Raw genomic sequence first — 71800 nt, forward strand, 5'->3', positions numbered from 1 at the left:
TTGATATAGCCTGTCTCCATCTGTGTAACACAAGTAGCATTATCCTCATCGATAATGGTTGGAGCTGTGATAGCTTTAAGACCACACAACTGTTGTATGTGGTTGATCATTCTTCAAAGCCAAACGCATTCACATGAGGCCTCATATAATGCGACTATTTCAGAATGATTCATGGATGTTGTTGCCAAGGTTTGCTTGGATGATGTCCATGATATGGCGGTTCCGTTTTGTAAGAATACGAAACCGGTTTGTGATCTGCCATTATGGGGGTCTGATTGATATCCAGCATCGGTGTATCCTATCATCTCAGAATTTGTTCCTCTTTGGAAGAATAATCCGAGATCCCTTGTGCCATTAACATATCTGAGGATCTGTTTTACTCCTGTCCAATGTCTCTTGGTAGGAGCGGCACTGTGCCTCGCTAGCAAATTCACTGCGAAAGCGATGTCAGGCCTGGTGCTATTGGCAAGGTACATCAGTGCTCCAACGACACTAAGGTATGAGACATGAGGTCCTAGGATTTCCTCCCCCTCATCTTGTGGTCTGAATGGATCAGTGTTTAGTCCCAAAGACCGAACAATCATAGGGGTTTTGGAAGGATATGCTTTGTCCATATTGAATCTCTCCAATACTTTTTGGACATATGCATATTGATGCACAAAGATTCCAGTTGAAAGATGCTCAAGCTGTAGGCCTAAGCAGAATTTGGTTTTACCCAAATCCTTCAACTCGAGCTCCGTCTTAAGATGTTTGCATGCCTCATCAATATCTTGTTTGTGGCCGATGATATTTAAATCATCAACATACACCGATATGATGCAGAATCCCGTTTGGGATTTCTTGATGAAGACACATGGGCAATCATCACTGTTGGAGTAGCCCTTCTGCAGAAGGTACTCGCTGAGTCGGTTATACCACATTCTTCCCGACTGCTTTAAGCCATAGAGTGATTTCTGTAGCTTTACACAATACATGTTGCGATTTGCGTTTTGATTCGGTATTGGGATTCCGTCAGGAACCTTCATGTATATGTCCGAATCGAGTGACCCATAGAGGTATGCAGTCACTACGTCCATCAACTGCATAGATAGACGATTTTGTACAGCCAGAGAGATTAAGTATCGGAATGTTATTCCACCCATGACTGGAGAGTATGTTTCATTGAAGTCAATGCCGGGTCTCTGCGTGAACCCTTCTGCTACAAGCCTCGCTTTGTATCTCACCACCTCATTGTTCTCGTTCCGCTTTCGGACGAAAACCCACTTGAATCCCATAGGGAATACTTGTGGAGGTGTAGGTATTACTTGTGAGAATACCTGTCTTTTTGTGAGCGAGGATATTTCTGCTTGGATTGCATCCTTCCATTGGTTCCAGTCCGAGCGCGTTTTGCACTCTGCCATGGTCTTAGGATCTGGATCATTTCAAGGATTTCGGCAATCATTGCAGAGAAATATGAGTCGACAATTGTAGTCTTTCTATCAAATGACTCTCCAGTTTCTGCATAGTTGATGGAAATTTCATGGACCCTTTCCGATGCATCATCATTTCCCAAGATGGTCGCATCAGGGTATTCCGATGTCCCAGCATCAGTAATTGAGTGCACTGTTGATGTGGGATGTGAAGGTTGAACCTCCACTGGGTGTTTCTCAACATGAGGTTGAGCTGCATTTACCAGATCAGAAGATTTTGTCTTCCGTTTCCTTTGCTTGCTAGAAGCTGTATCCGTGGAGATAGCCGTACTTCTCCCCCTCTTACTAGGGAGTTGAGTAGTTTTGTTTGGTACCTCTACTCTTTCCGGTACATTTCTCGCCGGATTATAGGATTTTGTAACACCCTTATAATCAGTAAATGCGTCTGGCACGTTGTTTGTAATGTGTTGCAAATTTATGATTTTTTGAACTTGGAGTTCAGATTCTGAAGTACGTGGATCTGAGTTGGGTATGTCTGGGGCATCCCAATTGATTTCCTGGCATTGTTTGTGATGTGGTAAGTCTCCCCCTAATGCCGGAAAATGATCTTCATTGAAGATACAATCAGCGTACCGGGCCGTAAAGAGGTCCCCTGTGGTGGGCTCTAGATACATTATGATCGACGGAGATCTGTATCCCACATAGATCCCCAATTTTCTATGGGGGCCATTGTTGTACGCTTCGGTGGTGAGATCGGTACGTATGTAGCGCAACCGAACTTTCGCAGATGGGAAATGCTTGGGGGATTTCCATGTACTAGTTGCAACGGGGACGTTGCATGGTATGCAGTTGGTCGCAATTGAATCAGTTCAGCAGCGTGTAAGACTGCATGACCCCAACATGAGGTTGGTAGATTGCAATTCTGCAGTAGCGGTCTAGCGATGAGCTTGATTCTCTTGATGAGAGACTCGGCTAACCCATTTTGTGTATGGACATATGGGACAGAATGTTGTACTTGTATTCCTAAGGCCATACAATAGTCATTAAAGGCTCGAGAGGAAAATTCAGCAGCGTTATCCATCCTAATGGATTTTATTTGATGTTCAGGATGTTGCGCTTTGAGTTTGATAACTTGCGCAATTATTTTGGCAAAAGCATGGTTTCGTGTCGATAGTAGAGACACATGAGACCATTGTGTGGATGCGTCTATTAGAACCATGAAGTACCTGAATGGTCCCGATAAAGGTTTTATCGGGCCACATATGTCCCCTTGAATACGTTCAAGGAAGTTGAGTGGTTCAACTTTGATTTTGAGGGAAGAGGGTCTCAAAATTAATTTCCCTGTTGCACATGCGGTGCAAGTATAATCTGAGGATTGGGGAAATTTTGCATTGGTTAGCGAGTGACCAACAGAATTGCTAGTAATTTTTCTCATCATCCCTATGCTAGGGTGACCAAGGTGATCATGCCAAGTTTGGAATGCATTGACATTCTGAAGAATTACTTTGTACGCAACAAGTTGTACGGGTTTTATGTATGAATAGTATAATCCAAACGAAGTTGAGGGAATTCTTTCGAGAGTATCTCTGCCATATCTGTTATCCTTTGTAATGAAGAGGAACTCCTCATTATTTTGGTGATGGGTTTCGATATGATACCCATTTTTGTGGATATCTCTATAACTCAATAAGGTACGAGTTGAATCAGGATACAGAAGTGCATCCTCGATTGTAATTGTTGTACCCATAGGGAGCGTAATAATGGCTCTACCAGAGCCTGCTATTACGGCATCGCGTCCAACGATTGTAAAAACATTTCCTTTGCTCTTTGTGAGAGTTTGGAAATATTTTATTTCCCTGAGTATAGAGTTAGTGGTGCCACTGTCCACTAGGCACATTTCCTCTTCCATCGGATTGACTCCCGTACAATCTATGAAAATAGAGAATATAAAAGAGAATGAAATTCTCAACATGAATATAAATGAAATATAAACATTTATTGATGTTGAATTGTGCATAAGTCAATGAACATCAAACAGAGTGCATCAAAAATGAATTGTCAATTATTACAATCCCGAAGGCGAATGATGAAACTAAAATCTCAAATGACTATCAATCTAGTTGTAGTCGCCGAACAGATTATCAGAATTGTATTCGATGATCATGTTGTTGGTGGAGTCATTTGCCATGCCATCAGGTGGAAGAGGCGCCATTCTGTTGCTCGGTCCCGCTGGGGCGGGGTTGGAACATCCTGGGGCTGCCAGATCGTTGAAGTGTGTTTCAGACGGTTGTCCACCTTGGTTGGAGCGTCCTTGGTTGGAGCGTTCTCGTCCCACGGAATGCAAGTACAGTTCCACAAGGTGCTTAGGGGTGCGGCATTTCTTAGTCGGGTGGTTGTAGCAACCACACTTTGTACAAGTTGAGGACTTGTCTTTTGACTTAGAGTTGTTGCCTTTGCCCTTAGCACCGCGAGGCTTACGGGGTCCCTTGTGCTTGTTTTTGCCTTTGGAGGATCTAGGATTGCCATTTTTGTTGGCATCCTTTGGTGTCTGTTTCTGAGCATTTGCATGTACTTCGGGCAAGGGCTTGGCACCGACAGGGCCTTGATTGGAGTTCCATATGAGGAGCTCATTGTGCCTCTCAGCCTGAAGTAATGTTTTGATGAGATCAGAATAGACTGTGAATCCCCTCTCACGGTATTGCTGTTGGAGGATCATTTGAGCGGGAAGCATGGTAGACAAGGTCTTTTCAATTTTCTCTGCATCAGATGGCTCCTTTTCACAAAACCTCAGTTTGGAACTGAGTTTGTGCATGGCATGGTTATATTCATTCACAGATTTGAAATCTTGAATGCGGAGGTGGTTCCACTCATGAGTGGCCTCCGGGAGAATAACTGCCTTTTGTTGCTCATACCGCTGTTGCAAAGCAAGCCAGAGAGCCCGTGGGTCCTCTTCCATCAGATATTCAGCTTTGAGATCTGAATGGATGTGGTTCCTTATTATGTATAAGGCATGGTACTTGGATGGTTCAGACAATGGAGCATCTCCCTGTTTGGGAGTGTCAATTGCCCTATACATTCCGCGTAACGATAGACTCACTTTGAGATCCATCGCCCATGTAGGGAAGTTGTGTCCATCAAGAGCTAGCTCGCAAATTCCTTCTTAGAAGAAACTTGGGCATCGGACTCTTTGGTGGCCATTGCCTACATGTTTATTTGCATAAATTTAATTAATTTCGGGGTTGTAAAATTAACAAGAATGTAATTGCATATTTATATAACAATGTAAATTGCGTATATAAAAACAATGTAAAATTGCATATGTAAAGCAATGTAAAATTGCGTATGTAAGACAACGTAAAATTGCGTATGTAAAGCAATGTAAAATTGCGTATGTAAATAACAAGGTAGACTTGTTTATGTGTAGCAAGGTAAACTTGCATATGTTTTATGGTATTTTGATTTCTCATTTTGTGGAACATAGGTAGTCACCATGGAGGTGTAGACCATTTTATATTTTTCACTTTGGGATGTAGTCCTTGTATGTTTATTATTAACTTTGGGATAGCACTTTGAGGAATAAATCCCGCAGTAGTATGAGTACTACCTTGTGGTCGCCAAAATAATAATAAAGTAAGGTGACATCTAGCGAAAAATAATATTCCAAATAGGGAGAAAAATTGACCATAAAAATATTTACATATATACATGTGATAGGGAATTGTAAAGACAAAACGCGTTCGACATGTAAAATTTTCATTCATAATATGATTGCGGAATGTAAAAATATTTACAATGCAATATATACATCAGTGTCTAAATTTACAAAAAAAAGTAGACTAAGAAGCTGACGTAATTTTAGGGAATGAAAAATGCTATGTAAATAAATAAAATTAGCTAATGCATAAAAATGAAAAGCCAATGATAACTGGTACAGGCTGAAAGCTCGCAGGCCCCAACCTGGGCCTGGGCCACCAATTTGGCCCAATTGGGGAGGGGGTAGTGGGCCATATATAAGCCAGGGGTTAGGGTTTCCAAACCCTAACGCCCAGCTTCCCAACAGCTGCCGCCGCCAGGGGGCGCCCTGCGCGTGGGGCCAAGTGGGCCCGTGGGCCCTACTTCGCTGCGCAGTGGGGGGCGACTGAGAGCAGTGGTGTGCGGTCAGGACGCCGCGTGAGGCCGCGGACTGGGGCGCGCGCGCCCGCGGAGGACGCCGCCGTCGGGGGCCGTCTCGTGCCGCGCGCCGTGGCAGGCCGCCACTCGTGCCCCGCGGCCAGTGCCACGCCGTGATGCCCCGCCGCGCGCCGCTGCGGCCAGGCGCGCACGCCGGGAGGAGACGGGCCAGCGCGGCGTCAGGAGCGGGCGCGGGCGCGGCGTGCCGCGACGAAGCTGAGCGCCAGGAGGGCCCGCGCCGCGCGCCGTGACGAAGCCGAGCGCCGAGGCGCCGTGGCCGCGCTGAACCATGGCCTGGCGGGCCACCGTGTCGAGGCCGAGGCGCCGTCGCATCGGGCAGGGCCGCGCACGCCGGAGGCCGAGCGGGTGCTGCTCCAGGCCGAGCGCGGGGCCTCGGCTGCTGCGCCAAAGGCGAGCACCCGCCGGGAGCGAGTCGCGCAGGGCCGCCCGCTCGCCGCCAGGTTGCGGCATGGTCGCGCGAGCCCGCGAGTGGCGCCTCCTCCTCCTCCCCCTCTCCCCAGTGACGGTCTCAAGCCGGAGGAGCGCGTCCCCGAGCCGAAGGCCCGTGGGGGACGTTGATCCATGTGCGGCGGAGTCGCGGGGGCGGAGTTGGTGGCGGTGGTGGTGGAGCAGCGAGCGCCGGGTCGACGATGTACACCGGCAGACGAGTCGGCGCCGACATCCGCGCCGCGATGGTTGGTGGAGACGGACGGCGCGGAGGCGGGCTGTGCGCAGCCCGCTCAGAAGACAGCGTCGGCGTCGGGTACCGAATCGGCGACTGCGGCTCTATGCCCAGTGACAGCCATTGGCCGGCCACCATGGATGGTGGCGGTGGTGGGCACGGCCGCACGGGCCATCGCCGTGGAGCGGGCACCGAGGCCGGGGTGGAGCCGGCAAGGCAAGGACCAGCGCTGGAGGCGGTGGTGGAGTCGATGCCCTGGACGGTGGCGCCGCGGGCGGAGCCGCGGATGGCGCCGCGGGCGAAGCCGTGGACGACACCACCGAACGCCGTGACGGAGGGGCGACGTTTGCACGTCGGTGTCCCCCGAAACAACATCGTACAGGAAAACGCCCGGGGTTCCTGTCGAGATCATGGCGTTCGCCCCGAAAGCGATAGCCGCGAGCCTCTCCAAGGAGTTCCCGGATGTCCTCCAGTAGTTCCGCCTGAAGGCGGTTGTTGCCGAAGTGTGTGCCCAATGTCCGGGCACGGTTCATCGCCATCCAAACGACTTGTAGGATGAGAGAAGCCATTGAGGCAGGATTACAGCGAGGGAAAGGCATGATTCTACCTTGGGGTGATGCCCTGGGCGAAGGTCGATCCCTCGACGATGTTCTATCCAACCGAGCTATTCCCCTCTGGGGTAGGGGAGAGCGTCGTGCTGATAACGTGTTACGAGTGGAATGCCAAAGTACGAGAACAGAGAGGAATAGAATGAACTCGGTGTTTCTTTATTCATTGATCACGGGTATTTATACAAGTCGGGGGAAGAGGAAACTCTCGCCCCAAGTAAACTCGAGCCCACGATGAGTTGTGGGTGATATCACGGAGGTGGAACCGGTCTCCACGGGTACGTGCGTAGTCGTGGGTGATATCCCGTAGGCGGTCGTGGGGGACGTCGTAGTTAGGATAGATCTCCCGTAAGAGGATCCAAGGAGATGAGATCACCTCGGATAAAATATCCGTAACAAATACTAGAGGTCTTCTCTTCATAAACTCGCCACGCTTATCTCTCACATGAACAGGTGGCGGTGGTGGTGGAGGTTGCTGCTGTAGGTGCTGCATGAAGACGTGCATCATCTCATTCTGAGTTTGCATGAGCTCTTCTACAGTAATTGGATCATTGGCACCCATGCCACGGCCTCTGCCTCTTCCTCTTGCTGCCATCTGCATTCCGAGGTATATAAACATATCTCAGTAACATCCAACATGATAAATACAAGAGATAGTTGAATCTGAATTTTTCTGGGCGATAACCAACATCAGCAGATCAGAGAATCAGTCATATCTTGAATTCCAGATTTCAAATGGATACATGCTATACACTGTTGGAAAGATAAAGGAATTATCTACAACTTTCATTTGGACCATATTAAATATTCTCTATTTGAATTAGTCAAAACTGGGCATAACCAAAACTGTTCCAGAATTCCAGACTGCACAGAAACCTCAACTTTGAACAGCCATAACTCACAGCTCATAACAGATAATAATGTCATTCTTGAGGCATTGGAAAGATATGAAAGTCTAATTGTTCCCAGAGAAATTTGATGAACTGTGCACGAACAGATTTTGAATCATACCAGAATCATTGCAGACTGCTCCAGAAAACAGCAAAGGACAGAAACAGGATATATCCAAACCCAACTACTTATTTCACTACTCCTTATGCCTTAGGCCTATAAACTAAATGATATTGTAGAGAAAATCCACAAGATCATTACACTCATTACAAAGATCCAAATCAAGCATGAGCATAATAACAAACCAAACCAAGCATCAAAGGTTCACACTTCAAGCATTAACTCAACTTGCGGTACTATCGTTCTCTTCTTATTAAGGGCAAAGATCCTAAAACTCCTATTTCAAAGGACGACAGAAGATGATAGGAAAAGTTCTAAGAGTATATCAGGCAAGGAGTGGGGATGAGAACAAGTCTTTAAAATAAGCAACAAGGTGAAGATGAATAGCAGTGAATAGGATATAGTATAGAATAAAATATCAAAGTTTATAGAACAAGGATTTTATAGCAGTTCCAAAACCTTAAGGCGACAAATTTCTAACTAGGCTTGCGTCCGATAGTCAACAAAGCTTTGATACCAATTTGTAACACCCATATTTTAAGAACAAAATAGGATGCATAAAAGACTCATATGTGCCCCAGAAACAGTCGCGCACATAAGTAGACAAATCTCAATTGTACCATTGTAGTGTTTATTACATAGCGGAACATAATAAATCACATAGCCTTATACATAAATGATAGCAAGCAGTAAACAACGCTCTCAACGGAAGCTCCACACAGGGACACTGTTGACTGGTTGACTTCAAGCCTAATACTCATAACGGTAGTCCTCATTCCAATCATCATCATTAGCATAACCTGGGGTGCTGGGAAATTGCAAGAGTGAGCACATATCGTACTCAACAAGTATAACCAGGGGTTCATGAGGCTCAAATAGCTGACACTGGTTTGACTGCATTTAGCTTTTAATAGTGGATAGCATGTTCATAATTAATAGCAAATGTCAAGGTATGAATAATCCAATAATCAATGATCATTTGTAAGCATAATTAACTCTTAGCATAAACGATAATCAAATGAACATAATAACATAATAAGCTCATCATCTTAACGTAGATGTCCCTAAGGCCGCTCCTGACCGTCAGCTCGGCTAGCATACCAGTTTTACACTCTGTAGAGGTTGTACATCTTTACCCATGAGTCATGATTTACCCTTTCCCCCGAGGTAGCTAATCTCTTAACCCCCTTCCTAGGGAGGTCGGCAGGGATCACTATGAAGCCTTTCAAAAGTTCGTCTAACATGTTAGAGCCGTAAGGTTTCCTTCGCGAGCAGATATAGATACCCCCCTTCCGAATGGCACAATGACACGCAGCCTATACACATAGGGACAGGGGCTCGCACTATACCTGTGTCGGTTCAGCCCCTCCGCCCTTTCGGGTAACCTCTAACAAGCTATAAAAGGTCTTCATACTGAGCTAAAGCCAGAGCCATTATAGCCCTCATGGTTGCACTATCATCCCGGGTGATCACGTACAGACAATATCTCATACAGTTATTTGTCATTCTTTTATGTTCATTGCACAACTATTAATCATCTTACAAGATCATGGATTATATCAAGCACTAGCACAACTACACCAAATGCATATCAAGTAGGTAGCAAGGAATCCAGGTAACAAACATCTATGATTTTGCTAAGGTCGACAAGGTGAAAGCATGCATATGATATATATGTGTAGTTATAAGTGAATAGGTAACAAGGATGATCCCAAGTTATACTTGCCTTGCTCAAAGCTCTTCTGAGCCTGCTGGTCCTCAAAGGCTTGGTCTTGATCACCAACGTACGGCTCACCGTCTATTCCCAAACATCAATCAACAACACGCAATCCAATGTAGACAATCATACATAAAGATAACAGTGAGAAATCAAAGATAAAAGTTTATGAAAATATTCTACGCAGCGCTACGATCACACAAACGTAAAGTTCACGAAAATCAGAATTAAAACGTAGAAGATATGAATTTTCCAAGATTTCCTATAGATAAATAAATAATTAAATGCTACTGTGAAATTAAAAAGTTTCAAAACATAAAAATAATACTTCTAACATGTAGAGCTCGTAAATACGAATCTAACGAAATTTGAACGGACAAAAACGGAGTTGAAATGAATATTTTATGAGCAAAACAAATTCAATGGCAGTTCTGTAAATATTTGAAAACGTATTTTACTCAAACCCGCCAGAAATACGTTTTCAAAGTTGGAAAACGAAATCTGTCTCAGGCGCCAAGGACCGCGGAGCAATTTGCGAAAACTTCTAGGGACTCTTAAGAGAAAGACGCAGCGAAGGGGTACGTTTTAATCTCAGCCGTCGATCTCCGATCGGATGGTCCACGATCGTCAGGGGAAAGCCAAGCGGCGGACCGGCCGACTGCCTGAGCTCGGCGCGGCGGCGCCATAGCCGGAGGGCCTGAGCTCGCCGGTGCTCGCGAAGGGAGCGATTCCGTGCACAAAAAATCGTGCCGAGCATACGGGAAGAAAGAGGAGCATCACGCGAACCCACCTAACGTCTTTGCTCGGGCCGAGAGAGAAGCAGGGCGCGGCTTTGCGGCGGCGCACTTCGGCGGGATCCCGAGCTCCAAGTCAGGCGTCTAGGGTTAGGGTTTTTCTGGGTTTTTGCGGCGCGGTGAAAGAACGGAATGAGGATGACCTAGGGACCTTTATAGGGCTCGGAATAGCAAGATATCCCAGGATTTTCGGGATCGGTTCGGCCGGTGGAGGTGTCCGCCTTGGTTACGAATCAGGGAAGAAGAAGACCAGTGCGTGCTGACAGGTGGGGCCAGTGCGGCAGAGAGAGGAGGGGTGGGGCCTGCTTGCCAGCCAGAGAGAGAAGAGGGGAAGGGAGGCACGCAGGGAGCTGGCCGCTGGGCCGGAAGCAAACTGTGCCGCGCCCTGGGCCTTTGCGCGATGCGGGGGAGGGGGAAGCTGGCTAAGGTGGGGAATGGGAAACTGGGCCTTGGCCTGGTTCCCAGGGCTTTCTCCTTTTCTTTTTATTTTCTTTTCCAAAGCATTTTCCAACTAGAATTTTGATTGCAAAATAAATTCTCTCCAAAACCACAAGCATAGAATAAAATGTGCTCCAGCATGAAATGCACCAACATGTTTCTATCCCTATATTGTTTTTTATTTTGAACAAAAAATATTTATTTACTAATTTAAATGCTCACAAAAATATTTAATTAAATCAAATTAAATCCTATTACTTGGAAATCAAATTTTGGGTGTTACAAACTCTACCCTCCTTAAAAGAATCTCGTCCTCGAGATTGAGCAATGCATAAACAAACCAGTGTGGATATGATTCTCTCCAATCATCCTCTCTTTCCCAAGTTGCTTCTGTCTCTAAATACCAATTCCATTGTACTAACAATCTCAACATCTCTGGTTAGGTAGCATACCTGGTAGTTTTTCTGAAAAGTCACTTAGAAATTTATTCACTACACGGTCCTGAAGATCAACATCATCATCCAGCTGGTTCATCGTAGCTGTGGGTGGAGCCTATACTGCTGCATCCACACTGATTCTCTCTCCCTTTGGTGTTGTCACAACTACTACTTTCTCTTTACACTTAATCTTCGTAGTATATTTCTTCATCCAATCCAAACCCAAGATCACAACTATGCCTGAGGTTCTCATAACCATAGGACTGACAGGGAAATCTACCCCCCTTAAAGAGAGACTTGTTGTGGGGCAACAATAAGAAACTGATATAGTCCCTCCTGGTGAGTTTAGCAGCATGGGGGTTTTCATGGCAACTAGTGGAATGCTATGAACTCTAACAAATGCTTGTGAGATAAATGTATGCGAAGCACCAGAATCAAATAAAATTGTAGCAGGGATAGAGTTGATACTGAACGTACCCATCATAATTTCTGGTCCCTCTTGTACTGTCTCTGCAGCCACATGGTTCACCTTTGCTCCATGAGAATTTGTCTTTTGATTGTTGTTCTGCTGGTTGAACCTCTCCGGGCAATCATATGACATATGACCTTCTTTCCCACAGCGAAAACACCTAGTAGAGGTATTGGGAGCACTTCTCCTCATAGAGGTGGCATTTGAATTTCTCGAGCGGGGTGTCTGCTGTCCACTCTGTTGTTGATTAGGATTACGCTGAGATTGTTGATTGCGATCCCACTGACCAACCGGTCCCTGGAACCTTTGTTGATCGCCCTGCTGAGAATTGAAACGTTGGCGGTTGTTGCCTCCAGAACCTTGTGCTAGCATCCTCCTCTTCTTGTCCTAACCTTTGCACATGTTATCCAACACAATAGCACGGTTCACCAGTGCCTGGAAGGTAGGGTAAGTATTTCCAGCCAACTGTAGCCTGAGCTCGTAGTAAAGACCTTTCATAAAGAGACGCTGCTTATCAACATCTTCTCTGACTTCATTTGGAGCATAGCGAGCCAACTGCTCAAACATGTCATGATACTCAGCCACAGACATAGAACCCATCCTAAGAGATCTGAATTCTTCTTGCTTGAGCTCCATCATTCCTTCATTTATATACCGAGCTCTCAAGTCTCTACAAAATTCTAGCCATGTGACAGGAGGAGCATTGTTGGGACGAGGAGCTTGATATGACTCCCACCAGGTCTAAGCTGCTCCTTGAAGTTGTCCAGAATCATACAACACCTTCTCCAAGTCATTGCACTGTGCTATGTTCAGTTGTCTCTCCACAGCATGAAGCCAATCATCTGCCTCCATGGGATCAGCTGAGTGTGTAAATACTGTTACGAGTGGAATGCCAAAGTACGAGAACAGAGAGGAATAGAATGAACTCGATGTTTCTTTATTCATTGATCATGGGTATTTATACAAGTCGGGGGGAAGAGGAAACTCTCGCCCCAAGTAAACTCGAGCCCACGATGAGTCGTGGGTGATATCACGGAGGTGGAACCGGTCTCCACGGGTACGTGCGTAGTCGTGGGTGATATCCCGTAGGCGGTCGTGGGGGACGTCGTAGTTAGGATAGATCTCCCGTAAGAGGATCTGAGGAGATGAGATCACCCCCAGATAAAATATCCGTAACACTCCCCCTTCATCGAATCACTTGTTGAGATCAATGAATCGTATTGCTCCTCCAAAAATTCCTGTAGGATAAAAAACGAGGAAAAATACGTGTGTATATGTGCTATAGTAAAACTCCTTAAAACCGCTTGGGAAAAGAAGGAGAAAGTTATAGCACTTAATGATTGCCTCATTGTAAACTAATATGAGAAAACCTTTGCAGGAGAAAAACTCATGTTGTAGTTTAGAGGACAATATGTGTCTTTGATACCCCTTTAAAAACCCCTGTGGGGAAAACAAGGAATATGACACTCTTGTGTTAATATTATCTCATTAAAAACTCCTTATGAGAAACCTTGTGAGGAAAAACTCATAGAGAGAAAAGAGTATAACATGATGGTGTAGACAGGCCAATGTCTAGGAGATTTCTCCCCCTGAACTTTGCAAATCCCTAAGTCGTCACATACCAAGGACCGCGGAGCAATTTGCGAAAACTTCTAGGGACTCTTAAGAGAAAGACGCAGCGAAGGGGTACATTTTAATCTCAGTCGTCGATCTCCGATCGGACGGTCCACGATCGCTAGGGGAAAGCCAAGCGGCGGACCGGCCGGCTGCCTGAGCCCGGCGCGGCGGCGCCATGGCCGGAGGGCTTGAGCTCGTCGGTGCTTGCGAAGGGAGCGATTCCGTGCACGAAAAATCGACCCGAGCATACGGGAAGAAAGAGGAGCATCACGCGAACCCACCTAACGTCTTTGCTTGGGCCGAGAGAGAAGCAGGGCGCGGCTTTGCGGCGGCGCACTTCGGCGGGATCCCGAGCTCCAAGTCCGGCGTCTAGGGTTAGGGTTTTTCTGGGTTTTTGCGGCGCGGTGAAAGAACGGAATGAGGACGACCTAGGGACCTTTATAGGGCTCGGAATAGCAAGATATCCCAGGATTTTCGGGATCGGTTCGGCCGGTGGAGGTGTCCACCTCGGTTACGAATCAGGGAAGAAGAAGGCCAGTGCGTGCTGACAGGTGGGGCCAGTGCGGCAGAGAGAGGAGGGGTGGGGGCTGCTTGCCAGCCAGAGAGAGAAGAGGGGAAGGGAGGCACGCAGGGAGCTGGCCGCTGGGCCGGAAGCAAACTGGGCCGCGCCCTGGGCCTTTGCGCGATGCGAGGGAGGGGGAAGCTGGCTAGGGGGGAATGGGAAATTGGGCCTTGGCCTGGTTCCCAGGGCTTTCTCCTTTTCTTTTTATTTTCTTTTTCAAAGCATTTTCCAACTAGAATTTTGATTGCAAAATAAATTCTCTCCAAAACCACAAGCATAGAATAAAATGTGCTCCAGCATGAAATGCACCAACATGTTTCTATCCCTATATTGTATTTTTATTTTCAACAAAATTATTTATTTACTAATTTAAATGCTCACAAAAATATTTAATTAAATCAAATTAAATCCTATTACTTGGAAATCAAATTTTGGGTGTTACAATATCTTTGTACGAACCAAGCCCAAGCCCTGCCCAATAAGTCAGTCGTTGATTAGGTATAGCATTGTAAAATAAAATAGCATACATCGAAATTTAAAGAATGATATAACGTACCTCTGGATCATGTCTATCATGTCTTGGTACATTGCCAGCTCTTTTCTCATTGAGTCCCAGACACATATACATCGGTCTTTGATCTTAATCTCAATGAGTATCGAGTGATCCCTGCATTTGTTTATACTTATATATATCAACTTTTATATATATATATATATATATATATATATATATATTAATGCTGGATTTACTAAGACATGATATAACACAACACTTGACCCCATATTATAAATAAAGAGTATTAAGTCCTTGTGTCTTTGGTTATAAAAGAACCTTCGGAGGTTCTTCTCCATTTCCTTAGGCCTCAGATTACTCAACACTTTACCCCATATTATAAGGAAAGAGTATCAAGTCCTTGTGCCTTTGGTTATAAAAGAACTTGCAGAGGTTCTTCTCTATTTCCTTAGGCCTCAGATTGAATAGATCGTCAGTCTTGGTGTCTTTGTACACGACATAGGGATCAATAAAACCAATTTCATCGTCTTGTTTCAATCTAAATTCTCTCATCATGTGTCTGCACATCATGAGCATAGTAATTACGAATACGTACATATGCTAGAGTGGAATTATTGATTAAAAGAAAGAATCACTTAGTAGCTCATGAGAGATTTGTCGAGAGCATCCATATAGAGAAGCTGGTGTACTTCACTAAACTGTACCCATATGACGTCATCTCCACGGAAGTAGTGACGGTCTCTGACTTGGATGCCAATATATTGTTCAATTTCATGTTGTCGACAGAAACTCATGTAGTACTCGTGCATCTTGTACATTTACGTACGAAGTTGTTTTACATTTGTAGGGTTGCATAGACTCCTGCCATATCTATACAGTCATTTTAGGCGTGGTATTATTGGAGCATACCACATAACCTTGGTAGGATTTTTTTTTCTTCACACGTTCTTCATCCTCAACATCGTCAGGGTCATCTCGCAAGATCTTGTACCATGATGCATTGCAAACAGGGCATTCATCTAAATTCTCGTGCTCGCCACGGTACACGATGCAGTCATTAGGACATGCATGTATCTTCTCAATTTGTAATCCTAGAGGGTAGACGATCTTTTTTGCTTCGTATGTAGTGTTGGGCAATTCGTTGGCTTTGGAAGCATCTTTTTTTGGATATTCAGTAATTTCCCAAATGCCTTGTTAGATATATCATTCTCTGCCTTCCACTGTAACAACTCCAATATTGTGTCTAGCTTTTTCTCCCCATCTTCAACGGACGGGTATAGTAACTTCTTATGATCTTCTAGCATTTGGTCAAACTTAGCCTTTTTCTTTTCACTTTTGCAATTTATCTGTGCGTCGCAAATGACATCACCAAGAGCATCGTCATTTTCAGACAGTGTTTTTTGCATCCACCTCTTCTTCACCTTCCTCCATCGCGAAGTCACAATATTGAGCAAAAACATCGTAAGGGGCCGCTTGTTCTTCTTCACCTTCTTCCATCATAACCCCGGTCTCTCTGTGCTTGGTCCAACAAATGTAGTTTGACATAAAACCCAACTTGAACAAGTGCAAGTGAATACTTCTTGAGCTACAAAATTCTTTCAAACTCATACACGCTGCATATGGGCAACACATAAAACTATCCTGCTTGTTTTCCTCTGCCACTCTTAAGAATTCTCGCACGCCCGCAATGATTTCGTTGGAGCGGCGATTGGCATTGTACATCCAATGGCGTGTCGTCATCTACATTATCATAGAATTTGCATTTTTCTATTAAAAGGTGTAATTTTATCTCTAAATAAAATTAATTTGAAGAATTTTTAAAGTTAAAATTAATTTATTTTAAAAATACTAAGAATCAATATTATTTAATATTTTAAAATGAGAACATGAACAAATTAAAGTAAAAAATATCCTAAAATGTCTATAATAGAACTAAACATGATTTGTGTATACATACTAGTAATGATATGTGTATACTATTTTTTAGGTACAAGATTTATCATCTTTCATAAAAATTCAAACATGAAAAGTGATTAAGCTAGCAACATGAAATAAAATAGCCATATACAACATGAAATTACATATGATGCTACTAAAACATAGGAGGATGAAGCTAGCAACGTTTCAAACAAATCGACGACGGCGTAGAAGTGTTGAAGTGGATTGATCGCCGGAGATGAGAGCAAGAATAAGCAAGAACAATGGAAGAACAAGCAAGAACAAGAGCTCGGGCTCGGGCAGGGAGGAAGAAGAGGGAGAGGGAGCTTGAATTTATAGGGGAGGGTTTAATCCCGGTTGGTAACACAAACCGGGTCTAAAGCCCAGCCTTTAGATCCAGTCGGTGCCACGGACTGGGACAAAAGCTTTAGTCTCGGTCGGTGCTACGGACCGGGACTAACGGTCGGGCTTTAGTCCTGGTTGGTAACACCATGGTCTATCCTCAGGATGGAAAGGCTGTCGTATTCGACTCCTTGCGACACTCGAACAAAGAAGGATACAAGCATTTCGAAAGTATCCTGCGATAGTAAGTGACGACACACCTCATGCACTCAAAGTACGTATGAAATTTATTGTTGACACTAGTTTTTATACAGTGCTTACCGAAAGTACGTGGAAGACCCCCAACTGCTATGATCGGAGGTCTGAGAAAGACAAGCAAAAGTATGGCCACAAACTGGTGGTGAGGCGAGACTTCCCGGTACTTACTCCGCCTGCCTCTAGTTCTACTACTATTGATGGTTCTCTTGTAGGGATACTACTACCAGTCATAATTTCTCATGTGTTATCTTCATCATGCATGCATGCAGTGCGCTAAGCAACCCGAAGGCTCAGTTCTGTGTGGGTACTATGCTTGTGAGTACCTCAGGGCATGCGGGAAATTCAACAATAGCTGGAGGCAGCTGCAGAAATCCCAAAGTTGGTGGAAAAAAGAAACAATTGATCGAAGGAACATCACACAAACAGTAGCTGACATTTGTAAGTTTGTCACGGATCAATGTTGTCATGTTGACGGGCAGTTCTTTTATATCGGGAGCGAGCTAGCGACAGAAAAGAGGTTCGAGAAGCTACGCAACTGGAGAACCAGCGGCTTAGATATGAACGACTATAGGTTGCCGGATATTTTTGAGTGAACATTATTTTAGATGTGCTTTTTATGAACATTATGTACATTGATGTAATAGGAACATAGTTTGTGACATGCATGAACCATGGAATGATAAAGATAACATATATGGATGTAATATATGTGCTTATCCTTATGTCTTTTGCTGTGTATATGTTTCAATCTAGCAAATTTCGGATTCAATGTGGTCATCCTTTATACATATGTATTTTTCTTTGTATATGTTTCAACCTAACAAATTTTGGATTCAAATTTGAAAATAAACTGAAATGAGGTTTTTTTTTACTCTGGATACACTTAAAGGAGGCGGGCAAGTTAAAAAACCGCCTCTGTTAATTAATTAAAGGAGATGGGCATTTTAAAAAAACCGTCTCGGTTAAAATGTTAACGAAAGTGGTTGCTTTATAACGGCCGCCTACGTTAAAGCAATTAACCGAAGCGGTTTTCTAACAGCGGCCGCCTCAGTTAACATATTAACCGTGGCGGTTGGACAACCGCCACGGTTAAGGCAACAATTAACCGTGGCCTTTCATCCGTGGCGGTTGCTTTGCCCGCCACGGTTAACCTGTTTTGCCTGCCACGACGATTAAATATTTCTGTAGTAGTGCCAACCGGGACTAAAGGTCCCTCCCGACAGCGTGTGACAACAGAGCCGTTGGGGAGGGACCTCTAGTCCCGGTTGGTGTTATCAACCGGGACTAAAGACCTTTTTTGTCTTGGGCCCTAAAAATATCGAGACTAAAGACATTTGGACACATTGACGAAAGACCTATTCTCTATTAGTGCCAGCCTTTTTATTTATATAATAGTAAGGTCTTTATTATTAATATATGGTCTACGTGTCTTTCTCATAAAGATTTTTGGTTTATGTGCTTACAACCTGTTTTTCTTTTCTCTCCTCTACCTTAACATTTTAACTGGCTTACAGTTTGCTGCTCCCTCCATTCCAAATTGTAAGTCATTCCAAAAATCTTGGAGAGTCAAAACATTTTCATGTTTGACCAAACTTATAGAGAAAAATGCTAAGATTTGTAACTTAAAGTGAGTATATTATGAAAATATAATTAAGGAAGAATCTAATGATACTTAGTTGGTATCATAATAATAATTATTTTATCATATAAATTTGGTCAAATTTAGAAAAATTTGACTCTCCAAGATTCTTGGAATGACTTACAATTTGAGATAGAGGGAGTATTATATTTGCTCTAATAATACTGGTACTAGGAGTAAGTGGTGATTGCAATGGAATGCAACATGAAGCGTGTCCAGTAGCCTAGGCACGTTAATTAATTATTAAACAGGAAAGGTCCACCAGATTGGAAGAGGGGAAAAAAGCGACTGATTGGGAAAATGGATTTGCAATATGTTGATGTCGAATATACACTACGTCTCAACTTAAGTTAATTTCTAAAGTTGTTCTTAGCCAAACTATTTTAAGTCTTGATCCTTGCTTTCTACTAATGTACCTAGTTTATAAGCCTTTTCTTGTGTCCATGGTGGCTAGATCAATCTATCTAAATATCTCTGTTTCTTGTGCTATTACCATCGAGCTCTAAATGAAGCACCTAGCCCCATAATCATTATTTCTGGTTAAAAACATCAACACTTCGGCAATATTGCAATGAATGATAAACTCAAAAAAAATAGAATTACCTTAAATAGAAACTCACTGAATATGATATTCATTAGTGTTCCAAAGTTTAAGCCATTGTTTTTTTAGTGCCAAGATTTGTTTTTAGATCAAAGCGCAACTCATTACATCCTGTAATAGAGTGCATTGTGACTTCTATAATTTGTATTAAAATACAATGCATTTTACATAATGACTATGTTTCAATTTGGCAAGGTTTATTGAAAAAAGCCATGATTTGAGGAGAAACTCTATAATTGAAATAATCTATAGGTACATGCATCATTTAAGTGTTCCTTTAAGTTGTCTTAAAATTTTTAAAATACACTATATTACAGAATAGAGGGAGTATATTACACCTCTCTTTGTTGCCTTATGCATTGTATATGCTCATACACTTCTATATGTGTGCCTCTACATTACCCGCAATCATGTTTTATTTATTTTGTAGAAAAGAGAGGTAGCATGTGTGTAAAAAGGGAGGAATGAAGTGGTGCAAAAGAGACCAAAACAAAATCTGAAGCAAAGAAGGGATCCACATGAGATGATAAATTATCGAGTGATACTCAAGGACATATTGGTTTATCATTTCTTGAAAAATATAATGTTATGGATTTTAGTTTGCTTTTATACTGATGGAAACATTCTCCTCATGAATGAAAAGTTCATTACATATCATCATAATGTTATTACTACATTTCGGTGGTCTTGCTTGTTTTAATCAACAAAGGGCTTAATGTGTTGAAAATATGGAATGCATCTAAGTTAGTTACTTGAAGTAGAAGCATATTAGAGCAAACAATATTAATACACTTTCTATAGTTAGGTGGTAGTTTCTATTGAGCTCAGAAATTATGAGTCATTGCTTCGTCCTTGTCCAAATCCTTATCCTCACCCCTTAAGCATGCCTTTTAGTAGGTTCAATATTTATGAGTCATTTACAGTACATATGTGAACCATCTTATGATACATTTTTTTATCTTATATGACAATTGTAGTTAAGACCATTTTGTCCAAGCAACTCATATAAGCCCCACACATGTGTTCTACTTGAGAATATCTAGTGACATCATTAAAATAGTTATGATACCCACGCTTCACCATAACTTTTCTTAAAAGAATTTTCTTTCAAATGATGCCACATATGTGGTAAATGGTCTAAGCCTTCCACATAGGTTTTTTTAAGGGGTAAAAGAAATAAGAACAATCAATCAAAAAAACATTCAAGTGTTCAGAGCTAATGAAAATGAATGGTCTAGTCTCTTACTTTTTCCTTATGGATTTCAAAAAGAGTTTGCTCTTCAAACCTCAAGATGTAAAGATGTAGCATTCTCTACTCATTTGAAGTTTTCCTTTGTGGCAATAGTGAAGATATTTATAAAATAAAAAAAATCAAATACTTTCTTTTGAAGGTGGTGAAAAGACCTGATATAGCTAGTTTGATTAAAAAATGAATATTATATTAAAATGCTATTGAAAGGATCAAGATGTCCAAGATAGTGGGTGAATGGGGCTAATCTAAAATCATTGTAGAAATTAAACCTATCACCTAGCCCACTTCAATAATCTACCTAACAATTGGTGTTCAATGCTATATCACAAGACTTTTGCACCCTAGTTCCAATCCTACACTAGCATGCCAATACGAAGAAAGTAAATTGCATGAAGGTAAATGCGACATGTAAAGAAAATAAAGGAACACATCGATGTTTCTTGAGGTATCAAAAAGTCAGCAATTTCCACTAGTCCTTGTTGGAGCACCCGAACCCTCTCCAATGCAACCGATTATAGCATGTACATTTGGAAATCATTTCCAATGTAAGCACCCACCAGCGAGGTAGCCCCATGCCATGCATGCCAAAGTAGTTCTATGACAGCCTGTTTTCATCACTGATCAAACCACTTCTATGACGATGTTTTCGGATTCATCCCAGAAGTTCAAGTGTGACGTGCTTTCTATGATGAGTCATTTTTTGTCATAAATTCTTCATAGATCTGAAATTATGATGAAAATTGTTTGTCATGAAAGTGCAGATTCCTAGTAGGCACAAAGGGTATCATTCCCCCTTGATCCACGCAAGGACCAAGTACTCTTTGGTTGATCCTTCTCCAACTCTAGAACGACGGATCATCAGTGGCCTGTACAATCACCAATTTGGGGCTCTCACAATCGCCACAAAGAAATCACTAAGCTCCTCAACACCACTAAGCCATCTAAGCAATGCCTATCACCAAGAGTAACAAGTAGAAACTATCACTTGACCTAACTAATCCTAATGAAAGAATGGATGCACACTTGCTACTCCCTAAACATTAATGGAGTCTTTAATCTTCTATTAGGAAAACTAAATCATTCATCTAGTTTAAACTTCTCCCTTAAATGCTAATGAGTGTAGCTATAGCTTTAGAATGCCAAGAGAACCATAATGCATGAGATGAAAGGGTATATAGAGCTCACCCCCAAAACTAGCCATTACATGCCACTCAACTGAAAATGTACTCATCAAAAAACTCTAGTGACACTTTTGGATGACCATTAGAGAAATCCGGTGACTCTCGAATGGTTAGTTACTGAATGATGACCTCCAATGCATTGTCTAATGCCTCCCTGGTGTCACCACCGGAGAAGTCCAGTGGCCCCAAAACCCTTTTTGTAAAAGGTTTTTGGCTAGCTACGGTTGACGGTCACTAACACGCATTTTGACCATCAACATTCCACCCAAAAGCATGATCAAATGACGTAAATCATCATCACATGTTGAAGAATTTTGTTTAAATTTCACTTGTGCTTGTAGAAATTACTTGTATGCAGGAAATATACCAAAAATAGGCCAAAAAGGTGACAAAGGTGGACTCCAGGGACCAAGTGGACGTGGTAGGTGGGCTAGAGGCCCACATGCCATGCTGATTGACCCCACTTGAGCACTGCCTAAAGCCACCATAGCATTAGCCACATCACCGATGCATGGGAGCTGCTCCAGAAGCTCTCCCATGCCTTGATTCAAGTCAGTTTCGACCAATGGACAAGATTTGTTCATAGTGGATTCATGGGCCCATTGTCATAGACTTGGGAGCCCTCCATCGAATTACCAACCCACCTACTGCCAGAATTTCGACATGTGCCAGGCTTGTAACCACCATTGGGAGCCAACCATCATCGTTGGATTGAAAGGCGGTGGAATGGAGGGCCGAGTGGCGCCCTTCCTAGGCCACCTGGCGTCCAAGTCACTACACTGACCTTGCCACTGCCTACCAATACCTCATATGCCTCTCTACACTATAAATAGAGGGTGCGAAGCTCGGTGGAAGGAAGCCCCATTCATTTCCATGCTCTCCAAGCTTCTCTTAGCTTTCTAGCTTAGCGTTAGCTAGAGAGTAGTAGTCTAGTAGTGGAGTAGAGCAAGAGCGAAGCTTCTCTCGATGCCCGAAATAGTTTTTTGGGTCTATAAAGCTCTTTTGTAATTCTTTTAGTTAGCATTTACTTTATTCAGTATTTATCCTAGTACTTTATTCTAGCATTATTGCTTTGCTTTACTTTAAGTAGTAAGTCATTAGTGTTCATCATTACTGAGCTTAGGTGCTTATTTAGTAGCATAGGTTATCTTGTAATTAGTAGCTATTTGTTAGTATCGGTTCCATCATCTGGTTAGGGTGCTTTGATCTTATTTCATCAGGCCTCGGATCAAAGTAGTAAGTTTATAGATTAAGTGTGGTGCTTAGTCTATAGATTACATGTGGATACAACTAGGCCTCTAGATAGATTATGGTAGGTGGCAAGTGGTGATAGTCTTGTCCATCATCTATATTCCACCATGATAGGTCTAGTTATTAAATCGTAGGGCTCATGGCAGACCTTGTCTATTTAACTCTCCTAGTTGGTAGGCAGTCTGTGCCCTGAAGTACTAGCGTGTTCCTCCTAGTTATTTGTTTACCTTGGTTACTAGAAAAATATATTGCTCACTCTCCCACCTAGCTATCTCTAGTGTAGCTTGTATTATTAGTAGTTTAGTAGGTAGTTGACACTCAACCTTTCATTATCGTTCACCTACATAGGATTAACTAAGCCTTTCCTTAGCAACTCCTAGCCCAAACATATATAAGTTCTAGCCTTCCATCTTCCTATAGGAAAATATAAATTCGACACTTGATACTCATTGAGCAAAGTGCTACAGTACAATAGTTTTGTACGCTTACAGAATTCCTCCAATAATTGTTAAGAAGTATCAATAGCTGCAATCTACCTGTGATGCTTCGGTGACCCCACCAGAGAAATCTGGTGGGTCTAGGAGCTCTCTGTCTCTTGTGCTCGAGGAGGCTAAAATCTAGTGAGAGTTAATTGGTGATTACCTGAGAAGGAAATCTTTTAGCACGGTAATCTAACAAATTGTTTACATAGATCCTAACCTCTAGTGCTAGCACCAGAAAAATTCTATGGCTATGTAACTCCTCCATTTTTCATCCAATTCAATCGTCTTTCAAAATGGTCCAATTTCCAATCAATCTTAGGCTTCACGTGAGCTACCTAGCTATAGGTTTGATAAGTGTGCACCACATCCACTCAGTAGACTCACCTAGGTCAAGCTACTAGTCCGTACCCCTCTTTATACTATGACTAAAGGAAAAACAAAGACTATACTACTCTGTCTCATGTGTTTTTATCATTGAAGATTGAAGTGTCCCATATGTTGAATGTAAAAACAAAGGAAATGCTGAACTTTGCTCAGACTAGGAATGATTTATTATGTTCAAAAGTTATATTCTGTTCTAAAGTGGGTTAGTGTACATCAATGTGAGCATGACGTTTGGGGCAAAGCGGAGTATGTACGTGCATATCAATCATTTTAATACAAATATAGTTCACCCATTGAAGAAGATCACCACTGTAATGCTATATGATATATTTTCTTTCTCAAATTAAAAATACAGATCATATAGTATTTTAGGAGGGTTTAACAATTCTACACCATCTTTTTTTTATATTCCGAACAAAATAACTAAGACAACACTTATAAAGAATCAATGCTATTTTTGATGCTACTTTTCTCTTGTTCTAAGTCAAATATGAAAATAGGTGTAGAACGAAAGTTGTGGGCCATAGATTCTAAGCTCACAATGGTATAATGAGATCATGATGAAATGGTGTACAAGAAGGAAGTGTCCATTCAAAGTCTCTTGTGATAGAAGAAAGAAACAAGTAACAAATTCCAATAAAAGATAAATCATGATCATTTTCAAGGCACCATGCTTATTTGATAAGCAAGTTAAGCATATTAGGAATTTGATATCTTAGGAACAACTCACGAGAAATGTCAATGACTATTTGACATTGTTTTTACAAGATTGCATTGCCTTATCAAAACCTTACAAAATTTTTCAGTGCCAAAGTTTAGTCTCATATTTGGCACCCATTATTAGTGTATCAAACTTCCAGCATGAAATGGACTAGAGTTCCCTGAGATAAGGAGTGTTGCTAAAATGTGGCAAACTAAATATCAGCCAAGCTTTGTCAACACTTACATAAAATGAGTAATTTAGTTAATTTTAGCAACCCACTTGAGGGAAATATATTTAGTAAATATGAAATCCATTAGGACACATGATATGAGTTGATACCTCACTATGAACTGCTATGTGTGAGAGCCATTGTTGTTCACAAAAGTGATAAATGATGCTTTTCTTTGTTTTAGCTCAAAGAACTTGCCTCTCTCCATTGGCCAATGACATATGCTCATCAACTCACTTCCTCTGTGCTTCTATGTTATCTATTTTATTTGTTTGTCGAAATCAGAGGTAGCATATATTTAAGAATGGAGCGAATAAAAGAGCCAAGGAATTGAGTAAAGAAGGGAACAGACCATATGAGAGAAGTATAACAGACAATAATATAGAATTATTATCGCTGCCTTTTAATTCTGTTTTCTTATTAAGTGAAGTATTATCCTCCATAACCACTTGAAACATATAAAAGTTACAAGATTGCACCTCTTTGTTTACATCTACATTTAAGCTAATAACTTCAAACTAAAATATACAATATATACTATAACAAATATAATAACACTAAATGAACCGGCATGAGCTTGACAGTCATGAGTCATCAGTTTGTCACTATTGAAATCCTTATCCTCCCTCGCGTGCAGCTTTTATAGTAGGTCCAAAACATATATAATGAGTCACGTATTGTCCATCTCCTAGCCATGTAGGATACCCATCAACTTTGTTATTGTTATATACTCCGTACTTCGCTTCTTGTAGGTTTGGTACTAAATTTTCGTCTTGTGTATATCCTAACTGTGTGATAAGCCCCAGAGTGCACCTCTTCGCTAGAGCGTATCCACAAACACACCATCTAAGTTTTTATTATGATATATAATACCGTATTGCACACTCCATCTTTTTGCCTTTCTTAAAAGCTTTTGAATCAATTCCCCGTGCTCCCTTTTTTCCCCATTTGCTCATCACAAAGCTGTGCTAAATGATTGAAGCAATCCACACCATTGGACGGCCACGAATGCAGGCCTTTTGTTAACCTTGGCTTGCCGTACCACCAAAGCCCAAATATCCTCCCTTTTCATAAACTTTTCACGTCTTTTATGCCTTGTTGGTGCGGAGTCCAAAAAGCTCTAAGCAACAAAGTGACACAACCCCAGTGTAATTTCAAGCTAAAAAAGACTCTAGCGTATATAATAATAAAAAGTGCTAAAAAAACAGCGGCCACAATAACAAGCAAACTTGTGATAGTACAATCTAGTTATTAGCTCTCAGCCAAATTCCATAATAATAGATCATACCATGAATAGTCGCAGATGACACTCATATTAACTTTTTAGGAAGTGTATGAGTCTAGAACTAGCTTTTTCTTATTCTTTATTAAAATATAAAAAAACATTTAAAGCTAACTTATGAATCACCTATTACCTTTATCTAAAAAAAATGAATCACCTATTACGAGTGCCCTTAAAACAAAGTTGTCCTACACGGAATCACCGCTGGACTGGATTAGTGACGAGACCCACCCAGCGGGGCCCGCGTAATCGTCCACGTCACCATCCGCACGGGCCCTTATAAATACGGCCCACCAGTGCCCATCCCATCCACCACTCTCTCATGCTACTGCTGCTAATGCTAATCCCCCTCACATCCCTCTCCTAATCACTTCCTTAAACCCACGAGCCCCCCGCCTCACCGGCAGGCGGCAGGCGGCGCGGCGCCAATGGACTCCTCGGGCTCCGCCTCGTCGTACAAGCTGCAGCTCGCCCTCGCGGCGCTCGTGGGCGCCTCCTCCGCCGCCGTAGCGGCCTACTACCTGCACTACCGTGCCGTCGCGCAGGTCGCTCGCTCCGCCTCCACCAACCGCCGCAGGACCCGCCCCCCCACCCCCGCCCCCGCCGCCAGCGGCCGGAAGCTCCCTCCGCCGCGCCGCGATGCCGTCGGCTCAGCCTCGCTTCCCGACCTCTCTGCGTTCTATGATGCCGGCGGCCACGGCGGCGGCGGGCTCGCCTCCAGCGGGTACCTCGTGGAGGAGGAGGAGGAGGATGATGCGCATGGGGTCGTGGGCCCGCACGCGAACGGTGGCGCGCTCGAACACGCGGAGCTGCTGGACATCCCCCAGGGATTGCCTAGACTGAACGTGGGCCCCGACGGTATGTTGTTGTTCCCCAGTTTATGGATACGTGTGGTTGGCGTGGGTGCAGAGTACTGCAGAAGTGCAGAGTGGGGTGGATAGGATTGGGGAACTTGCTCGGAGATAGGCAGTGGAATGGCTTCCGATCGGGCGCACTGGGTATGAGTGTGACAAAATAAGATAAAAAAATGGAAATAGAACGTTGTTTGCTCACCGAATTCCTGACTATTGCGTTAAGCGCTCAACACCGAGGGCAATACTTCTTTTTTTCTTGAAGCAAGCAAATCATTAGAACGAGTGGAACTTCTAATACATTTGTATGGAGCATGTGCATACTGAATTTAAGCTTTAGGCGCCATGAAAGTCGTGGGAAGCTAACACTGCAAGTCTGCAATTGGTCATTCTTTATTGATGCACTAATATTTGTTACAATTAGTCAATATTCAAAGCCAAACTTTTAGCACCTTGCCAAGCATAATTGTATGACCTCTGTATTCTAAATCTGGATGCCATCATGCATAGCATCATAATTCATAAATAATATCTATTTAATCGACATGAGCTGTCTATAAGCTACATGACATCTTTGATACCTGTTCATCAATTTTTTTCTATGCAAGGCAGTGAAGTTTAATTTTCTTATCTCTGCAATAGCTCTTTATAGCAATGGATGGTTATTGCAGGCAGTAAACCATTTGCCCGTACAGTTTCAACTAGACGAGTTGAAATAATTAGACCTAAGTCACCCAAGTCCCCTGCTGCCAGTGCAAGTGCACTTGAGAGTGCAGATGGATCAGGTGATGCTATACAAAATAGTGACAATGGCTACATGAACACAAATGGAAACCTGGTAAGTTCCCATCATCCACTTGTTATTGTTGTTAGTTTTCTACTCCCCTCCCCTACTGCCCGCCCCATGCATGCTATATTTTGTAGGGAAAATTGGATCCTTACCATCAAAACATGATTCACGTTAGAGGCTGACCAGTTCTGTTAACTCTAAGTTATCTCTGACCATTTTGCCCTTGCATATTAGACCCCATTCTAGCGCTGTGTAACTGTACTCTAGGAGAGCATGTGGTAATAAAAATTTAGTAGGATACAAACACAATACCTCAGCAACTTATAAACACAACAATTCTAGATGCTCGTCCACTAATTTTATTCCCTTTGCAAAGCGTTGTCATTTCCCCACTGTACTAGCAAACTAGATGCTAATAGCTACAAATTTCAGAGTTTCGAAAGGAGAGAAAGATTGTTACCCTTCTATAACCTTAGAAGGATGCATACGGCTCAATTTACAGGTCGATCTTTCAGCACTAGGAGAGAGAAAACTTAGGGTTAAGAACAAGAACAACAAAAAAAGAGAGCAGGAAGAAGAAGAGCTAGGGTGCGAGGAGGAGGCAGTGGGCGCTAGGGTGCGCTGCCGGGGAGTGCACCGCCGGGGCAGCTCAGCGGCGGTGGCGGCAAGGAGATGTGCCGCTCCTTCTCTGCGCGCGAGACTTCTTTTTTCTCCGTGTGAGATGCCCTTTCTCTGCGTGCTTTTTTTTCCTCCGCGTGAGACTTAGAAGCAGCGGCGTTCACTTAGTCTCATGGGCAAAATCGGAACATGGTAAAATATGGACTGGCCAAAAAATCTGAAACTAGCGACCAGACTAACAGAAGTAGAGAAAAATGGTAAATAGCTGTAACCTTGTTACTTTTTGATGGTAAATATTTAAAACTGACTATTTTGATGGTATATATCTAAAGATTGTTCTTTCGATGGTAAGGATCCAATTTTCCCATTTTTTATGTCAATGTAGACCTTGGTATGAGTTTGCATGCAAGGAACCACTGGAATTTACACATTTGTTTTGAAATTGTAGAGATAATGCCCATGGTTTAAGTGGCTTTGTGGCTAAAAGTTTTCAGGGATTATTGAGAATGAACTGATCCATCATTTATCTGTGTTTGTAAAAATATTAACCATCATTCTTTGGATGGGAGTGTTGTGAAGTATTAGTGGACTGCCCACCTCTTCCCAATAGCTTAAGCTTTTGGGTTCACTTGGTTGGTGCATGAAACCTAACATCAACCACGTATGATTACATTTTCCAAATTATAGGGAGTTAAAACTCAAAAGGTTCTGGGAATGGATCTGTGGAGACAGAGTGACTATTCTACTGTTTTTCTTTCATTTAATGATTACAAGTCTGTAGAAAAGTTATCTCAGGCTACAAGTGAACCAATGTGGATTTCTGTGAACTATGAGACATGATTCATGACATTACAGCACTCCAACATCCCGCCATCCTGGTGAAACAACTTGTCTTTGCATTGAAATGTAATGTTGATAAGCTCCTTTACTGGATGCAATGGAGGTGGTTGCTAGGTGCTAGGGCTGAAACTAAATATATCCTCAACATGGCAGCATGCGCCAACCTGCCCCCGAGACATTTCCTGAGATAAAATAATGATGTAATTTCTTTGCTGCGGTTCATTTGAAAGGGTAGGGATGGTTTTGGCTGAAGTCTATATGAAATGAAGCTTGCTATATTGTGACGTTAACATCAAATGATCTGCATTACATTTTAGCATACAATGGTATAGGGATTTAGTGAATGACGGATACTACCTTGTCGCTGTCACCCTATCTCTGAACTCTCCTACTGTTTCAGCTGTCCCTCTATATGACTTCTAATGGGGTGAAGTTCGGAAGGTTCATTGAAAAAATCTTTACTTTTTTCTTGAATGAATGTCGTGTGTCATTTCATTTAAGAGAGAAAGAGGTACAGGGGTTAGGAATGAGGGTAAAACAGCCCCACTCAGAAACACAACACACACTCACACCAGCTAGAACAACAAACAAACTCGCACCATAGTAGAACACAATACGACAAATTGGGCAGCAGTCTACCAACCGGAGCCTAGAGGTCTGGGGGAGGGTGACCTAACAAGAAGGTCCTGAAGATTAGAGGCACCGGCCATGCACCAAAGACTACGGGTGTGTTTGGTTCCCAGCTGGAACTTGCCATACGCGCTGTGGCGTCGACACACTTGCGGTGCCAAAAATGGCCACGACACCTGTGGCGAATTTCGCTGTTGTAGATCAATGCAAAGAGCTGTGGCGTGCCTAACTTGATTTGCAATCCAAACAGCTACGTCAGCAGGTGTGGGAGCCTCAACTCTGCTGTAGCATGGTGTGGTGGAGAACCAAACACGCCCTACATTCATCAGCCACTGTTTTTTTTTTCCTCGAACACGCAGGAGAGCTAATATCATTTCATTAAGAAGAAAGGTCTGAAGCAGAGGGGAAGAAATCCCAACAACACTCACACACTCAAACACCCACAACACTCTGGAAGACTAGTAGAACATAAACTGAAAATAAAGACCAAAAGCAACACGACCAGAACTACCTCCAGACGAGCACCAAAGGATTCGCTCATAAGTGACAGCTCGCAACACCGTTGTAATGCTTGGAGTAGAGCCATTAAAAACACAGTCAAAGATTTACTCGAACAATGCATTTGTGTTTGACATTATGCTAGTTTGGTTGCTGTTATGATGCATGGACCAATTCTATACAAATACTATATTCTTCTCCCATTTGGTAGAGAAAGTGGCCGTAAAACCTCTCAGTTTATTATTATTATTATTTTGGAATATATTTTGAACAGGAAGGCGAACACAAAGGAAATGCAATTGTGGAAAATGGGGCTGCCAAACCATTAGCTGCAGCAAGCTTGATGCGGTCAAAAAGTATATCCAATGGTCTTCATGCAGTTCAACCTGACCCAGTTGCTGCAGATATTCTACGAAAAGAAGCTCAGCAAGAATCATTTATCAAGATGTTAACTACTCCAGAGGGTATGACATTGTTACTACATAATAGTTCTCAATGCTGATTTAAGGGGTGAAACAATAGCCTTTCATTTGAAACTTTGGCAGAGCTAGAAGGACTCATAGTTTTATTGTTTCACGTGCTTTGGTAAGATCACTTGCTTGAACATTGCTATGATTTTCGAGTTTTTTCTAAGCACACTCTTTTGACAGAGTGCCTAGATGCTCTAGTCCTATGCTTCAATGTAGTCATTTAGATATACAGGACTTCATAATTTGGAGTATGTCAAGAACAATAATGGAAAACCATGGTAAATTTTATTACAACTTCTACTATTGTTGGGTTTTGTGCTTGGCCAGATTCTTATTTTTCTTGTTGATTAGTTTATGATCTTTTTTATGTGAAATTTGCAGAATATAGTTCAGATACATTGAGAAACTTGTTTATTCAGCTGAAGAAAATCTATAACTGAATTGAATTTTTCTGTACAATATTTATGGAAATTTATGGAGTGGTGTTATCTATTTATGGCAGAGATTCCAACTGCTGACGAAATTGAGGTGTTCAAAATCCTTCAGAAGTGCCTCGAGTTAAGAGACTCTTATCTCTTTAGAGAAGAGGTTACTCCATGGGAGAAGGAGGCCATAAATGACCCCTGTACTCCAAAACCTAACCCCAACCCGTTCACTTATGTGCCTGAACCAAAGTCAGAGGTACCTTAGTTCTGCTTGTTGCAATCTTATGATATCCTCCCTGTTTTTGTCCTTGAGACTCCATCTAATTGTGGTTTCAGCATGTCTTCCAAATGGTTGATGGTGTTGTCCATGTTTATGCGGATAAAGATTGTACGTTCTTCTACTGGTGTACTTCACTTGCTTAACCAGATGATTTCATGATTCATCCCCCCGCCCCTTTTTTTTTTTCTGGCTCAGGTACAGAGAGCATTTATCCTGTGGCTGATGCCACAACCTTCTTCACGGACCTGCATTATATTCTCCGAGTAACGGCTGCAGGGAACACAAGAACTGTCTGCCATAATCGGTTAAATCTTCTTGAGCATGTAATCACGTTATAAAATTGTTTACCGCGTTCATATACAATGAAAAATATTTGAATGCTCTCCTGCAGTTCTTTGGATGTGATGTATTTCTTATTTCCTTTCAGAAGTTTAAATTTCATCTGATGTTAAATGCGGATAGGGAATTTCTTGCCCAGAAGACCGCACCGCATCGTGATTTTTACAATGTCAGGAAGGTTGACACTCATGTTCATCATTCAGCATGCATGAATCAAAAGCATCTGTTGAGGTTCATAAAATCCAAACTAAGGAAAGAACCTGATGAGGTATATTCATTAATTAATTGGTGAAATGACTTTCCTGGCCCTTATGGAACATGATAAAACTATCGCCTTACAAATTATTTGTGCATAATGTCTTTGTAGGTGGTCATTTTCAGAGATGGTACTTATATGACTTTAAAAGAGGTTTTTGAGAGCTTGGACTTAACTGGGTATGTTTTGGATTTCTCCTATGTTCATGTCATTAGATGTTATTTTTCTCTTGCATAGGGTCCTTTCTGTAAGAGGTACACATGGGATAAACAATAGATGAGTTGCCTATTCCTCGGTATCACAGCTAGGGTCTCCCTTGATCCAGATCTCATCGTGCCGCGGACGTTGGTTGAGCCGCTGGCATGCTTTCCAGTCAGCTGGCAACTTCACCTTTCTCTTCCTCTTATCCCTCCACCATCTCCCCCCCCCCCCCCCCCCCGCGTCATCACTGGTGTGCCACCACCACGCGGCTGCAGCACGCACTGTTGTGCCACCAATGTGCGCCTACGCCTGTGCCACTTGCATCTGCCCAGTCTACCACAGCGGGCCTAGTCGTGGCCTCCCGTGTGCACTCCACTCGCCATGAGCCTTGAGTAAAAAAAAGGGACAAGGGAGGTGCAACAGGAAGTAGGGGACTGTAGCATGGCCATGGCATTCGTTACATGTCCTGGTCCTGGTCTGGCACCAATTGGGGCGAATTCGTCTTTCACGTGGAGAACCACATGGGCAGACAGCAGTTGTGGGGCTCAGGGTGAGTGGAAATATCTGCCATGTCTGGCTCTTCCGACACTGCCTACCTACCTGGCTAATGTTGCTGCTGATGTCAAGGTGGCTCTTCTTGAGGTATACGAGGTTGAGATGGACTCTACCAGTTTGATCTCTCTGCCTACGAGACTTGGTTGTCCGAGGAGGCCTGTGCTAAGGCTATCTTGCTTGTGAGCATGAATTTGATCTGTCAGATGTGGGCTCAGCTTTGCAGCAATTACGTGATTTCTAGTAATTCAACCTTGCTCCGATCCCATGAAGGAGAATATAATTGGTGGAATATTGGATATATTGCATTGAGCCTCATGGGCTGATTATATATGGTACATAGGACTAACACCTCATGTGGATATTGTCGACGAAAGCTGGTCGGCAGTCTACCTTGGGGTATACCCACGGTAGTAGTTTATCGGTAGACGGTGCGCAAACTACGAACTCGATGGTGACGCAAGACTCGGACAAGCTTTTTATCCAGGTTCGGCCGCCGAGTTGGCGTAATACCTACGTCCTGCGTCTGGTTGTATTGATTTGTGTTGAGAGAATATGATATGATGTGTCCTCTAGGGGACCCCTGCCCCTCCTTATATATCCTGAAGGGACAGAGTTACAAGCAAATTATCCTATTTGGTACAATATCTTGTAGTCTTGCGGTGCACGCCGACCAGTCGCGCGCCGCACGTCTTCATCCTGTGGGCCGAGCCACCTCTGATGGTGCGGCCCATATAGGCCCATGAGGGTATAGGGGTTTATACCCCCACAGCTAGTCCCCGAGCACCATGTATTGTGATGTAACACGCCGTCTTGAGCTTTTTCGATCAGTGAGGCTTGACGTCTTCAATAAGTAGGAAAGTCGCCCAAACAGTTGCAACGGTATTTTGACCAACTCAAAAGACAGTTGATCAACATTGACATCGAAGAAGCAGGTTGTTCGAAGAATGCATGGTGCTCTTAATCAAAAAAGATTTCTTTCCTGGTGAAGTGTGCCCACTTTACTTTTCTGAAAAGTATAGCCTTTCAAAAAGCAAGCACATTCACCGCAAGGTGAAGTGTGCCCACTTAGTCCCCGAGTCTGGTAGTAGGTGACGTAGGCACGTGGTGCCAGGGTCAAAAGAAAAGTCCTCAAAGAAATTCTGAAACTGAGATGCATCGCCAGATGCATCGTACCGATGTAGTCCCCGAGCTTGCTGGAAGGCGAAGTATGAGCCTTGTAGCAAGGTCTAAAAAATTGAATTTATCAGTCCGTCTGCAATTGAATAGACTAATCGACCAGTCCTCGAGCATATAACGCTTGGTGGTCGGTACAGTCCCCGAATTCTCAAATTGGTGGGCTGGTCGACCAGTCCCCGAGCGTATAGTGCTCGGTGATCGGCACAGTCCCAAAAACTCTCAAATTGGTGAGCTGGTCGAACAGTCCCCAAGCGTATAGTGCTCGGTGGTCGGCACAGTCCCCGAGCACGGCGTAGGGACCGGTCGACAAGTCCTCGAGCGTGGTTGGGAACGTAAACGTGCTCGGTGGTCGGCACAGTCCCCGAGCACAGCGTAGGGACCGGTCGACAAGTCTCCGAGCGTGGTTGGGAACGTAAAAGTGCTCGGTGGTCGGCACAGTCTTCGAGCACAGCATAGAGAGTAGTCGACAAGTCTCCGAGCGTGGTTGGGAACGTAAACGTGCTCGGTGGTCGGAGCAGTCCCCGGGCACAGCGTAGGGAATAGTCGACGAGTCTCCGAGCGTAGCTTGTCGACTGGGCCAAACTCCTAAAAAATAAATATAAAGAATTGGTAGTACATGATGTATAAATAAACTTTAGATAAAAAATCAGTACTGAGATAAGTTTTAGATTTTTTGTTATAAAATTAGCACGAGTAGTTAATTCATCCTAGAGCTTGTACCAGCTCTGGTCTAGCCAACAATCAGCATGAGGTGCGGAACCTAGACATGCGTGGAATTGCCAGCCTCGCCAGAGAGCTACTGCCGACCACCCGGAACGCAGAGGGCGGATCTCATGCACGTGTAGGGAGGAGTCGGAGACAGTACCGGCTCTGGAAAACTCGTGTAGGAGAAAAAACTAGTCGGCTAACCAAAAAGTTATTTTGAAGGATAATAAAAAATATTATGCCAAAAATAAATAAAATATTAGAAGTGTACTTATCTTTGGACGAAAGTCTGGTCGGTGACGACAAAATTGTCTGGCCCTCGAGCTTTTGGACTTGTTGTCGTGACGGTGGTCGCGGTTGTCGTAGCGCCGTTCTTCGCGGCGATTATTATTGCGACTCGTGGTCAGAGCAAGTAGGCCAAACAACTTGGTTGATAGCCTGAGCAGGTCGGTGTCGTCGATCTGCCTCCCTTTGTAGCAGAGAAGCAGCGACGCGTTGTCGGCGTGGTCGGAAACGTTGCTGGTGTGGTCGAAGTCGTAGCCAGCGTGGTTGGAGCTGCAGCCGACGTCGGTGAAGAAGTGATCGGCACAGATTGGATCTACGCCTCCTTCGCGGTCGCGGTGGTGAAGCTGTTGAAGCTGACGGTGAACGTGAAGCCGCCCGCCATGGCCACGAAGTTTGGGATGATGGCCATCTTGTTCGTCTAGGAGAGCTGTACGCACACCCCCTACCTGGCGCGCCACTGTCGACGAAAGCTGGTCGGCAGTCTACCTTGGGGTATACCCACGGTAGTAGTTTATCGGTAGACGGTGCGCAAACTACGAACTCGATGGTGACGCAAGACTCGGACAAGCTTTTTATCCAGGTTCGGCCGCCGAGTTGGCGTAATACCTACGTCCTGCGTCTGGTTGTATTGATTTGTGTTGAGAGAATATGATATGATGTGTCCTCTAGGGGACCCCTGCCCCTCCTTATATATCCTGAAGGGACAGAGTTACAAGCAAAGTATCCTATTTGGTACAATATCTTGTAGTCTTGCGGTGCACGCCGACCAGTCGCGCGCCGCACGTCTTCATCCTGTGGGCCGAGCCACCTCTGATGGTGCGGCCCATATAGGCCCATGAGGGTATAGGGGTTTATACCCCCACAGATATAGAATGTGGTACTATTCCTATTTACTCTAACATTTGTAACGAGGCGATGTATCTTGCTGCTGTTGAGGAGACTCGGTCGTTTCATACCTTGACTCTACCATGGAGGACTTTCAGTTGTTTGGCATCGAGTTCTGTGGTGCGCTGTGAACGTCATCAAAGTTAGAGAGACTCCCACTTGCTGTATTGACGAGAAAGGGAGCTGCTACTGTTGTGCTCCTCTGGACCGAAGGGGGGGAGGGGGAGCAGCAGATTACATACCTAACATTTCTTCTCCCAATCCTGCTGCTACTCCTTGATATCGATCACGCCGATTTTGGCCCGAAGCTCCTAGAATGAACACACCCAAGAGACTTAGTGAAGATGTCTGCGAGCTGCTGCCCAGAGTCAACAAACTCGAGTGCAATTTGTCCTCCATCGACACAATCACAAATGAAGTGGACTGGATTCTTTGCAAGGGTGATGGTGGTCTGATAGTCCATCAACGTCGGTGCGCGAGCCTCTTCACCGGTGAGCTTGTGCAACAACCTGTAGAGCCAAACTCATTGGCACGCGGTCGTGGTCACTACGATGTACTCTGCCTAACAGGTTGACAACACAACCACCTAGGCGACAGGGGATGAGTCAAGTAGGAGGAAGTAGGAACATGCTAGAAGTGCTCTTTCGGCCCTCAACATCGCCTGCCATGTTGTCGTCGTTGTGCCGTCCTTGGGGAAGATGCCATACGGCCACAGTCACAGCTTCCCTTGATGTAAAGCAACAAGTGTTTGACCGCAACCTAATGATCCTCCCTTGGATCTTCCATGAACTTGCTCACATAGCCCACGGTAAAGGCAATTTCCGGTCGCGTGTGAGTCAGGTAGCGCAGACCATGGATGGTAGCGTGTGGCATCAACCTTTGCCATGGTGCTCGCCTTTGATAGCTTGAGCTTCTCATCCATTGGCGTCTTTGCCACGGTGCTCGCCTTTGATAGCTTGAATCTCTCCTCCATTGGTGTCTGACATGGCTTGTAGTCCGTCATGCCGCTCTGCTCCAGGAGTTTTTGTGCATATGCCCTTTGGCAGAGCGTGGTGTAGCTCCTCCCTTGCTTCACCTCGTGCTGACAGGTCAAGATCGTTCATGTACAAATGGGTCGTCATCTTGCGCTTGAAGTCGTCGATGTCCTCGTACCTTGCCTCGGTGATGATTAGCCATCCACATACACGGCGACGATGAGGTGCCCTTTCCCCGTTGTCACGTGTACAGGGCATGCTCGGTGGCACATTTGGTGAAGCCGAGAGAGCCGATGGTGGTGTTGAGCTTGATGTTCCAGGCTTCACAAACCTTCCACAACCCATAGAGGGCCTTGCATAATAGCAACACCTTGCTGCTCCTTACCCTCAATGATGAAGCACAATGGTTGCTTGATGAAGACCACCTAGGTGAGCTACTTGTTGAGGAATGTGGACTTCACGTCCATGTGGTGGACGCACCAATCCTTGCCGCCACCGACAGCAGGAGGCCCAGACTCCATCCGAGCCACCAGCATAAAGACTTCCTTGAAGTCAATGCCCCCTCTGCACGAAGCCATTTGCGATGAGTTGTGCCTTGTGCTTGGCGATGTCGCCGCACTTCACCTTGTAGACCCACTTCAACCTAATTGGCTTGCATCTGAGCGGTGGGCTGACGAGCTCCCACATCCTGTTCTCCTTGATCGCCACTGTTGATCGTGCTCGACATCAACAAAGGTTGGCGGCTCCTCCGTGCCCATCATCATCAGCTCCTCGTCATCGAGGACTCGGCTCGCTTGACTGATAGGGCTGGTGTTGCTAGTTATGTCGTTCACCGCATGGAAACACACCTCCTTTCCTTGGTGGTAGGTGTCGTCGCGTGAAGACACGTTGCTAGGTGGAGACACGAAGTGGATGGAGCTCGACAAAGGCGCCCCTTGTTCCACAATAGGTCGTTTGTGCCCAATGTGGGAAGACTTTCAGGCTTGCCAGATGTCGCTGTCTGTGGAGATGCAGCGTTGCCTAGACTTGTTGCGCTAGGATCCACCTCCTCCTTGCCTGCCACCCTAGCACCTCGGGTCACTAGGTGCTTGACGACGAAGGTGCCTTGGACGCCATTGGCTTCCCCCATGCCTCAACTTCCCTAGTCCCAGGCCGCCTTCTCATCAAAGATCCCACACAAGACAGTCACGTTGCCTTCGCGCAAATTGTAGAGCTGATAGGCTTTGCTCCCGACCTCGTAGCCTAGGAACACCATTGGTGTGCTCTTGTCCTCTAGCTTGGAGAGATGGGGCTTCGTCAACTTCACGTGCCCGATGCAACCGAACGTGCGCAAAAATGACATGTCTAGCTTCTTCCCGTACTAGGCCTCATATGGCGTCATCCCCTTCAGGTTCTTCATTGGTGTGTGGTTGAGGATGAAGACCGCCATGGAGGCGGACTCCCCCAGAACTCCATCGACATCTTCTTGGCCTTCATTATACTCCGCGCCATGTCAATCACATTCTAGTTGCGTTGCTCCACTACTATGTTCTGTCACCGCGAGTACGGTGCAGAGAGGTGCCCTACCACGCCGCGGCCAGTGCAATACTCACCGAACTCTGGTGAGGTGAACTCCCCACCTCGGTCCATTGTCAACACGCGTAGCCTCTTTCCGGACTCCGCCTCCACCCATGCCTCGCCGCCGCTTTATCCTTCCTCGACCGCAACCACATGTAGCGGCTGCAGCCGTACACCAGCAGCAAGAAGTAGCGGCGACCTCCATGCGGCTCCAGGGTGATTGGCTTGCAGAGGTCGCTGTGCACGAGCTCGAGGAGGTCGCCGGCGTGGTACTTCGCCATCTTTGGGAACGGAAACTGCAGCTTGTCGATGTGCTTGATGAGCGGGAGACCGTGCAACATCTAGCGTGCAAGGCTCCCTAGCACGTCAAATTTGAGAAGCCCAAAACAGGCATGTCACAACCATGGTTCGTCGTCTTGCCTCGCTGCCAAGCATACCGACTGCATTGGACGGAGGTCTAGCACGTACAACTGGTTCCTAGAGTGATTCACTTTGGCAAGGAGATAATGCTCGGATGTGTAGGACAACGTTGTCGATGAGGACTTAGCATCCACACTCATCAAGCTGCCCTATGTTGACGATGCTCGATTGCAGCCTTGGGATGTAGTACACGTCTATCAGCGCCCGCTGATGTTGACCGTTGACTCATTGCCAAACTTAAGGAATGCCAGCATCCAACTCCGTGAACTCCTCCTTGCTGCTGGTCATGTGGTTGCTGGTGCCGGAGTCCTGGTACCACCTCTGTGTTGTGTGTCGCTGCCTTCACACCCAAGGTAGACTTCAGCACGCAACTCGTCGAGATAGGTGCTCTGCTTCTCCATAGGTTCCGTCACCTCCACAACATTGTTTAGCACACACATGCGCCATCAGGACTGTCCGTTCGTCATCCGACACCTGTGTGGGATGCGCCTGCTTCCTTCTTGCGATTCTTGCAATTTGTGGCCCGGTGGTCGGTGCACGGCAAGTATCGCGGCTAGAGATGCACGGCCATTGCTGTCTTCCAATGTTGTGGCTTGCCACGACGTTTTCGTGCACCACTGCAGCCGAACGACCCGGAGGAGCTTGCCCTGGGCTGTTGCTCGCTCATGCAAGCCGCCTACTGTGGGGGGTCTGACCTAGGGTACCCACGGCGATGGCCGTACTGCCAGGGACGGCCCAGCTCACAGGATGGAGGTTGTGGCGCATGGCACTGCTCGGCGCACATCGCAAGATATCTCAGCGACTTGCTGGAGATAGTGTAGGATCTGTTTGGATATGCCGAATGATAGATTTCATGTAAAGATTATTTACCGATTAGTTGAAGACCTAATCGGCATGTAACCCTACCCCTGGGCTATATAAGACGGGTAGGGGACCCCTTTAGAACACATTCAATCTCATACGATAGCCAATATAAACCGACAAAACACAGGACTAGGGTATTACGTCGAGCTGACAGCCTGAACCTGTGTAATCTTATGTCTCTGTCACCACCTTGCTCCTGTTCACGCGCACCTCTCCGATCAATCTACCATTGTGGCAGGTATACCCCTCGGTGGACTGCTGACGATATTTAGTCGACACCTACTCTTCCTTGGTCAGCAGCAGCTTGCCGCTGGCCATCGTCATCGCCGTGGCTTTGACCCGGTCATCGACTGCCTTGAGGTGCCCTGTCACGTCCTCGATGGTGAGCGTGGACAGGTACATCAACGTCTCGAGTGAGAGCGCAATTTGCACATACTTGGTGGGCACCACTCGCAGATACTTGGCGACGACATCCTCCTCGTCGTTGGTGACGCCAAGCACGGCGAGCTGGCTGACCAGCAACTGCAAGCGCAGCATGAAGTCCTCCATCGCTTCCCCCTTGCGGAACGAGGGCCTCATAATCTCACTGAAGCTGCTGTGCCTTCGCCTTCTTCACGCGGTCTGAGCCCACGCACATGACCTTGAGGGCGTCCCAAGCTTGCTTCGGGTATCCTTGCTGCCAAGCGACTCCACGTGCTTCGGTGGAATGGCACGCAGGATCGCCTCCATGACAACACAGACCTCTTCATTCTTGGTGCCAGTGTCGATGGTGTGCCACAGCTTCCGCGCCTTTGACATCACCTTCATCAGCACCGCCCACTCGCCGTAGTTGGTGCGGGTGAGAATGGGGTACTGGACGCCGCCAACCTCCCTCACTGTTCAGCTGCACCACGAGCTGCTGACGCTCTGGTGATTGTGATGGCTGGCGTCCCTGCTGGTTTAGGGAGAGTGAACGACCTCCTGCTGCTCCTGATTTCGCCGGTGATCACCCAACCGCGGCTCCAATATGACTTGTTGGCCAGCTTTGTCTTAGGTCTGTAGCACCACACCCCTCTCACTCACATAGACGCTGAAGGTTGAAGATGAGGAGAACAGAGCGCGCACACACGTGAACACAAGTGAATGGGGCTGCTGAACTTAACTGGCTGCAGCTAGCCATTGTCTTCTTATAGAAGCAAAGGAATACAGTAAAAACAGAAGTAAAAAAATAAGGAGCCTTGCTGCCCATACCTAAGGCCATGCTGCACGTACTTGCTACTATTTTATCTACTATAGCCATACTCCCACTTGCTGTCCTATTGACAGAAAAGGGGGGGAGCTGCTACTGTTGTTGTGCTCGTCTGGACCGGAAAGGGGGGAGGGAGCAGCAGAAGGTACTATCTAACAGTACCTTCTGTTGTCATCTCGACCTCATCCTCCACCTTTGTTTTCCGTTTTGCCACCATCTCCATCCTCCCCACCACTGGCCGTTTTACCCCTTCCCCGCCTCTGGTATCTCCTCTCCATCTCTGGTATGTCCTTCTCGTGAGATCACTCATTGTTACACTCGTGGTCCATGACCTGTTCCACCATCCAACCCCTCTCCATCTCTTCTTGGACCTACCCAGAGTCTTCTCCAAGATTTGCTCTTTGTGATCGTAGCACTATTCATTCTCCCAATCGTCTTGGCTTCACTGCTGTTGCTTTGGTTGAGCCCACGACCTATGGGGAGGCTGCTGTCCACCAGTTGTGGCAACATGCTATGGCTGAGGAGATTGCTGCTTTGGAGCGCACTGGCACTTGGCATCTTGTGCCTTTGCCACCTCAGAGTGTTGAGGTTGAGCTGCGAGCTATGGCGGCTGTGACTACACTGGTGACCCTGGATACGGGTGTGCTTGTGAGTACACCAACTCCTCTCTCTTCTGATAGCATTGATGCAGTCAGTATTTCTCGGGATCCTGTGAAGAATGAGCTGACTATAAGCACAGGTGTTGATGCTTCCTACAAAAGATCACAGGTGCATGCTCTGGTTGTGACTCCACCATGTGTCTTGGGAGGTTTCTTCACAAAGGCACAGATACGGGCGCTCCATAGCTATTTACTTTCCAAACTTAGTGTTGTAGAGCCACCATGAGTTTGAGGGGGTATGTTATTTCTCTATTGCTAACACATGATGCTGACACTATTGTTGGCTTATAATTCTTATTTTCTCTCAGGTATGATCTGAATGTTGATTTGCTAGATGTCCATGCAGACAAAAGCACATTTCATCGTTTTGACAAATTCAACCTAAAATATAATCCATGTGGCCAAAGTAGGCTCAGAGAAATTTTCCTCAAACAAGACAATCTCATTCAAGGTATTTGTGTTGTTACAAAGCCATATATTCCCTGAAAGACTTTTTTGATTTGGCCTTTTATGCAACTTCCATTTTTTATTGCTTATTGTCATGCTCATTGTTCTATCATACTATTATAAGCCCTCCTCAACCTTTTGTTTTTTTCTCGAACACGCAGGAGAGCTGCGTATCATTATATATTAAGCAGAAGAAAAGGGGTGTAAAACCCCATAACCCAAAAACAACAACACCACACACACCGCACCTTACTCAAAAAAACCACCGCTCGCCTATTACATCAAAGAAGACTTGACCTCGACTGAGAAAGAGAGTCCTAGTCTGCACTTGGCACTAGAGCGAGGAGATGAGAAATTCTTCTAGCCCCAGCCAGACTCCATAGAAGTATCTCCTCTCCTCAACCTTTGTCATTTGGAGTCTTACAAATTTATGTTCATATAGAGTTGGAACATCTGAACTTTATTGAGCATTGTCTTGGATATTGGAGATGATCAAATTAGAGTATTAGACACAAAAAAAAAATAGTATTTTGGTTCATGGTGACAAAAGCAATATTAAGCTTTCTTTGGTAAATATTCACTGGATATGGTTTTCCAAAATAGTTTCTTGTTGCTTAGGACTGGTTGTACAACATGGTTTGCCATGTTGGTGCTACAAGCCTATGAGACAAGTACCTCGAAACATTGAGGAAATCCCTTACGTTTCAGGCTTGTAGGTTCTAACTTATTTGGAGAAAGCTTTTCACTGTTATAAACTGTTCATTTGTGATCGTATGGTTCATGTTCTTCCTGTTAGACAATTAGCATGGCTGCTAAGTGTCTCCTTGGTCTATATTAGGTCGATTTGTCACATTTTTCTTTCTCGGACATGCAGGATAGCTGCATAACTTTTATACCAAGAAGAGAGAGGGATAGAGAAACCTTTACAACATACCCACAACGCATGTATCACCAAGCTTTGAAATTATGTGCCTGTGCTAGACCTCGACAGAGGAAAAACTACCACAATCAGCAATTTGTGACGCTTATATGCTAGCTTCCTCATACAATTCCAAGAGATAATCTAAATTATAAGTTGTTTTAGTTTTTTTTCTAAATACATAGTTTGTACTATGCACCTAAGATATACGTTTGTGTCTATCAAAACTGTGTAACTAGAAAAGGCAAAATGACTTATAATTTGAAACAGAGGGAGTAGCTTCCTAACACAACTACAAGAGATATTCTAAACCCACCTTTTGTGCTCCTGAGCTTATTAACCTGTGAGCCATCACCTTTCTCTTTAGATCCCCTTCAGAAAATAGTCTTTAGATATATACGTAGGCTAAAGTGATCAAGCTGGTTGTTTGGTTTTGGTTTCTGGCTTTGTTCGACAACATGCCCAAGTTCTGTTTTGTTAAAGGCCTAGACATCATTTAAAAATGTGGTTGTTGTATAGTATGCTCGGCACTAGTTTGTTTTGGTCTGTGGAGGAATGATTCGATCATGAACCGTGATTAATCATTATATCAGCTATTCAGTTGTAACCAATATTTAATATTTTGAAATACTCACATTGCATTTGATTTAAACTAGGCCGTTTTCTTGCCGAGTTGACAAAGCAAGTTTTCTCTGACCTTTCTGCTAGCAAATATCAGGTAAATGTCAGCTGGATAACTTTTTTTTGTTTTTAATTCAGAGGCACTTCTTATTTGATATCTTGTAACTTTATGCCCTAATATGCTATTTCAGCTGGCAGAATATAGGATTTCAATCTATGGGAGGAAACAAAGTGAATGGGACCAACTTGCGAGTTGGATAGTGAACAATGAATTGCACAATGAAAATGTTGTCTGGCTGGTTCAGGTATCCTTTATTTACTTCTATTGGACTAGTTAGTTGTGGCAGTGTTTATAATTTCCTGGCACTCAGTTGAACTAATTGCTAATATACTATGTTGGATAGTTCTGTGGCTCCTGATTCCGACTGCTTTGTTCACCTCTTCCTTGTCTACTGGTAGTCTGTAGTAAAGCCTTGTCTTGTAATTGTATCTGCTATTTCTTTTAGCTATAGAGCTACTGCTGGTTTTTGTTCCACCAAAGTTATGTAATTTTAAACATCGAAAACATTGTGTTTTTGATGGGGGCAACTCCTAGCTTGGCATCGGCCTTGCTGAGCAGTGGGGAAGTTCAGTTGTGGTTGTTGTTCAGGACTTGAGGGATTTCCCTCTTTACTGCACTTGATTCTAGGGAATAAACAGTAGTGAAAGCAATGAATGTGTCGGCAGAGGGCGAGGAGCAGGGACAGATCCAGCGGTGGGCGGATGGGTTGTAGCCCCCTTACGGCCACCTTGAGGAGAGGCTGAAGCTGTCTGGACTCTGGAGGTTGAAGAAGCCACCTTGACATTTATCCTGGATCTGTCACTGGCGAGGAGCTCCAGGTGCCGGGGAAGGAGGCAGTGGAGGGCCTGTCCTGGAGGAAGTGACAAAAGCCATGGCTGGTGTTGGAGTGGGTGAGCTCCTCCATGAGCAAGTCGGAGCGGACCTCCAGGAAGGTGGGGAAGGGGCGGCCACATCTGAGATGCAACCCGACAGAGGAGTACTTGTCGTTGAGGCCACGAAGGATGTTGAGGACGAGAGTACGGTCTGAGATGAACTCCCCCAGGTCAATGAGAGCATTGGCCATGGTCTTGAAGTGCTGGCAGTACTCGGTGATGGAGAGGTCTCCTTGAACAAAGTTGCAGAACTGGGCGTCGAGGTAAAGGGTCCAAGTCTCCTGGTTGCCAAGGAACTGAGTTTCAGTGGCGAGCCAGGTGGCACGAGCAGTGGCACCATGCTCCATGACGGTCTCGACGAGGTCGTTGGAGAAATGGAGATGGTGCTGAGGATCCAGGAGCGAACCACGCAGTTCATGCGGGGCCAATCAGGGTGATCGGGAGTATGACTGTCAGTGAGGACGTGGCCTTCCAGTGAGAACTTGCCCACAGTCAAGAGGAAGGCCTCGCACCAGCACCAGCCGTGGAGGTTCCGAACAGCGGCAGCCTCGTGGAGCAGCATGGCGTTGTGAACAGATTGCAGGGACGGCTCAGGAGTAGACGAAGAGGAGCCTTCGGGAGGGGAAGCGGCAGCCGCACGCTCCTTGGTCGTGTGGGTGGGCCTGTTGCTCATGGAGGGCCAGGAGCTTGAGGGAGTCATCCGTAGCTTCCTCAATGCCGGAGTCGGCCACCGTCTTGGCCTTGGCAACAGCAGCCGTGGCGTCAGATGGCGAGCCAGGGGGAGTCCCAGGCATTGTGCAAGAGAGGGAGGGGGCGTGACTCTGGAGAGGTGTGCGTGGGGGGAGGCGCCGACCAGAGGATGGTCACGCAGGAGCAGCTGTATCATCAGGAGAGAAACTAGTCCTCTGCTACCCTGAAAGCAATGAATATTGCGTGAAATATTGTATTGATTAGATTGAAACACATGTATATATATATATATAGGGAGGGGATCGATCGGTTTATTGATTAGATTGAAACACATGTACATGTATATATATATATATATATATAGGGAGGGGATCGATCGGTTTATATAAAAAAACAAGACCGCATACAATTGCCTCGCCAATCCTAATCCAATCACATCTAAATATGGACACATGGCCCAGGCCCAATAGCATACACGGCTATAATACATATGTCTAACAAGTAGTTTTTGCAGTCTGTCTTTTATCTATTCAAACATTGTGTCGGTGGGTGTGTTATACCTGGGCCTTTTTCTCCTTTGTCTTCTTTAATATATAATGATAGTGATACGTGGCGCTCCTTCATGTTCAAGAAAAAAAATTAGTTTGTAGTCATTGTTTCTTTAGTCAATAATCTGTTGGAATACTGGACAAAAGTACTCTTGACAACAGTCTAGCTTGCAGAATGCCAAGATGAGTACTTAGCCTAAGATGTAGTAGTTCAGTAGTTCTTAACCATGGAAATATTACCTTTTTTGCCCCCAGTGAAATATTTGATGCAAAAACGATTCTTTTCTGATATATTTTGTGGACACTCTTTTGCAGATTCCACGCTTATATAACGTGTACAAGGGAATGGGTATTGTTACGTCATTCCAAAATCTTCTTGACAACATTTTCCTTCCTCTTTTTGAGGTTACTATTGATCCAGCTTCACACCCGCAGCTCCATGTCTTCCTGAAGCAGGTTGAGAAATCATTGGTTATAAAGAATATACATATCGACTGTAGTTCTGCCTTGTGTCATGCATCAACATTTCACACATCAACCATTTACTTGCTGTTGTGTGCATCTCACATGCCAGTGTTTTTTCTTCTCGAAGAGCTGCGTATCATTATATTAAGAAGAAAACAGGGGGAAAGAACCCTTACAAACACCCCAAAACTCACACCAAAGCAACTAAGAATACACGCTTGCCTGTGCTATAAAAAAGACGACCTCGACTGTGGGCCTCTTTGGTTCCCCTTGCTAAATTTTAGCCAACTAAACTTTAATCACTTTAGTAGCTGGACTTCCAAACACACTGAATAAAAAGGAGCTAAAATAGTTTAGTACCATTAGTCACCCAAGGGTAGCTAAAATAGTTTTAGCTGGCTAAAATTTAGCAAGGGAACCAAACAGGCCCTTTGTCTCACATAGGTAGCAGGCCAGCTAGGTAAGAAATACCCATGGCACCTGCAATACCCCACAAACTCATATCCTCTAAGGCAAGAGTCAAAGCCCTGGCTAGATTAGGTGAAGCTCCATCAAACACAACGATTCCTATGGTTGTTGTAAAAAAATAATTTTTTTTAAAAACGTCCCTATGGTTCCAAAGTGTCCATGCTCCCAAGATGATAGAGTTCAAGCCTTTTCTTGTCAAACGTCCACAGCCTCATTTGTTCTGGCCCACCAGCGCTCGAAAGACGCCTCTCCCTGCTGGGGCGAGAGACTTTGCATACCAATCTTTTGCAGCAGGCTGTACCAAAAATCTCATGCAAACACACAGTCTACAAGAAGATGGTTGATAGTTTCTGAATCTTGATCACAATGAAGACACCGAGTTGGATGATCAAGACCACGCCGTGCTAGTCTATCAGCTGTCCAACACCTATTATGTGCAACTAGCCACATAAAGAAGCAGCATTTGCCTGGTGCCCAAGTTTTCCAAATCCTCTCATATGGTTCAAATCTTAATGCCCCCTGAAAAAATCTGTCATATGCTGACTTTGCTTTGTACTGTCCACACAAAAAATCTCCAAATATGAGAGTCTTTCACCCCTGGCTGTAGTTCCACCTCAGATATATTATCCTATAACTCAAGGAATTCAACAATGACATCCACTGAAAGTGCACCTTGCACATACGAGATCCACTTTTGGTCCATGAGGGCTTCAATAACAGTCCATTTATTTGCCCTCCTTTTGGGATCGTGAGCAGCCAGAGTGCTAGATGAGCAATGCTTCGTCCATGAAGCCATCTATCTCTCCGAAAGAGAATATGAGCCCCATCACCAACTTGAGAGTAGACTGCTGTAGATCTGTGTGTGTGCTTCACATGCCAGTGTGTGTGTGTCTCACATGCCAGCCCACGAGTGTGTGACATGGTAAACTAATGCTAAATTTCAGCATTAGTTTTTTCAGTAATGATAATTGATAAATATGCTCACATGCATTTATCTCAGGTACGTGATATTGCAACTTCAGTTGACTCTTTCTGGGCCTTGCAGGTTGTAGGGCTGGACCTGGTTGATGATGAAAGTAAACCAGAAAGGCGTCCAACAAAGCACCACATGCCTACACCTGAACAGTGGACCAATGTGTTCAACCCTGCATTTTCATATTATGCATACTACTGCTATGCTAACTTATTCACCCTAAACAAGGTGATCATATCCTCCTCCCCTTCATCAATTTTCTCCATATTTCTCAGAGAGGTAATGGTTCTGTTCAAGTTTCAGCTGCGTGAGTCAAAGGGGATGACCACTATCAAATTCCGTCCACATGCTGGAGAGGTAAAATCTATTCCAGGTTCCTCTCTGAAAGTACAGATCATGTTTGCTCTAATGGCTATGCTCTTACAGGCTGGAGATATCGATCACTTGGCTGCAACATTTCTTCTTTGTCACAACATATCACATGGAATCAATCTAAGGAAGTCTCCTGTGCTTCAGTACTTATACTATCTTGGTCAGGTAATATGTTACCAAGTTCCATAACCCAGCATGATTTTGGTCTCTTCTGAGATGCATTCTATGGCGTTTACTTCTTCAGTACTGGTATACTCCATTCCAGTTAAAATAAGTGATGTTTTATGATGAATGCAAAATTTTCTAGTTTTTGGCAACAAATATTGAATGAATATTTAACTTGTGAAAACATATTTGGCGTGTTGGGTAGTACATTTATGAATAGTATTACTAACCTAGAGGATTTCGAGAGGTAATCCTTCCATTAGTGGGCAGACTCATATGGGCCAATAGTAGATGGGCCATCACTTAACACCCCCCTTCAAACTCAAGGTGAAAGTGGAGGACGTGAAGATGTGAAGCCGATGTTGCTCACGGGTTTGTGCTTTAGAGAACTAAGACATGTTTCTTCAGCAAAATGGATGGAGTAGCAGCAGCTGCTTACGAATAGCCTCAAAATCAGTCATCGAGCCATGACAAAATTGATGTATGAGTGTCATGTGGGGCATGCAGCTGCTGCCAGGAGTGCAGCAGTAGAGGCGCATGCAGCTGTGATCAATAGCAATTAGTGGATGGTTGGGGATTAGTAATTATGGCTGCAGCAGTACAGGAGGCCCAGGCGGCTGTGATCAATGGCATTTAGGTGATGGTTGGGAATTAGCGGGTCCAAGCCTTCACCGTCGGGCTTCAGCCGCCTCTCAGCCTCAACGTTGAACTCCACAACTCAAGGTCGCTCATCGTCGCCATGAGCCTCGCTCGTAAGCTGGAGCTCCGCGAGCAGTACGCCGCTGTCGTGCCGCCTCCCGCACCACCAAGCGACCAGCAGCAGGGCCTCCTTCCGGTGCCTCCACCATGTCTCGCTCTGCTCCGCCACCTGCCACAACTGCCGCAGCCGCCACCATCACGGTGGAGGGCCGCCCCATCAGGCCCCTGTCGATGACCGAGATGGAAGAACGCTGCCGGCTCAGCCTTTGCTTCAATTGCAACGAAAAGTTCGGGCGTGGTCACAACCAAGTGTGCCAGCGCCTGTTGTTGTTGGACCTGGCAGCGGCAGATGATGACACTGACGCCGCCTCTGTTGACCCCGCCAATCCGGCACCGAAGATGTTGCTCCACGCGGTCACTGGCGTCCACACCAACAACACTATGCAGGTGCGCCTCCAGCTGGGCGGCGTCAACGTCCATGCCCTCATCGACTCGGGCTCGATGCACATCTTCATCGCCAAGAAGGTTGCCAGCCGCACCGGTCTCCCCATGGTCTGCTGCAGCTCTGCATTCTGGCACCATTGGCTATGAACTGAGGAGCCAAGGCCCTCCTACCTTGGGTGCCAATGCCCTTGACAATGATAAATCTCTCAATGAACTGAATCTTTTTGGCACAGCAGTCGGAACACCCCTGCTCACACTTTGGAACCATGGACATGGAGAGAAAAGGTTCTATGACACGATCAAAAGCGGTGTAGTAGTTATGAACATCTCATTTTGCGAAGATCATGAAGTCCTTGCATGAGAGTAAGGAGAAGAGCACCACTGTTCTGAACATATCGCGCCCCTTCAAATAGTCCCACATCTCCTTAGCAGACTCATGATTCTCAAGACTCATCATCAAAGAAGACTTCATACTGGTGACAGTGGCACTCATCACACAACCATCAGCATCAGTCAGTCAAATGAGATACAAGACCATGGCCCCTCAAAACGGTCTTGACAGAGAATTACTAGGGCCCTCAAGTTTCATAGGGAAAACAATCACATTTGGCTGTAGCATTGTGATACCAGGGAACAGCAAAAAACAATAGACCAGAGCAGAGATCCTTCAGAACAGAGCAGCAGCATGAGTCCTAGAAAAGAGGAAGCAGCAGCAGCAATCCTTCGGAACAGAGCAGCACGGGTCCCAGAACTGAGGAAGCAGCAGTCTCACACACAGACAGGCAACCACACCTTCTCTGGTCCACGAGCATGGGCAGACGTTGGAGAGGCAGCGGATGGACGGCTGGCAAATGAAGTCGGGGTCACGGACGATGGCAACGGAGGGCCCTTGCGCACGCGTGATGATGAGTAGAGACGAGCAGACAGTGCGTCCCACACAGACAGCACCAACGAGCCAAGCGGACGACTCCGCGCATGGGCGGAGCTACATATATTATTGTGGGTGCGGCCGCACCCACGAAAAAAATAAAAAACAGTGATAAATGTCAAATGTTCACCATATTTGCACCCATAAATTATAAAGTCTTGCACCCACAAGGTAAGCGCACCCCCCTCAAATTTGTTCTAGCTCCGCCACTGACTCCGCGGGTGGGTGTGCTGTGTGTGGACGGGCAACAGCTTCGTGGGTGGGAGCTGCACAGACGGCTGCGTGGGCGCAACCTGGTGCGCGCACATACGAAGTAGATCCCCGGGAAGAAAAAAAAATAGGGTTGTATGGGTGGATTAGATTAGGCTAACCCTAACCTAGCTTTGGTAGGCTACTGACCTGGGGATTCGAGAGGTAATCACTCCATCAGTGGCACTCTGTATGAGAGTAGATGGGCCTTCACTTAACAAATAGAGCTTAACAGTCAATGATGTGTTTCGGGGACTATAATGTTTATTAAAATTTCCCATGTTTAGTGGCTGGAAGCAACACCAGTAAATGGCATAAGATTTTGCACTTTTCAGTTTCTGATTTTTGAATGATGATGTTCTTCTTTCCAACCTGTTACTTTAAATTTTGTCAGATTGGTCTGGCGATGTCGCCATTGAGCAACAACTCCTTGTTTCTTGACTATCATCGCAACCCTTTTCCAACGTTCTTCCAACGAGGTCTGAATGTCTCATTATCTACGGATGACCCTTTGCAAATTCACCTGACAAAAGAACCATTGGTGGAAGAATACAGCATTGCTGCTTCGGTACTCCCTACTTCCCTTGCTTTTTTGCTCTTTTGTCATTGTCCTTTCACACATGCAGCATGAGATTTGTGTGCATGCGTATGCAGCACACCTTTATGCATAGATACTATGCTACCCATGCCAAAAGGGATGAGCGACTAACGTCCATTTTGATTGTTTCAGCTGTGGAAGCTCAGTTCTTGTGATTTATGTGAAATTGCAAGGAACTCCGTTTATCAATCTGGATTTTCACATGCTCAAAAGGTGAGCTATCTTTTGCTACTCTGGAAATACTTCAATGTGTGTTCCACGCCTGATACCTTCACTTTAGTTATAGAGTGATGGTATGAAATGGGGCCTTCAGCATGCTTTTTTTTTTTTTGACAACTCTTCAGCATGCATTGAAGCCCTCTCTTTAGACGCTGGAACTATATTAGAGAAGATCCTTACCTGCTTAGTATAAATGTGTGCAAAGCACACAGCTAATAATAATCATATGATCTTTGGCAGTCTCACTGGATTGGCAAGAACTACTTCAAAAGAGGACTTGCTGGAAATGACATTCACAGAACGAATGTACCACACATCAGGGTTCAATTTAGAGAAATGGTATATAAATTTTGTTCTCGCTTTATTGTCTTGGCAAGTAGTATTTTGGTGAAATCTGACTTGTAAACTGTTGTCCTTTCCAGATCTGGAGAAATGAAATGAAACTAGTTTACTCTGACAATGAGATCTTAATACCAGACGAGCTGGATCTGTAAGATGTCCGGCCTCATGTATAACCTGTAGTGGCAATGGGAATTATACTTCATGTTTTGGTATGCTTTCCCTTTCTATGGTAGATTCAACTTTGAACTTCAATCTTGCTGTAGTTTTCATCCAATTGATGTCTCTCGCCAAAAAGTTTTCGATATTACCTGTATATAAACAGGAAGTGCAGAGAATAATAATATACACTTTCTTTCAACCTTGCAGTTGCTGGAAGTCAGCATGAGAAGCGATGTGATCAAGAGTGTCTCCAAACCCTATTGAGGAAAACCTCCAGAAATGCCCCAAGCACGCCAAGGGATGCAATAATGTGGCAAAGTGAAGCAGCAGAGATTTGTGCTAGAGTTGCATTATAGCATTATAGGGTGTCCCCTGTCCCCCCTCGTTTGTAAGCATGTACTCGAAGTGGTTGTACTCTGGTTGGATCCTATAGGGTGAGAATAAAGTGCTGCCGGTTGTTTTGCTGCCCAGATGAAAATGGAATCGAACCAGATGAGGAGGCAATTAGATAATTAAGTAAAGCCGGTTGTTTGCCCAGATGAAAACAGCAACCGAACAAGAATAGCAGGCAGTTAATGCGCAGATGAAGAGGATGCTGTCATGACATAGTTCCTAGTACCAATGATGTCAACACGTCTATGGGTCTGGTGTGATGAGTATTGAGTAGTTGTGGTCCATTTTCTTGAATGATCCGAGAACTTGATAACTACTGATACGCAACCTGACGACGAGGCAGTGCACCGTGAGTTCGGCACATGCAATGAACTGCCGGCACAATTACCCTTCCATGCACCAAAGGAGCTAGCCCACGCAATCAGCCATAAAAGTCATGAAAGCACAAACTGGAGCACTGTAATTCGGCGTTCTACAACTCCGGAAGGAAAGAAGAAGTTTTGCAAGCCTCTCAAGACTTCACGAGTGGTTGTTCTCAACGTAACATAAGTGTTTACATGAAATTTGATTAAGGATGGGAATGGTCCTTCAAATGGATACCTGTGGTTCTTCTCTAATGTAATTTAATGAACTAAATAAACAATTTCTCTCCTCATTTTTTTTCATTTAGTTCATTTAGTTACAAAGAAGAAGCGCGAGTATCCATTTGGAGCACCGTCATCATCCTTAAATTTGATAGCCAAAAGGTCCCTCCCACATCATGTTACAAGCATACTTATAGCTGAAGAGCATCTCCAAAAGTTTTGCATAATTAAGTTGGCATTTATTGTTGTTTACAAACTCCCAAAACAAAATGCAAAGCCTAAAAATAGGCTATCTCTAAGGGTTTTGCATAATTAAGTTGGCAATTAGCCAAAGCGGACCCAGCTGTGATTTTTTTCCTTTGCGCACGCTCACGATCGTCTTCCCGCACAACTTTTCTTCTCGCGCGTAAAGTCGCCACTGTTTCTCGCGTTTTCCTCACAGGTCGCGTCGCCAGTTCTTCCTGCTCCCCACCGCTCGTTACAGGTGCAGTCGCGACGACTCGTATCAGACTCGTATTAGATTCGTATCAAGTTCTACAGCGGACGACGACGATGGTGTTGCTCGCGATCGGCAGTGGACGGCGGGGGGGTTTTGTCACGATCGATGGACCATATATGGCGCGAAGAAAGTTCGGGTCGTGCAGGGGACCGGGAGACACGCTCGATCGGCCTTTTGCCAAGTTGTGCGCGGCTTGGCATATATGCCAAGTTTGCTCTCTCATTTGCCAAGTTGACCAAAATGCAAACTCCAAATGCAAAATCATTGGATATCTCTTTTTTGTGATTTTTGGCAAATTATAAGAATGCAAAGTCTAAATGCAAAACCCTTGGAGATGCTCTAACAGAGTGATTTTAGTTTACACTAACAGCATCCCCAATCGTTTGGTAAATAGGCTTTGCATTCATGTATTTGCAAAAAAAAAGTCTAAAAAAACACATATCCAACGGTTTGGCAATTAGGCTTTGTAATTTTGTTTACTTTTAAATAGAGGGGAAGGACTTGCATATATGCCAAACCCCTCCGCACTTGGCATCACGTCCCTTGCGCAAAATCCGTCGCCACGCGTGACTACTCCCTCCTCCCGTCCCTAGATTTTCTTTTTTGCCAAGTGATTAATGCCAAACCGTTGGAGATTACCGCTTTTCATCTTTGTCATATTTATTTGAGACTTGGCAAACTCCCTTATTTGCCAAATGAAGATCCTAACCAGGTCGGCCCGGTTGTAGATCTGCCACTCAGGGAGATGTTCGAGCCTGGCCCTCGCTGAGTTGGCTAGGAACAAAGGAAGATTGCGAATGATGAGTAGGTCATCATCCACGTCGCCCAACTGGCACGCCAGACGGTAATCCGAGAGCAAAGCTCGGGATTGGTTTTCCCAGAGTACTTAGTGAGGTTGCCGGCTGTCGAAAACGGGTCAGGAACTTGGCCCTATGGATCGCCTCGCTAAAGACACGGGGACTCTAGGGCTCGGGTGGCAGGCTGCGGTCGTGCTCGGGGTCGCATCTCCCGCCACATCGTGATAGGTACCTCTAAGATTCTGCTTCGTCCTTATCGTGGCGCCAGGTGTCGAGGGTGGTCCGGGCATCTACATTCGTCTCGACATGCTCGTGGACAGTTTTGCCCCTGCTGTGGCCCTAGGAGTTTGCGGGCTCGGGATGAACAGAGCCCGCCTTCTCCTCACGGGGTGGGGCATTAAGTCGTTCGGCCTGCGAGTTTTAGCGATGTGAGGCAGAACTCTCAGCGTTCTGCACCACGGCATGCTCTAGGAGGCCCTAGAGCCCTTGGCGAACCCTCCTCCCCTCGAGGGTCGATGGCTCAGGCATCGCTCTGAGGAGAAGGACGGCGACTACCATGTTTTGGCTTGTCGTGCTGAAGACAGGGGGTGCTTCTCCCCTAGTGTCCTCATTAATGCGGCGGTTGACGTCGTGAACATGACTTCGAGCGGCTCCCCCGTCTCCCTGAGGTGGGTGGTCATGCTCGAGAGTTGCACGTAGCTATCGCAGATGTCTGCGATCCTCAAGCTTGGCCTCGAGTTCGTCGAGCTGCTTGAGCTCAGGTCGGCGATGTCCTCTGGGGGATGAGGTTGTCCCTTGCGGCTCGTGGTGGCCCGCGAAAAGCACTTCCTGTGGAGGGGTGGCGCCTTCAGGTCCGGCCGGCACGACTGCCTCTGCACCCCCTAGGGGTGAAACCGCGGCCTTGAGGTTGAAGCCCTCCCTCGAGGGGTGAAGGGTCGAGATGGCGGACTAGAGGGGGGGTGAATAGTCCTTTCTAAAACTTATCACGCCGGCTAACCGAAACAAATGCGGAATTAAAACTATCGGTCTAGCCAAGACTACACCCCTCTATCTAAGTTCTCTAGCACCTTGTAAAAGATCCTAAACAAGCAAACAAGGTGCTACCTTAGCTAGAGCTCACTTAACCAAATCTAGAAGCAAGGTCACACAAACCTATGCAACTAGTACTTTGCAAACCGGGGAGCTCCTACACAATTAGTAAGCAAAAGCACAAAGCTCCTAAGCTCACTAGCAATGCTCAATAACAAGGCAACCAATGCCAAATTAGAGAGCGCAAAATACTTAGCTACACAAACTAAGCAATGTGACTAACAAGGTTACACAAACCAAAATAGTCACGAAAGGGGAACTACTTCTAGCTACACAAGCAAGAAGGTAACTAGCAAGCTACACAAGCTAACTAATTACAAGAGCAACTACACAAGCACAAGTATATGAATGTAAGAACAAGCTTGTGTTAGGGACTTGCAAACTAACGGGAAGAACAATGTTGACACGAATATTTTCTCCCGAGGTTCACTTGGTTGCCACCAAGCTACGTCCCCGTTGTGTCGACCAACACTTGGTGGTTCGGCGGCTAAGAGGTGTTACACGAACCTCGTCCCCACTAGGACACCGCAAGAACCTACCCACAAGTGAGGTAGCTCAATGACACGCACGATCCAATAGAGTTGCTCTTCGCGATCCCCGTGGGGTGAGCATCGTACCCCTCACAATCTCTTCTCCGGAGCACCGCACAATCTCCTTGCGTGCTTTGACGGAGTCACAAGCCACCAAGCTGTCTAGGAGGTGGCAACCTCCAAGAGAAACAAGCACCACCGGCTTGCAACACGAACACCTAGTGCCACTCGAAGCAATCTCTCAATGCAATGCACTAGAATCGCTCACTCACACAATCGGATGATCACTATCAAGCATATGTGAGTTAGAGGCTTTACTAGCACTCCCCAAGCATGGACACTAAGTCCCAAGGGTGCTCAGCACTTCTCCAAAAATACCCACCGGTGCAATAGAAAATATACACTTATTTTTCTCAAAAGCGCCGAATCCCGCCTCGCAAGCTCAGTGGGAGGGAGAGAGGAGCCCAAACCCCTCTCAACCCTAGGAACTCCACCTCCTTTGCAAAAGTGCTAACACCAACAAGTGATTCCAAGTGCATTTGCTTGAGTGATTGCATCTAGTGACACTTGGGGATTGATTTGGCTGCGGTTTTCTTGTTACTCTTGGTGGTTGCCGCCACCTAGACGGCTTGGAGCAGCAGAGGAGCATTGGCATGAGTTGGTGATTGTTTGTGGCCATCTCTCAGTGATTGTGAGGGGCCTTGTACCTACCCCAGTAGAGAGCCGAAAGGTAACTCTAGTGGGTCGGTTCTTGCGGTGTCCTAGCGAGGACGAGGTTCGTGCTACACCTCTTAGCCGCCGAACCATCAAAGTGTTGGTCGACACAAGAGGGACGTAGCGTGCCGACAAGTACGTGAACCTCAGGAGAAAATTGTGTGTCTCCTTTGTGATTGTTCATTAGATTTCTTCCGGTGATTGGACTTCATATTATTGTGATTGGTTCATCCCCTCAACGCGTTGGTATAAACATCAAACCCTCCTTCTTACATTCCCTCAAACTAGAGTAGCTTACTTACTTGTATAGAAACTTTAGGTAGCTCTTTAGTGTAAGAAGTGGCATAGCTCTTGTGTGCCTAGAGATTATATCAACTAGAATTGTTGGATAGGTGGCTTGCAAATACCCTATTAGAGCTAGAGCAAAAAGCTTCGCTGTGTTATTTACTAACCTCTTGCTCTAGTGAGTTTGTAGATTTTTTTAAATAGGCTATTCACCCCCCCTCTAGCTATATTAGGATCTTTCAACTTCTACATCATGTTAGGGATGACAACTGTTGACAGTCCTTAAGTACCAAATTTAATTATCAAATAAACAAAGAAAAGGATCCAAATGCAACCGACACCCGGACTTAGGGTTTTATCTGAGAGAATTCCATGAGTTTTGGTGTTTATCTATTTCTGCAGGGTGTTATCAGGAAATATGGAGGAAAGGCCCACACGTCGGGTTTACATAGAGATATTAACGTGCCGCGCAATTTTCTATCATCTAGAAGACTCCAGAAGCCACAGGAACGAACGGGAAGCCGAGCGGGCTCGGGGGCAGGGCGCCCGCCCTCCCCCCTTGGGCGCCCGCCCTGCTACAGTGGCCAATCACGTTCAACCTCGCGGATTATGCTCCACCGACCTAAAGGATCAAGAATAATCGTTCAATCAATGTCGGTTTGATCCGACGGCCCAGATTCACTTGAGGGGACTATATAAGCAGACCCCCTGGCCTCTAGAGGAGGCACCCCTTGATCCCTATTCATTATTCATAGACAGAGCAAAAGCTAGGGTTTGGAGATGAGAGCTCTCCTCTCATCTCTAAACTAGAGTAGATCTAGATAGTAGCGAGATGGAGAGCGAGGGAGGATTGGAGGAGAGGCCGGCCTGTCGGTTCTTCCTCCGGTTGTACTTCGCCATGATCAAGCTCTAATCAAGCTTGTTCATGGGATGACTCTGGTAATCTACTTCTAATTCATTATGCAATTACTAATCATGTATGTTCTGGTTCACAACTCTTTTGAGTACTTTTAATCTATAGGACCCTATAGGTTAGAGTTGTGGTATAGGTGTAAGCGTGGTGCTTAGACCTAGATTACTTGTGGATATCCCCTGTCTAGCCGGATCGTGTGGTAGGCCGCGTAGGTGACAGTTATGTTGGTCCCCTGTAGTCCACCTCCCGTTAGTAGGATTGGTAGGGTTTATCGGCCTATGGATAAGCATCCTTTGTGGTGTATTCTTATCACATGGTTCGTCCCAGACATAGACAAACCCCTTTGAAGTAGAGAAACCATAGTTATCCTCTCTATTCTCCTACCATCACTCATATATTAGATTGCTCTACTCTCTATTCCCATATTATCACCCATTGTTATCTTACCTTTAATATTGTTCTTATTCAATTCTACCATCTTTCCTATTTACACCTACCTATCTATCTAGGTTAAGTTAGAGCGTAGTTGGTTCTCCCGTTTCCTTGTGGATACGATAAAACCTTTAACCGGGTAAAAGCTACAACGGTATCCATGCGCTTGCGGATTTATCTATGTGCGTATAAATACCATAGTACACTCTAGTGCCATGCTAGGGATGACAACCTAGTATTCAAGTGGTGTTAGCAAGTGTCAACAAATAGCCTATTTAAAATTCTACAAACTCACTAGAGTAAGAGGTTAATAAATAAGAAAGCGAAGCTTTTTGCTCTAGCTCTAATAGGGTGTTTGCAAACCATCTATCCAACAATTCTAGTTAATATGAACACTAGGCACACAAGAGCTATGTCTCTATTTACACTAGAGAGCTACCTAAAGTTTTTATATAAGTAAGCTACTCTAGTTTGCGGAAATGTAAGAGAGAGGGTTTGATCTTTATACCGCCGCGTAGAGGGGATGAACCAATCACAATAATGTGAAGTCCAATCATCAGGAGAAATCCGATGAACAATCAAAATGGAGACACACCATTTTCTCCCGAGGTTCACATGCTTGCCGGCACGCTACGTCCTCGTTGTGTCGACCAACACTTGGTGGTTCAGCGGCTAAGAGGTGTAGCACAAACCTCATCCTCACTAGGACACTGTAAGAATCTACCCACAAGTGAGGTAACTCAATGACACGGGCAATTCACTAGAGTTACCTTTCGGCTCTCCGTCGGGGAAGGTAGAACCCCTCACAATCACCGAGAGATGGCCACGACCAATCACCAACTCAAGCCAATGCTCCTCCGCTGCTCCAAGCCATCTAGGTGGCGGCAACCACCAAGAACAACAAGAAAACCGTAGCCAAATCGATCCCCAAGTGCCACTAGATGCAATCATTCAAGCAAACGCATTTGGAATCACTCCCAATCTCACAAAGATGGTTAATCTATGAAGGAGATGAGTGGGAGGTGTTTGCTTAGGCTCACAAGGATGTCAAGTATGCTAGAATGCCAAGAGAGTGAGCCTCAAGCCGGCCAACAACTATTTATAAGCCCCTCAAACAGAAAGAGCCATTCGCTCTTTCACTGGGCAAAGATCGGGGCCACCGGACGCACAACAGGTGACCACTGGACGCTTGACCCCAGCGTTTGGTGCTCTAGATCTTAGCCATGTGTCAGCTCTTTGAATTTCACGCGTTGATCTCTAACGGTCATATTCAAACTATTGGACATGGTCAAGTAGGCACCAGACGCGTCCAGAACATAGCGGACACGTACGCAGAGAGGTTGTCAAAAGCATGGGGTCACCAGACTCACACCACCGAACGCACCCTCAGCGTCCGATCCCTTACTCAGAGAGCGTTGCAAATGCGTAGGGACACCGAACTCACACCACCGGACGCTCCCCTCAGCGTCCGGTGCTCTCAGTCAGAAGCACCCGTTGAAGTCAGGCAAAACACCAGACGCGTCAACAGTGTGTGGCCACCGTCCGATGCTGAGCATCCGATGCTCCCTTCACCTCTGCTAGAAACGAGAGCACACCGGACACGTAGGAGCAGCATCCAGTGCCTCCAAGGCCAGCGTCTAGTTAGTATTTTTCCAGTGAAAAACACTCCTGTGACTTCTCCAAACATTCCACCAACATAATAGAAAATATACGTTTCATTTTCTCAAAAGCGCCGAATCCTGCCTCACAAGCTCGGCGGGAGGAAGAGAGGAACCCAAACCCCTCTCTACCCTTCAACCTCCACCTCCTTCTTAAAGTATGCCAACACCATTATATGTGTACCAACATGTGCAAGTGTGTTAGCATTTTTATAAACATTTTCTTTGAAGGAGTTAAGTTAGGTCACTAGGTTCTAAATGCATGCACCTGAACAATGACACCTAATTGCACTTGATAACCGCTTAGCCAAAGAATTCCTCTCTTTATAGTACGACTATCTATCCTAAATATGACCACACCCTTTATGGTGTCTTGATCACCAAAACCAAAACCCTAAGCAATACCTTTGCCTTGATCTCCATAGGGTTTTATTTTTCTCTTTCTTCTTTTCCAAGTTGAGAACTTGATCATCTTGTGGTCATCACCATCATCACCATGATCATTACTTGCTCCATCATGCACTCGGCATGTACCAACCTCATTGAGTCTACACAAACTTAGTATAGAGATCAGTACTAGGGTTTCATCAATTATCCAAAACCAAACTAGGACTTTCACTCTCTTTGGATCCCAACTGGAAAATATGAGTTATGAACTGAGGATCTACGTGGCCCCTAGGTCTAGCTATTTATATAGGAGGGTAGGATCCACTAGAGCCCTCAGATTAAACCAACTGAAGGGTCGAGATGGTGGACTAGAGGGGGGTGAATAGTCCTTTCTAAAAATTATCGCGCCGGCTAACCGAAACAAATGCGGAATTAAAACTATCGGTCTACCCAAGACTACATCCCTCTATCTAAGTTCTCTAGCACCTTGAAAAGATCCTAAACAAGCAAGCAAGGTGCTACCTTAGCAAGAGCTCACCTAACAAAATCTAGAAGCAAGGTCACACAAATCTATGCAACTAGTACTTTGCAAACCGGGGGAGCTCCTACACAAACTAGTGAGGCAAAGCGCACAAAGCCTAAGCTCACTAGCAAGCTCAATAACAAGGAAACTAATGCCAAATTAGAGAGCGCAACTTACTTAGCTACACAAACTAAGAAATGTGACTAACAAGGTTACACAAACCAAATTAGTCACGCAAGGGAACTACTTCTAGCTACACAAGCAAGAAGGTAACTAGAAAGCTACACAAGCTAACTAATTACAAGAGCAACTACACAAGCACAGATATATGAATGTAAGAACAAGCTTGTGTTAGGGACTTGCAAACCAACGGGAAGAACAAATGTTGACACGATGATTTTCTCTCGAGGTTCACTTGGTTGCCACCAAGCTACGTCCCCGTTGAGACAAGCTCCAAGGTTGCCGCCGATCCTCTTGCCCGCAAGTCACACTCTCGCACGTGGAGGCTTACCACAAGCTCTAGCACTTGACCCGGCCGGACCACTTGTCGCTCTTCACATCTCGCTCAACTAGAGTTGCTCTTCGTGATCCCCGCGGGGTGAGCACCGTACCCCTCACAATCTCTTCTCCGGAGCACCGCACAATCTCCTTGCGTGCTTCGACGGAGTCACAAAGCACCAAGCCGTCTAGGAGGTGGCAACCTCCAAGAGTAACAAGCACCACCAGCTTGCAACATGAACACCTAGTGCCACTCGATGCAATCTCTCAATGCAACGCACTAGAATCACTCACTCACACAATCGGATTATCACTATCAAGCATATGTGAGTTAGAGGCTTCACTAGCACTCCCCAAGCATGGACACTAAGTCCTAAGGGTGCTCAGCACCAGCCAAGGTCGGCCACCACTTCTATTTATAGCCCCAAGGGCTAAACTAGCTGTTGCCCCTTTACTGGGCAAAACACGAGGGCACCAGACGCTCACAGGGAGCCACCGGACGCTCAACCCCCAGCGTCCAGTGCTCAGGCGTCAGCCACGTGTCACTAGTCGTTTGAACTCGACCATTGCCGCTAACGGCTACTGCGCACGCACGCCTGCACAGCACCACCAGACGCTCTACTGCGTCACACCGGACGCGTCCGGTGCACACCAGACCCATGCACAGAGAGCTCCACAAACTCGTATGGTTACCGGACGCACCCTGAGCGTCCAGTGCTCTCCAGTTAGAAACACTCACTGAAGTCACGTACCACCGGACGCGTGAACAGTGTCCTATCAGCGTCCGGTGCTAGTGTCCGGTGCTCACTCTACGCCTACGCCAGCGGCTGACAGTGCACCGGACTCTCTGGTCCAGCGTCCGGTGCTACCAACACCAGCGTCCGGTGACTTCTCCAAAATTTCCCACCGGCGCAATAGAAAATATGCACTTAATTTTCTCAAAAGCGGGAGGGAGAGAGGAACCCAAACCCCTCTCTACCATAGGAACTCCACCTCCTTTGCAAATGTGCCAACACCAACAAGTGTACACCACCATGTGCAAGTGTGTTAGCTTTTTACAAACATTTTCTCAAAGGAGTTAGCCTCTCAAACTTTCCACGCCACTCGATCCTAACACGTATGCAAAGTTAGATCGCTCAAGTGGCACTAGATGACCGATATGCAAACAAGTTTGCCCCTCTTGATAGTACGGCCATCTATCCTAAATCCGGTCATAAACTTCTCTACACACCTATGACCGGTGAAATGGAAATGCCCTAGGTTATACCTTTGCCTTGCGCATTCCATTCCATCTCTTCCAATGTTGATGCAACACATGCACCAACCAATCACCAAATGATATGATCCACTTCATATCATCATGTGACCGTATTGGTTCATCGATCTTGACCTCACTTGCTCTTCACCGTTGCCTCGGTCCATCGGTGCCAAGTTTTGCTCAAGCTTCACCGTCACACGCGGTCCCTCCCTTCAAAGCCACCGACTTGCCCTTCACTCTTGCAACCGGTCCATCAAGCCAAGCTTCATCTTGATCTTCTCCACCTTGGTCACATGACTCCATGTTATGTCTCATATGCAATGAGCACCTCCATCATCACATCTTCACCTGTGGACTAATCTCCTGTGTATCTCACATAAACACTATTAGTCCACCTAAGTTGTCACTTAAATACCAAAACCAAACAAGGACCTTTCACCAACCTTGAACAACGAAGAAGATAATCCTCAAAGGCGGTTTAGCAATGACATTGAAGGAGAGGCTACTAGGTGGGCCCCACCTTTAAGGGGTCTACCTTTCTGAGCCTTCTAGGTTCTTCTTTTGTATACGTAGCCTTGATATCTCTTTGCAAACCTGACATGGGGGTCCTCTTTGGGTATTTTCCTGTTTAATCCCTACAAAACACAGATTCACCAAAACTCGTGAAATTTGTCAGTTAAACCCCTAGTTCTATGTTCATGTTTCCTTTATTGCACTTTTCTAAGTTAAGTTGACGATTAAAATTAAGAGTTATCTATCGTCAACAACCTCTAACCTACTATCGTGGTGTGGATTGCAGAAGAGGAATAGGTTGAAAGAGACTCCATAGCCTTGGTGGATTTCTCAACATGGATCTAGGTAAGTCTTTATGGCGAGTTGAACCATGAGATAAATCCTTGTGTGTTGTGTATTGTGTTTGATATTGCACATTATATGTGTTTGAATTGATTTCTAGGCTTTGCATTCGATCTACTCTTTTCACAAAGTTCTAAGTGCAACCACTACTTTAAGAAGGTCATCACACTTCTCAAGAAGGCTGGTATCACGACTGATCTAAGTTTCATTTATTATATTTCGTTGTGTTTCGATTTGTACTCAAACACATAAAGGCTCCATGACACAGAAGCTTGCAAGGATACACAGAGGCTCTACGATCTGATAGTGTGATCGAGTTTGTGAGATTTAGGCAAATAAAGCCTATTCACCCGCCCATCTAGGCCCTTACTAGATCTTTTTCAAATGATATAAGAGCCTAATCCTCATGGTTGGCACTTAACCGTGTGAGGAAATGGCAAGTCTTAGAGAAATGGTTCATGGGTTACAAGTTGATGAAGGTGATGATCAATGTAAGAAAAATAGACAATTGGCTCATTTAGTTTGGATTTTGATGCTTGATGAACAACATGACCATTTGGGCTGCTAGTATTTTTGGATATAGTTCAAAAGGTGTAAAAGTAAACTTGGATCTAGACAACTGTGTGATCCGAATGATCGACACCTCAAGCAAGACATTATAAGCCTTGCAGACATAACTACGACAAGATTATGTAAATGTGTGCATTTAACACATGAAGTTAATCATTATTTGGTACACTTTATTCTATATTTAACAAGCATAAACTTAAATAAAATCTATAACTAAGTTATACATGATTCAATGAGTATAATTTTTTACTACAGTTTAAGCATACAATAATTAGCCCACCATAAAAATTTCACCATAATTGAACCATAAAAACTACAACTATGAATTATTACATTTAATTATAGAAAACACATAGATCTAAAACTACAATAAAGCTATAATAAAAATTGTATACTAAAACATACTATATTATATGTTCACTGTGTATATCTACTCATGTAGAGTCCTAATTTTTTTTTATTTTATGATTTTTTTGTGATTTATTATGATTTTTAAAGATACCAACCAAAAGAAATAAAGCAGAAAAAGAAAAAAAAACCACTTTTAAAACTGTTTATAACCAGTTCAAGAAAATAAGATAAATGGTTTTAAAAATTAAGGAGGTGTTTGACCTAATTTTAAAGTTGAGGAGAAAAATTAAACATTCTCAAAAGTTGAGAGAGGTAACTTGAATTTTTTCAAAACTTAAAATAGCTTAGCCCAAGTCATTGAAGCACAAAAGCCCGTTAAAAAGGAAGCCTACCCCGACCTAAAACCCGTGCGGCGCGCAAATTTTTCTCTCCGACGACGCTAGGGTTTCTTTCCGTCGCGGCAAACTGTTTCGAAGCACCAAAACACGCCAGCTTTCGCCTCACTCCGCCCTCCCTTTGCCCACACCGCGCTCAGCCTGCTCCCTGGCGCCGACTACCCTCCTCCCTCACGCCGCGGCCGCCGGCAGCCGGCAGCGGTAACATGGCTTCGGCGATCGGTTCGCGGCGGCTAACGGTGCTGCGAGAGTTCCGTCCTCACGGGCTCGCAGTCGAGGAGGCCGACGGCGAGGGCGCCCCCGGGGCGCCGCCGCCGCAGGATTACGACTACTTCCTCTTTGACCCCGCCCTCGCCGTTTCCCCCAGCCCCGACACCAGCAATGAGGCCTCCTCCTCCGGCGCAGACGGCGACCACGAGCTCTTCATCCGTGGCAATCAGTGCGCCTCTCCCCCTTTCTCTCTCTCTCAATATCTCTCGATGAAGCATTGCAGCGGAAATGAGAACTCCGAAGTAGCAAGAGCTAAAATGTTACTGCAGTAGTATTGTTAAACATTGAGTTTTGAATTTCCCTGCTCAACTTCAGTCACTAGCTAGTTCGCATCTGACTCTTTTGCCCGCATACCTTGTAAGGTGGCTGTTACGGTGATTTACAGTGTCAATCGCGTGTTTGCTCTTTTGCAATGCTTGAATGGTCACCTCTATAATTTCTATTTTGCTCAATTTTGTCTATTTACTCTATGACGGAGTCATGGTATATGGAATTGGTTATTTAGTCTTGCTGTGCAAGAATAATATCCAGCCACTTTTTATCCTACGGCAGTTTTTAACTAGTATCTCTAACTCGAAGCCAAATGCCAACAGCCCAACAGTAGCGCTTAAAGAGTTCACAGGTGTGGGCACCACTCATATAAGGTGTAGCCCTTAAATTTGGATCCTGGAATTGTATGACAAAATAGTGCGATTGGCTAGATGTGTGCTGTTGATGCCGTGTCAGAAAGCGTGGCATGATCCTTTTGTATTTAGAGACTGCCACCTCTTTTTTTTTTGTTGGGTTGGGGGGTGGGGGTGAGGGCATCAGTTCACTTTCTCATGCCAAACGGATTTTGCTTACATTACCAAAGAATTGGATGAAGGCCCACAAAAAATACTAGTATAACTGAATTGAGTTCAATATTAGTTATTGATACCAAATTTTGTGCTATATTTCCTTTATTTTTGCACTTTAGTTGATTCTTGCATTTTATTTTTTTGCATTTGTTGAATTCTTGACCATTAATATCATCTGTTTCTGTTTTCTCTTCCTTCTAGGATAATATGGAGCAATGGTTCTCGAGTTCACAAAAGATATGTATCACCTAATACAGTCAAGATGGTATGGTTGCTTTTATGCCATGGTTTCACCTGAATTTTTCTCTCACTTCACCTTCTCTTGTATTTCTTGTATATCTATATATTTAACCTTTCTTCTGCGTATCCAAGCTGGTTTCATTGTTTCAAACGTCACAGTTGACTTTGCATGGTGTTTGATGCATATCTGGCAACTAATATTCTTCTAGACTATGTTTTATTGCAGTATTTTTTTAATACAATTCTACACATATAAATTACATGTTTCAAGCTAAATAATTTAAAAGTTATTGATGTTTGTAGTTTTTATGGTTTGACTAAATCCTGTTCTAAATGACTTATGACTGAATACAAAAAACAGATGCCTTTACTAATATCTAGTTTACATCTTTCCTGAAATATACAAGAATTGATGTAGATATTGTGTGACAGAAAATATTCTAGTTCAAATTGGGAGAATTTAACCTCCTTTTTGCTAGCCGTACCGTCCATTTTTTCATTTTACTCATCATATTTCTGATTTACTTAATGGTAGTTCTCATTTGGTGATGTAAAACTTAAACTGTAGGCTTGCTGGTGTAGGATGAATGCAATCAGCGATGCTCTTCTATGTGTCCTGCAAGTTGATACTTTATCTCTATACAATGTAACTGGTTAGTTTACCCTGTTGGCCTATTATGACGCTGAGTAATATTGAAATTTAATGTCTTCAATTTTCTGAGGCTTGTGATGTATGCATATGTTGCAGGTGAAATTGTTAGTATTCCCCTACCTTATGCTGTTTCATCAATATGGCCACTCCCCTTTGGTCTTCTACTTCAGAAATCAACTGATGGAGGTCATATGGTGTCATCCTCAAGTTCACTGCTAAATGCAAGGGATTTAAATCGTCCTAGCAAGGAATATGGATTGACCTACAATGTTCCGTTCCAAGCAAACACATTGGAGACAGACAGCAAAGATAATGGAGCCATTGTCTCATCACACCTCATCTTGAAACATCCACTTGAAGAGCCTCAGGTATATAATTTACAGTATCATCTTTGTCATGTACACTTGGGCAATGTACTGATTTTAATGCAGCGACGTTATTATTTTATGTAATTTATGTTACTGGTTGTGCCATGTGGTTTTAATATTTTAGCAGAGACTGCCTGCCTGGTTCCATTTTTATTTCATAACCAATAACTATTTACAGGCAACATATGTTGAAGAAAAGGACAAACTAACTATGATGAGAGATTTTGATGAAGAAACTATCTGGACAAGTGACATGATACCTCTAATAGCATCATATCATAAAGGTTTTTTGTTTCATATTTCTCTAGTATTGTGTTTTCCTTTTTTTATTAGTTTAAGAAATTTAGTTGTGGCATGCAGGGAAGTTTCAGCATTCTGTCTGGCAAATTGATGGTGCTAGTTACCAGGAAGCAATGAATGAAAATACAATGCTACCTGTCGATATTTCTTCACATAAATGTGCATTCCGCAAGATATGGCAAGGGGAATGCTCCGAGTCTGCTGCTAGTAAGGTTGCTCCATTCTAATCGTGTATTAGGGAACTCCATCCGTGTTATATTTTATCTGTAGATATGCTTCTCTTCATCTTCCTTGTCTTCTTTTTCAGTCTGCCATTTGTCCTTTTTTTTGACAACTCGTTTTTATCATCTACCAGAATCTACTGTTTTTTAACTCATTAGGTAATAGCAGGAATGTTCAGTTGCAGCCTTTTTCACCTGGGTAATTTTTGGTGCTGTACCACTTCAAAACAATCGGTTCTTGCAAGGATTTTGACAGACACAATTTAGGATATGATTTCACGATGTAATTGTTGCTGCAAAATGAAAGGAAATAAGTGGTTGGGGACCTGTACAGGATTTTGGCTTATCAAAACATAGAATATTTTTTCTTTACAGTTTCATTATATCCAGGTTCCACATTAGCATGTTAAAGGTGCAATGGACACATTGGATATTATTAAAGATTTTATTTTCTTTCTATTTCGTCTTTCATGTTCCTTAAACTGGTCATGGTAGCAAAATATTTAACTCCAGTTATTACTTGTTCTTGACTCCAAGTATTCATATCAGGTTTTCTTGGCAACTGATATTGATGGGATGCCAATAATTAGTTTTTTACTGGATGAGCAAAAAATATTGCTTGCTGTAAGGATTCAAGTTGATGATACTAGTGAAGAAGCTTTGGGTGATATTAAGCCTCACATGAGCTGGAACATTCCTGCATTTGCTGCTGTGCCAGTTGTCGTGACTCGTCCAAGGTGATTGCCTAAGCACATTGTTTTGGATCCATAGTCTACTACCGCTAATGTTTCTATGTTATCTGCAGAGTACGGGTTGGTGTTCTTCCCTTTACAGACATCCTTGTTCTGAGTTCAGATAATGATCTACTTCTCTATGTAGGTTCCCTGCTGTTCAAACTATGCCATCTTTATATATTTTGTTAGGTAGATATGATCATGAAGTCAAGTTCACACTGTTTTTGTAATTTGGTCTTGAAGACCCAGCACTACTATTTATCACATGGAAGGCCCCAGTTGTTCATTCTTTATCTGACCAGAAATTGATATAGTTAATTTCTATTGCATTATGAATTCAAACATTTTTTATAGTTGAAATATCAGTACCTTTAGATATTGTAGTTCTTTTGGAGGTTACCGTCCCAATCTGAAGTGAATTTTGAAGAATTAATCATTACTGAGTCTTGTGGGATACCATTGTGGGTTGCACCTTCTGAGTTCCCTGACATTTCAGTGTAGATTTTATCCAAAAAGGACATCACTAGCAAATTCTGGTTGTACTGTTCAACTTTTCGTCTTTCTTTTTGCAAGATGTAAATTAGTAATCACTGGCTCTTTTTAATATATGCAGTCTGGGAAGCAGTGCCTCTGCAAATATACTCTCCCTAATGAATTGGGAAAGGGTTTCTTTTCAAATCATGAGCTAAATTCAGATATTTCAGATATTTACTCTGATCTGAAGATCACAAGCATAGCTGATGCTGTTGAAGGCCGTATAAACGTGACATGCAGTAATGGCCTGGTAGGATGTTCATGTTCTTTGTCCTTATGTGTCATGGTTTACTCCACATATTATTGGTTTATAACTGTCTTTGTTCCTTTCTTTTTGACAATTAATGCTGTTTACAAAGGGTGTGATATGTTGGGGCTGTGTTTTGGTCCTTTATTCTGCATTGGCTCTGTGTTTGTTGTGTTCATTTTTGATTATTTCATATGGTTTATTGTCAAATTAAATAACAAATAGGAAAACCTTGCTGTAATATGTCTTTTGACTTGGTGTGGCAACAGTTTGTGTGGTTTTGTTGCACTGTACATTGTAGAGACTGAAATGCAAATGCTATTTCTTTGGTTTTATATTTTTTTGCATATTGCTCATTGACTTATCTATTATTCTGTCACGAATAATCTTAACTTTCCTATGTGATCTATTCTGAAAATATTAATCACGCAAGCTATTTTCTTCAACTCTACAAAAACTAAATTTTATAATGTCCTTTTCAACTGTGCTCCTTTTCTCACTGTAATTTTTAATTTTAGGTTGCTTTGATGTAGCCTTCAGTTGATCTTATTGCAATTTTGTCCATTTACTTCTTTCCAGATGCTCAGATGTTCGTTGCGCAAAAATCCTTCCTCTTCTTTGGTTAGTGACTGCATAACTGCAATGGCAGAGGGTTTGCAGAGTTGCTTTTACAATCAGTTTGTTTCTCTTTTTTGGGGTGATAGTGATGCTGCCTACCTACATTCAAGCTCTCAGGTGGATTCAGAATGGGAATATTTTAGTCATGAAATAAAAAGAGTTTGTACAAAGTATGGACAAACTTTGTCAACTAAATCTCTCACTTTGCCAAGTAAAGCTTGGGACTTCCTGATCAACAGCAAATACCATTCCCAATACTGCAAAAGGGCCCTATCCTCTTCCAATTCACTTTTGCCTGCGTCATATAATACATGCAAAACTGTCTTTAATCCCTTTCTCCAGGATGAGCATAGTTTAGATGTGCCATATAATATTCGGTTCATGAGAGAAACATTGGAGACATTGCATGCCCTATATGAGAACTTGAAGCTTAACATCTTGCGGAAAGAGTTAAGTTCTGTTTCTTTCTTTTGTTTAAAGTATCTTGTTGATATTATTTTTTTTCCAATTTTTTTGGATGTTAGTTTGTTTTATAGTGTAGATATTCACTGAGAAGTAAAACATTTGGTTAAACATATGTTCATGTCCTTTAGTTAGGTATGGCATTCATGAAAGTCATAGTTTAATGCAATTATCGGTAAAGATCTTTAACCATCGATTCATAGGAGAGTGTAGCATACTAGCTTTGCGTATTTGAATAACCGACTGCTGACTTGTTCCTCTTTGCGGTTGCCACTAGTTATCTCGTTAATACTCTGTAGCATTCATTCGTCTTGACAGAACAGTATTACCTATACCTACTTAAAATAATCCCAACATAACCATGGTTTTTGGGAACAAAGGCCTCATGCATCAAAGCAGCTGCCTTGGCACTTTCTATATGCATGGAAATAATGGTAGATACATCAACCAGTGTTATCCTCATTGCATGCTGTTATATCATTCATCAACATATAAATAATCAAGTAGTAATGGAAAACTTGTTTTTATCGGTTTTCTTCACGGCTCATGGGAAACTCAGCTTCTCTTGAGTTTGATATTGGAGAATGCAGCTAACGGCATAATAATTCCTTTCTAGCCTATCAAACAGAAAGTATGAATCAATGTGTCTGTCAGCCAAAAGGCACTTAAGGCGCCTGCAAAAGTGATTTCACTATTTCTTCTTCATGTTATGGGCACCAAATATTACATAGAATTCCCTTTTTTCCAAGTTTTAGGTCATTTTAGTTTTTCCTAAATCAACTTTAAGTCTTTGACTAAGTTTATTGAAAAAATGCATCAAAATCTGTAAAATAAAATTAGCTGTATTGATTCCACCATGAATTATGTCTTGACAGTGCATTTACTTGGTATTGTAGATGTTAATATACTGTTCAATAAACTTGGTCAGAGTTAAAGAAGGTTGACATAGGAAAAAACTTAAACTACCTCAATTTTGAATTTGAATGGAGGGAGTAAGTCTCGGTCTGTGTTTTACTTCAGTTTACAGTGCAAAACTCACAGCAGTCTTGAATGGCTCGAGCCTTTTGTGTTTATATCAGTGTTATCTTACTATGATATATGGCCATATTTCAAATCAGTTTTAACCTTTGGATTACTTTTTCAGGGATCTAGGACGTCTCGCTTCATTGTTATGTACTGTTGCTTCATCTCTGGGTGAACATAGTTATGTTGATTATTATTGCCGTGACTTTCCGCTCAACTTGATTGAATCCCCATCCCTAGTCTCTTCAAATTCTTTAACAACTCCGCCGTCCCTGTTTCGTTGGTTTGAATACTGCCTATGTCATGGTTTGGACTCGGCAAAGCTGGAAGACATTCCTACTCTAATGCGCAAACAGAAAGTTTCTGCTGTGAGTTGGGGTAGGAAGGTGTTGTCATTTTATAGTTTGTTGTTAGGAGCAGAAAGAAAAGGCAAAAATCTCTCTTCTGGTGTGTATTGTGAAGTTGCCAGTGGTTCAGCCAGAAACACTGAGGAGCTTACTGTTCTGGCTATGGTTGCTGAAAAGTTTGGTCATCAGCAATTGGATTTATTACCAGTTGGTGTATCTCTTGTGCTTCGCCATGTGAGACAACTCTCTATTCTATGTTTTGATATGGTGCAGTTGATTTTTTCTTGAGACATGGTTTCATATTACATGCAGTTGATTTTTTCTTGAGACATGGTTTCATATTACAGGCACTGGACAAATGTCGTGACTCTCCACCTGATGATTGGCCTGCAACTGCTTATGTTCTTGTTGGCAGGGAAGACCTAGCTGCAGCAAAGATGGGGACAGTTAGGAAAGAAAACCTGTTGTGGAACAATGATAATTTGACATCAATGTCAGT

At 44.2% G+C, this 71800-nt stretch overlaps 4 protein-coding genes across 7 annotated transcripts in view; 2 read left to right on the forward strand and 2 right to left on the reverse strand.

Moving 5' to 3' along the window:
• Nucleotides 3526-4485, reverse strand: LOC110430448. The gene has a single exon (XM_021448129.1). It carries the CDS (start codon nucleotides 4483-4485, stop codon nucleotides 3526-3528), a length of 960 nt encoding a protein of 319 aa, XP_021303804.1.
• LOC110430449 (atherin-like) lies at nucleotides 6109-6636 on the reverse strand. The gene has a single exon (XM_021448130.1). The coding sequence runs from the start codon at nucleotides 6634-6636 to the stop codon at nucleotides 6109-6111; it is 528 nt and encodes a 175-aa protein (XP_021303805.1).
• LOC8083756 (probable AMP deaminase) lies at nucleotides 26281-52823 on the forward strand. 2 transcript variants are annotated; one of them, XM_002439571.2, is made up of 20 exons: nucleotides 26281-26828; nucleotides 27493-27659; nucleotides 30472-30661; nucleotides 31170-31348; nucleotides 31429-31480; nucleotides 31568-31695; nucleotides 31800-31979; nucleotides 32079-32146; nucleotides 41785-41927; nucleotides 43499-43560; nucleotides 43655-43768; nucleotides 45950-46090; nucleotides 47613-47768; nucleotides 47844-47897; nucleotides 47967-48077; nucleotides 50792-50965; nucleotides 51128-51208; nucleotides 51455-51553; nucleotides 51637-51765; nucleotides 51923-52823. In XM_002439571.2, exons 1-19 carry the CDS (start codon nucleotides 26399-26401, stop codon nucleotides 51706-51708), a joined length of 2601 nt encoding a protein of 866 aa, XP_002439616.1. In that variant the 5' UTR covers nucleotides 26281-26398; the 3' UTR covers nucleotides 51709-51765; nucleotides 51923-52823. The 2 variants fall into 2 exon arrangements, with proteins under 2 accessions (XP_002439616.1, XP_021303646.1); XM_021447971.1 differs by lacking the exon at nucleotides 45950-46090.
• LOC8061339 (anaphase-promoting complex subunit 1) overlaps nucleotides 64467-71800 on the forward strand; it is a 61356-nt gene continuing 54022 nt past the window's right edge. For 2 of the 3 annotated variants that reach the window (XM_021447941.1, XM_021447942.1), the window contains exons 1-12: nucleotides 64467-64885; nucleotides 65757-65820; nucleotides 66364-66448; nucleotides 66544-66815; nucleotides 66994-67099; nucleotides 67176-67327; nucleotides 67886-68073; nucleotides 68142-68211; nucleotides 68684-68854; nucleotides 69431-69918; nucleotides 71076-71535; nucleotides 71649-71800. The exon at nucleotides 71649-71800 is cut by the window's right edge and continues 181 nt beyond it. In XM_021447941.1, the coding sequence (XP_021303616.1) occupies nucleotides 64653-64885; nucleotides 65757-65820; nucleotides 66364-66448; nucleotides 66544-66815; nucleotides 66994-67099; nucleotides 67176-67327; nucleotides 67886-68073; nucleotides 68142-68211; nucleotides 68684-68854; nucleotides 69431-69918; nucleotides 71076-71535; nucleotides 71649-71800 (2441 nt within the window). In that variant the 5' untranslated portion in view covers nucleotides 64467-64652. Of the gene's footprint in view, nucleotides 64886-65756; nucleotides 65821-66363; nucleotides 66449-66543; nucleotides 66816-66993; nucleotides 67100-67175; nucleotides 67328-67885; nucleotides 68074-68141; nucleotides 68212-68683; nucleotides 68855-69430; nucleotides 69919-71075; nucleotides 71536-71648 lie in introns of those variants that run through there. The other variant, XM_002439575.2, reaches the window with a different exon arrangement.

Source organism: Sorghum bicolor, chromosome 9 (assembly GCF_000003195.3).
Source record: "Sorghum bicolor cultivar BTx623 chromosome 9, Sorghum_bicolor_NCBIv3, whole genome shotgun sequence".
Lineage (NCBI taxonomy): Eukaryota > Viridiplantae > Streptophyta > Magnoliopsida > Poales > Poaceae > Sorghum > Sorghum bicolor.

Excerpts from the sequence above, each read along its gene's own strand:
- LOC110430448 (XM_021448129.1), bottom strand. The coding sequence starts at position 4,485 with ATGTATAGGGCAATTGACACTCCCAAACAGGGAGATGCTCCATTGTCT.
- LOC110430449 (XM_021448130.1), bottom strand. The coding sequence starts at position 6,636 with ATGTTGTTTCGGGGGACACCGACGTGCAAACGTCGCCCCTCCGTCACG.
- LOC8083756 (XM_002439571.2), top strand. The coding sequence starts at position 26,399 with ATGGACTCCTCGGGCTCCGCCTCGTCGTACAAGCTGCAGCTCGCCCTC. Across the intron at positions 30,662-31,169 it reads GATGTTAACTACTCCAGAGG|AGATTCCAACTGCTGACGAA; the intron begins GTATGACATTGT and ends TATTTATGGCAG. Across the intron at positions 43,561-43,654 it reads TTTCTGCTAGCAAATATCAG|CTGGCAGAATATAGGATTTC; the intron begins GTAAATGTCAGC and ends ATGCTATTTCAG.